This window comes from Acinonyx jubatus, chromosome X (assembly GCF_027475565.1).
Source record: "Acinonyx jubatus isolate Ajub_Pintada_27869175 chromosome X, VMU_Ajub_asm_v1.0, whole genome shotgun sequence".
Lineage (NCBI taxonomy): Eukaryota > Metazoa > Chordata > Mammalia > Carnivora > Felidae > Acinonyx > Acinonyx jubatus.
Genome location: NC_069389.1, coordinates 41808192 through 41877011, shown reverse-complemented (window position 1 = coordinate 41877011; position 68820 = coordinate 41808192). Strand labels below are relative to the sequence as shown.

At 49.8% G+C, this 68820-nt stretch overlaps 3 protein-coding genes across 17 annotated transcripts; all 3 read left to right on the top strand.

Annotated features, from left to right (window-relative positions):
- Positions 1-4394: 4394 nt before the first annotated feature.
- GRIPAP1 (GRIP1 associated protein 1) lies at positions 4395-26514 on the top strand. Of its 3 annotated transcripts, XM_027053919.2 has the most exons (26): positions 4395-4483; positions 6551-6617; positions 6759-6820; positions 8317-8343; positions 9130-9237; positions 12063-12213; positions 13190-13374; positions 13570-13617; positions 14302-14333; positions 14437-14484; positions 14616-14715; positions 16249-16326; positions 16529-16621; positions 17340-17474; positions 18282-18377; positions 18635-18847; positions 18983-19096; positions 20119-20196; positions 20301-20396; positions 20521-20577; positions 20663-20762; positions 22537-22667; positions 24037-24159; positions 24289-24382; positions 25129-25283; positions 25967-26514. In XM_027053919.2, exons 1-26 carry the CDS (start codon positions 4442-4444, stop codon positions 26057-26059), a joined length of 2526 nt encoding a protein of 841 aa, XP_026909720.1. In that variant the 5' UTR covers positions 4395-4441; the 3' UTR covers positions 26060-26514. The 3 variants fall into 3 exon arrangements, with proteins under 3 accessions (XP_026909720.1, XP_053058268.1, XP_053058269.1); XM_053202293.1 differs by lacking the exon at positions 13570-13617; XM_053202294.1 differs by lacking the exon at positions 25129-25283.
- A 1710-nt stretch (positions 26515-28224) lies between these two features.
- Positions 28225-36612, top strand: KCND1 (potassium voltage-gated channel subfamily D member 1). 4 transcript variants are annotated; one of them, XM_027054083.2, is made up of 8 exons: positions 28225-31115; positions 33043-33205; positions 33308-33391; positions 33483-33581; positions 33854-34104; positions 35191-35412; positions 35738-35777; positions 36526-36612. In XM_027054083.2, the coding sequence occupies exons 1-7, from the start codon at positions 29995-29997 to the stop codon at positions 35754-35756; spliced, it is 1959 nt and encodes a 652-aa protein (XP_026909884.1). In that variant the 5' UTR covers positions 28225-29994; the 3' UTR covers positions 35757-35777; positions 36526-36612. The 4 variants fall into 4 exon arrangements, 3 of the variants coding, with proteins under 3 accessions (XP_026909884.1, XP_026909881.1, XP_014942964.2); XM_027054080.2 differs by having other exon boundaries at positions 35738-36612; XR_003418342.2 differs by having other exon boundaries at positions 28227-31115; positions 35191-35777.
- Positions 36613-39716: 3104 nt separating this feature from the next.
- On the top strand, positions 39717-67719 carry OTUD5 (OTU deubiquitinase 5). 10 transcript variants are annotated; one of them, XM_053202292.1, is made up of 10 exons: positions 39717-41088; positions 41611-41661; positions 51762-51855; positions 59378-59442; positions 59528-59699; positions 59783-59931; positions 64210-64395; positions 65884-66085; positions 66175-66288; positions 66593-67719. In XM_053202292.1, exons 1-10 carry the CDS (start codon positions 40495-40497, stop codon positions 66715-66717), a joined length of 1752 nt encoding a protein of 583 aa, XP_053058267.1. In that variant the 5' UTR covers positions 39717-40494; the 3' UTR covers positions 66718-67719. The 10 variants fall into 10 exon arrangements, with proteins under 10 accessions (XP_053058267.1, XP_053058264.1, XP_053058262.1 ...); XM_053202289.1 differs by having other exon boundaries at positions 39720-41088; positions 51765-51855; positions 64210-64413; XM_053202287.1 differs by having other exon boundaries at positions 39720-41088; positions 64210-64413.
- Positions 67720-68820: the final 1101 nt, after the last annotated feature.

The window sequence follows — 68820 nt, the reverse complement described above, 5'->3', positions numbered from 1 at the left end:
AACAAAAATAATATAAAAACAGGGAGGGGGACAAAACAGAAGAGACTCATAAATATGGAGAACAAACTGAGGGTTACTGGAGGGGGTGTGGGAGGGGGGATGGGCTAAATGGGTAAGGGGCACTAAGGAATCTACTCCTGAAATCATTGTTGCACTATATGCTAACTAATTTGGATGTAAATTAAAAAAAAATAAAACAAGATTTAAAAAGATTTTATTTTGTTTTCTAATGGCAAAAAAAAAAAAAAATTAAGGGAAAAATTGGGTGCCTGGGTGGCTCAGTTGGTTGAGCATCCAAATTCGGCTCTGGTCATGATCTCATGGTTTATGGGTTTGAGCCCCCTGTTGGGCTCTGTGCTGATAGCTCAGGGCCTGGAGCCTGCTTTGGATTCTGTGTGTGTGTGTGTCTCTCTGTGTCCCTCCCCTGCTCACTCTCTCTCTCTCTCAAAATTAAATAAACATTTAAAAAAATTTAAGGGAAAAAGGTCAAAAGAGCCAACAGAAAGATGGGCAAGATATGTGAACAGATAATTCACACATTAAAGGGGGATATTAAAATGGCCCTTAAGCATATGAAAAGTGTAATCTCTCTCATAATTAGAGAAACAGAAATGAAAACTACACTGAGAGAGGGGCACCTGGGTGGTTCGGTCGGTTAAGCGTCTGACTCTCGATCTCAGCTCAGGTCTTGATCTCAGGGTCGTGAGTTCAAGCCCTGTGTTGGGCTCCACTCTGGGCATGGAGCCTCCTTAAAAAAAGAAAAAACAACAACAACGAGAATGGATAAATGGATGGTGAAATATCTATACCACAGAATTCTATTCATCAATAAGAAGGGGGGAAATTCTGATATACACAACAAGTTGGATGAATCTCAAAAGCACGATGCTGACGGAAAGAAGCAAGACACAGAAGAGTGCAAACTGATTCTATTTGTGTGAAACTCTAAAAAAGACAAATACAATCTACAGTGACAGAAAGCACATCAGTGGTTGTCTGATGTGGGGGGGGGGTCAGGATGGGGCACAAAGGAAATTTTTGTGGGGCAATGAAAATGTTTTATATATTGATTGTGGTAGTGGTTACAAGGTTGTATACATTGTCAAAGCTCACTGAACTGTAGCCTTAAGATAAGTATATGTATTGTTAAAATAAACAAACAAGACAACCGGCCCAAAATGGAGTTGCTTATGCTAAGCCCCACTTCACCAAACCAAGACTTAATTACAGTTTTGGCTCTCCCAGAAATGGAATCGTACACAGTCAATCAGGAATCACCTGATCAGCACTAGTTTGGTAGTCTGCCTGACAGACTCCTGCCATCCCTAAAGGAAAGTAACCTTGCAATAACCAATCTGGGTTTTTTGCTTAGAAAATTTCCTTATTCCCGCTCCCTTCCGGCCATAAAAATCTTTTATTTTTGTACAGCTTCTCAGGGCTCCTTTCCATCTACTAGATTAGATGCTGCTGTAGCAGGATTCTCGCATAGAGTCACGCCGCCGATGTGGTTTTTTTGTTTTTGTTTTTGTTTTTTGTTTTGTTTTTAGGAACAACTTTATTTGTGCCAGCATGGCTCAGTTGGGTTTTTACCCCAAGAACTGAGCACTGAATGCCACATGGCGTAGTTTTTTAAAATATATTTTTACTTTTTTGTTTCCCATATATGGTAACACATAAACATGTAGTCTGATTAAGTGGTCTCATGTTACAAGGTCTTGAGGGCTGTTGTCGCGTATGTGTATAGCCAGGTTGCCTTGAGGTTTTTTTTTTTTTTTCTTAGGGAGGGGACCCTACCACATTGCCTAATTCAAATAGATTTTTGCTTAAATAAACTCTTAAAATTTTTAATAAGCCTCGGTTTATCTTTTGGGGGGGTGGGAGAGAGAGGGAGAGCATCTCAATAAGGTTCATGAAATTACAAAAGGGAAAGAGGAGCCTTGGCTGAAAACATTTTCCCACAGCAGGAAAATTATTTATCCCTATGAAATGAGGGCAGAAAAACCCACAAACGCTTCAATGAGCTACCATCTCTTGTCTCTCAGATCAGGGAAAAGTTTTAAATACAACATAGTCTGTTGGAAAGGCTGTGGGGAAACAGGCTGTCAAATACAGTGCTAGTGGAAATAAAATTGGAACAGCCCTTTTGGTAGGAAATTTGTACATACCTAACAAAACTATATATGCACTTTTTGATGCAGCAGTCCTGGTCCTATGTATTTACCCTAAAGATATACCTCAGATAATACAAAAATACATATATGTACAAGGGTATTCTTTTTGGCATTGTTTATAATTAATATTGGAAACAACCTACATGGGAAAACATAGGAGAGTGGTTAAATTGTGTCTACATAATGGGGTACTGTGTGGCTGTGAGAAAGGAGATATTATCAAATGAAAAATGAAAAGCATGCTATACTTCATGTAGGATAAATAAGATAATATACATATACCTGTTTATCTGAGTGAAAAGAAACACAGAAGGGCTAAACCAGAAAGTAGAGTGGTTACCTTAGCAAGGGTGGGAGGGGCAAAATGTAATTCAAACAGAAACAAAGGAATCTGACTGCATTTCAAATGAATAACACAGCCTAATTGAAGGGGTTTGAGGAGGAGGAGAACTAATTCAAGTAGTTTTTGAACACAGTATTTTGACTACTATCATATTAAAGACAAAAGGAACTGTGTCAAATATTGAAGATTGTAAAACCCAGTATTTTGACTATAGACTGTCATGACCCTAAAGACAAAAGACTGTAATACAACTATTGACCTCTAGTTGGTAGGTTTGTTTTTTGAAGTAGTCTTATGGTTTAGCAATTTTGGTTATTTAATGTGTATGATTACACAAATAAGTAAATTTATTGTGGATAATGAGAGCCAGGTTTCTTTCTGTTGGAGAAGGGATTTACAAATATGGAAAGTGAGAAAACTAAAATGAACCTTGTGTTGTTGGGCTGAAATGTAAGGTATTAGTAATGAACTTATGTTTTCAAAATATAGATACCTATAGCAAAATATATAAATAGATATGTATGACTAGCTGGATTAGAATACATACATATATTTCCTAACTGTGTATACTAAGAGGGCCTAGAAACAATTAGACCCTAGTAGCAATGAACACTTTGTCAACTGGGGCTGAAAAAGAATAAGGTGAGTCTGTAGCATCTTGTAGTGCCAACAAGAAAATGCTACAAAAAAAAAAAAAAAGAAAGAAAGAAAAAAAAACTGTGATGGCAGCATGCCAAAGGGACACAGAAGTCAACTTGAAGGAACTCCCACTGGCCAAATCCGGAACAGTTTGAGCGGCAAAGAAAATAATGATAGTGATTATAATTCATTGAATAAAATAAGTCTGTACAGCTATACATACATAAATGGAAGAGAAAGCTCTTCCTTACAGTAGAACAGCAACTAATAAATACCAAAGGAGTTGGTGTTAGAAAATCATCAATAAATACAGAAGCCAATGGTTCAGAAATTTTATATAGAAAGAATGATAAAGAAAAGGTGGTAAAACGTAAACAATTTATGAATTTGGGTAAAGGCTTCATAGAATTTCCTTGTACCTTTCTTGTTTCTGTGTACATTTAAAATATCAAAGTTAAGTTACCACCCCCCCCCCAAAGAAATATTTTAAAAAATAGCATGCTAGTATTTGTATGTTTCTAAACAGGCTTTCTAATGTTTTTCTTTCCCAGATAAAAACTACTGCTTGGGTGGCGGGCGTTGCAGAGGGGGCCAGAAAGCACAAGAGAGGATTATAGAGCATTTTACTACTTATTTGGATGTTCCTGGTGTTTCGCCATCCTGTTTTTGTTTTGTTTTGTTTTTTAAACGAAGTTTTTCGTTTGATTCACTGCCATTCTTTCCTCTCAGGTATTTTAAATTTATTTGTGCCTAGGTCCTTTACCTAAGATGATTTACAGCATCATATCAAGAAAATTAGCGTCAAATCTTACCAAAAAAAAAAAAAAAAAAAAAGCCAAGGGCTTCACAGGAGGCGGGATTCCCCTCCGGGGTCACACGGAGGAGGGCGGGAACAAGACCAGCGCAAAGCTTCCGCTTTCATTTCTAACATCGTAAGTCAACCATTCTCATTAAAGGAGTACGACGGAAGGGTGATTTTCTGTCGGCAAACATTTCCCTAGCGACGAGTCCAACCATGACACAGGGATACCACAGGGTCGCATCACAATGGGTACTTTGTGAGAGCTCAAAAGCCAGATCAGATGACCTAGTTTGTGGTAAAACATTAAATTGCACTTCACTTGACCTGTCAGTTTCATTCTCTTCTATCTGTCTCTAAAATACTGAACTTCCGGGGTAGACTCCTCCCCCTCCATTCCTGGCCGGTGGTTTGATCCGGCCAGAATACTGACAGGAGGGACGAACTGCGTCTGCGCAGAAGGCTGTCGGGGGGGGTGGGGGGAGGAACATGGCGCAAGCTCTGTCTGAGGAGGAGTTTCAGCGGATGCAGGTGCTGCTCACCGGGGAAAAGACCACCGCGTTAACCGACGGGGGGCGGGGTAGAGAGAGGTCGGGCCACCGGCTCTGAGAAGGGGTTGGTTGGGATGGACCTTGAGTCTAAGGGGTTGGTCTGGAGAAGGGAAACTGAGGCTCTGAGTGGTGAGACTGTTGGATTCCGAGATACTATTGGGCTCTGAGGGGTTGGATTCTATTAGCTTTGTGGGCGGAGGAGAGAGTCCTAGAGTGGGTGATACCTTACTCAGACCTGGAGGGGACGAGACTTTTGGGCCCGTGCGGGGGACACCATGGGTCGGTGATGATAACATTGGGTTTTGAGGGAAGGAAATCCTGAGAGGGCGAAACCATTTTGTCTGGAGAGGAAGGAAGCAGACGTTGGGCCATTTGCGTCATGGTGGGGGGAGCCCTTGAATGGGCAATACCATTACCCGGTGGAAGGTGGAAATGTTTGTGGGAGATACCACTATGCCGAGGAATTGGGGAAAGAACCCACATGCTGTCATTGTTCCTGAGAGGTGGAGATCCTGCGTGAGTGCTGGTACTGGATCCTAAGAGGTGGTGGTACCATTGGGTGATTACAGGTGATCCCATTAGGTCTGGGGTGAAGAGGACCCTGACTGGGTAATACCGTTAACTCCTGTTGGAGAGAAGACCAAAAGAGGTTAAAGAGTGTTACCTCGGACCACATGGAGGGGAAATCACTGGGCTTTAGGGAGGTACCCTAATTGGGTATCCTGACCACTTGATTCTTTCTGGGATGACTCTGAGATCGGATGAAAGGCCAGAGTAGGCCCTTGTTGAGAGAGTTCCTTACCGGGGAAGACCATTGGATTTTGTGTGGGAGGAGACTCTGAAAGGGGGAAGCCCTGAGTGGGATTCTGTGGGAGGAGAGGAAGAACTCCAAGTGAGTATAGGTAGTCCTTTGATCCTTGAATGAGAGAAACCAGTTGTCCCTGTGTGATGGAGGCTTAGAGTGAGAGGGTAAGATCACTGGACCATGAAAGGGGAAGTTAAAACTTGTAACTTGTGTGGGGAGATTCCAAGTAAGAGTACTCACTCAACTGGCCCACCCAAGGCTTTGTGGAGGAGAGACCCTGAAGGATGTAGGACCATCACATTGGATCATGACTGGGGAGTTCTTGAGGGATGTGGGGGACCCTTGGGTGAGGAAGATTGATTTCACTGGGCCATGAGTGAAGGAAAAACCATTTGGTTCTGATAAATAGGGCTTCTCCGTGTGTTACAAGGGTGTACAAATTGGGTCAAGACAGGTAAATCACTGGGTCTGGTAGAAGAACAGGGCCAAGCCCTCTGACCTTAAGCCGACCACCAGGGGATGGAGGCTGGTGCCATGGGAGGAGGGAAAGAACTTGGTGGGGTAAGGGACAGTAGGTCTGGGAAGAACTGGCCTCAGTGCCTTACAGGGCTGTTAGGAAGGATATGCTATTTGGAGTGGCCCATACCTCACTCTCCCTTAATTCTTGAAAGTGATTTGGATGTGTTTTGAGAGTCTTGGGGGTAAGGAGGATCCAGGCAGCCCCCAACTTAGTGTAAGTTGGACAGGAGTATACTGGGCCCTCTTCCCTTGAAAAAGGAGGAATGCAGGCCCTTGTCCCCTATACTCAGGGGCCTCCAAGTCTGGCCAAGAGTATAGACAATACTCTTCTATGACAGAAAGAACAATGTTTAGTGTCTGATGAGGCCAGTGAGGATGAGGAGGAAGAACTTTATCCTGTGGGCGTGGAGAACCATGGAACATGCATATGAGCAAGAACCTGCTGGAGCAGTGCTCTGTCATGGCCTGAGTGCTGAGTGAATTGGAAGAGGATAGAAAGAAGAGTGAGGCTGGCTGTGGTTATTAAGTAGAGCTAGAGAAGGTAGGACATAGGCTGAGGGGCTTGAGGCTCATTTAGGATGCAGGGTACATAGGTCTTAAGGAGTGGCTAAAGAGGCATGTGGAAGGCAGCAGGATCCGTGGGGCTCAGGGGATTGGTGCCCTCACTGTGAGAGTAGGGACACATTCCTGACCAAGTCATTTCCCTTCCCTGCCTCCCCCAAGGCTCAGCTCTTGGAACTCCGGACAAATAACTACCAGCTTTCAGATGAACTACGCAAGAATGGTGTTGGTGAGCCAAGAGGGTCTCATTAGATGGGGGTGGCTTTTGGAGATAAGAGGCCAAGGGAAAAAACCTCAGAGGCCTGGCAGGAAGACCTTTCAGCTTCCTACCACTGACTGAGGCTGAGATTCCCTGCTTTCCCCACACTAGAACTCACCAGTCTTCGACAGAAGGTCGCCTACCTGGATAAGGAATTCAACAAAGCTCAGAAGGTACCTCCCTCCACCCAATCACCCACCCATTCTTCCCTATAGCCCTCTGACTCATTTACCTAGCCAGTGAGCACCTACAGGGAACCAGACCTAATGTTACATGCTGTCATCAGTCATTCAAAAAAACTCTCACAGAAGTCTCTTTAGTTTGCTAATTTTATCTAATCCTGCTTAATTATTGATTTTTAGTTTACTCTTAATTCATTTTCAATTTCAATTACTTATTCTCATTCACTACCTTCTAACTAAATAGTCACATCCAGGGGCATCTGGCTGGCTCAGTCAGTGGAGGATGCAACTCTTAATCTCAGGGTTGTGAGTTCAAGCCCCACGTTGGGTGTAAAGATTACTTAAAAACAAAAAAATTCTTGGGCCGCCTAGGTGGCTCAGTCGATTAAGCGTTGGACTCTTGATTTTGGCTCAGGTCATGATCTCATGGTTTGTGAGGCTCTGCCCTTGGTATTCTCTCTCTGCCCCTCCCCTGCTCACACTCCCTCTCTCTTTCTCTCTTTCAAAATAAATACATTTTTAAAAATCTTTTAAAAAATAGTCACATCCATGGGTGAATCTGTTTTGAATCTGCCTTTTTAAATTGTATTTTTAAAATTTTTTTTGAGAGAGAGAGAGAGAGAGAGAGAGGGAGAAAGAGTGTACAAAGCAGGGTAGAGGGGCAGAGGGAGAGAGAGAGAATATTAAGCAGGTTCCATGCTCAGCACAGAGCCCGATATGGGACTTGATCCCATGAACCTGGGATCATGACCAGAGCTGAAATCAAGAGTCAGACACTTAACTGACTGAGCCATCCAGGTTCCCCCCTTGAATCTGCCTTCTATCCTCCACTCACGTGCTCCCACTTCCCATCCCTGTCCTGGCCCTGTTGGTAAATTGAGACTAAGCCTACCTCTCAGATCATCTGAAGATGAATTGCATGTAACCTATTATGGCCCCTCAAGGCATTCAAGGCCCTCCTTTATCTCTTTCTTCCTGTCCCCATGCATAATTCAATGTTATGTGCTCTATAAATATTTGTTAGATGAAGGAATACAGAATGCGGAAAGTCTGGTAGTCTTGAAGGTGAGCTTCTCTTTGGTAGGGTGCTGATTGCCCAACCTGGCAGTGCCCTCAGCTACCCAACAAGGGAGCAGCAGTTTTCATGGTGCATGGGAGGGATCCACATAGATGTGTTTGGACTGATGTAGAAATGAAGCCATAATTTCTGAGCCCAGAAACCCAGCCCATGAAGGGTTAAATACTAAAACTCACGAACAGTCTCCAGAGCTTAGAATAAAACATGTAAACAGGATGTCGTTCACTCACTCACTTCATCATTCCTGTGGACTACAGATTTCATTCAAGTTCTGTGGTTAAAGACACTCCCATCCCTTGAACCTGTCATCATTACCCACCCCCTTGACACTTGCCACAATGTTTCCATACCCTAGTGAGGGAGTTCATCTCTGTTCACCTTATCTCTCTTCCCACCCCCTCACCCTTAGGCACTGAGCAAGAGCAAGAAAGCTCAGGTAAGGGGACCCATGGTGGGTGAATGTGTCTGGGAGACTGAGGGGCGATATTTCTCTATGCTGGGATCTCCTAGTACTGGCCTTTCTTTCTCTGTGTGTGCACTCACATCTGTGACTACCTCACTGTCACCTGTTTCTATGTCTGTCTTTATTTTCCTGTGTTTGTCTCACTCTGTGCTGCTTTCTGTGTCTTTCCTTCTCCCTTTCTCCCCATCCTTCTCTCTGAGTCTCTCTATGCCTCTTTTCCTGTCCCTCTCTGACTCTTGCTTCTCTCCCCATCCAACCTTCCCTTTTTCTCTCCCCCGCCTGTTCCTGTCTGCCGTCATTTCTCTTCTCTCCCTTTCTTTATCTCTCCCTCTGACTTCTTGTTTCTCTCTCCCCCTGTTCCTCTATCTCTTCTTGACTCATTTCTTTCCCTGACCCCCTCTCTCTTGCCTCTGTTCTGTTCTCCCTCCTTTGATCTCTCTGTTCCTTTCTTTCTGCCTTTTCTTTTTTTCTCTCCCTCTCCATCCCTATATATCCCCCTTCCCTCATCTCTCTCTACCTCCTCTCACCTATTTCTGTCTACCCCTCTCTTTCTTCCCACTCTCTCCCCTGCCATGTCCATCTTCCCTTCTCTCTACCCTTCCATGTCTGTCTCTTTCCTTCCTTTTATCTCCTGATTTCACCCATCCCATTCTCTGTACCCTATGTTCCCCCCCCCCATCATTTTCTCCCTGTTTCGTTGTCCTACCTCTCCATCCTTTCTGCCCTTGTTGGAGACCATGCCCTTGTCTGCCATTGCAGGAAGTCGAAGGGTTGCTAAGCGAAAATGAGATGCTGCAGGCAAAGCTGCATAGCCAAGAAGAGGATTTCCGCTTGCAGAACAGCACACTTATGGCGGAGTTCAGCAAGGTGCTGGTGCCTGGGATTGCTGAGGGGGATCCAAGGGGGGATCCGAGGGGAGGGGCCACCTGGGCTAAAGTCTGAGGGCAGCTGAAAGTGGTTGGACAGAGGCTGGCCCTGGATCACTGTCCATGGTGCTGAAACATCCTTGCTATGTGCTGGGGGGCAGTGGTTTGACAAATGGGGCTGCCGACTGTGCTGCGATTAGAAGGCTGCGAGCCCTGAGGACAGCTGGTTCCAGACCAAGGCACTCCTTTTCTTTGAGCTTCAAGTTCCCTTGTGTATATTTGACAGCTGATGCTATGAAGCTCCAGGGCATTGGAGGGTCTGGAGGGTCTTAGGTAAAGTTCTTATGCTTAGCATGAGATGGAAAGATGTTCTAGCTGCTTCCCTTTACTCTTCCTTCCCTTCATCTGACATGAGCCTGGAGTTCTAGTTCTTCTAGATAATTCGTGCTGGATTGGATCATTCTATCTCCTCACCGGTTTTAGTGTCCTGGCTGTTTCTGAATCTACTAGGGAGTTAGAGATATTATCTTTTGTTTCTTTATCTATCTTCTGTATCCATGATCAATAAGTCTCTAAAGTTTTAGTGTGTTTTGAGGAAAAAATTATCACGACAGCAAAAATGGTATTTCCAGGACTGCATGTGAGAATGTAGTACTTAAGACCTTAAATAAGAAAATACGAAAACAACCTTTAAACAGTTACAATATCGGGAGAGGTGATTTAACAAGTCTAAGTTAAGAACCATAAGGCCTAGATTAAACTCTTGGCTCTGCCTTTTACTAACTGTAATCTTGAGCAAGTCACTTGACCTGCCTGTTCCTTGGTTCCCAGATGTTTAAATTGGAAATGATAATGACAGTACCTGCTTTGCAGGGATTTTGTGAAGATTGAATGGATTAATGTCTGTACACCACTTATAATGGAGCTTTGCACATAGTATCAGCTATGTAGGTGTTAGCTACTATCTTTTTATTATTACTGATTCATTTTTCCTCTAAAATATTTTTTGACTATTTAAAAGTTTTGAATCCATCCTGTGGCCCTGCTCTGCCTCAGCCCTTACTGCCTCTTACCTGCTTTATTCCCACAGCCTTCTTGCTGGTCTCCTTACTTCTAGTTTGTCCTACCAGTCTGTGCCCTAGAGGTTGTCCTGACCTGCAGGCCTTACCACATCACTCCTTTAAGCAACAGCTCCGAGTGGGTCCCTGACCCTGACTGTTCAGACCCCCTGGTGCTCATGTAATAGCTGACCTCATCACCTCACTTCTCACTGTGTCCTGCCTCCAGCCTCAATGGTATCATGGTTCTTTTAGGATGGGGCAGGGACAGGGATTCCTCCATAAATACAGCTTGTGTTTTCCAGCACCTGTCCTGGGCTAGGCACTGGACCAGGTATAGAACCTCCTTCACACTCCCCCTCCTCCTCCTCCTGGGAACTGGAAGTGCTAACAGAGAGACCTGGATTCAAGGCCTACCTCTACCACTTATTTGCCAAGATATTTCAGCTCAATTTTTCCTTCAACAAATAGTTATTGAGCACCTCCTTCATGCTCTGTGTTCTGGACATAGTTGTGAGCAGCACAGAACAGCCCCCACTCTTAGGTAGCTTATATTCTGCTTATGGGGTGGGGAGAAAGATAAGATATTAAAAAATAATAATAGTACAGATAGCTGACAGTTACATAGTGTTTACTGTGTGCCAGGTCCTGTTTGATGTGTTTTACATTATTCACTCATTTATTCTTACAACAGGCCAATGAGATATTAGTAGTATCCCTACTAAGCACATGAGGAAAACTGAGCCCCAGAGAAGTAAAGTAATTTGTCTCAAAGTCACATAGCTAATAAATAGCAGAGTAGAAGTTCACATCCAAGCAGTCTGGTTTCAGAATCTGTGCTTGTGACCCTATGTTACAAAATAAAGTTTAATTGTCGATCACAATTTATAATCCAAAAATGTGCAGAGCTTTAGGAAATTAGCGTACTAGGTAAATTTAATTGTGATTAGTACTAGGTAAAAAAAGAAATTAACAGAGTGCTGTGACAGAGAGTATTGGGATTTCTGTGTTGGGGGATTACTACTTCAAGGAATACATCTGAACAGAGCACTGTAGGATGCAAAGGAGCCAGTCATGTGAAGAACTGGATGAAAGGAATAGTGTTCTGGGTAGAAAGTAATTCCAGGCAAAAAAATAAAAATTCTCTGTAGGTCTCAGTATTCTCATCTGGAAATGGGGTTTTAGCGTCACTTATCAGGAATGCTGTGCAAACTGTGTTTTGGCCAGGAGTCGAGCAAGGGGCTGGCCTAGTTTTATTTGCATTGTACCTCGCTCCAAGGCCGAGCGCTGATGATGGTGGAAGGCGGGGAGAGGGGAGGTGGCTGTGGGTAGCACTGGCTTTGGAAATGCCCTGAAAGCTGTGGTGCCTAGGCTCCCAGACACAGACCCTTCACAGAAGAGGTGTGGCAGCAGGGCTATTTGTGATGTTGACATCTGGGACCAGCAACTTCCAGAGGAGCCTGAGGTCTTGCATTATGACTATGAGGTTGGGATTGGGCAAGCAGAAAAGTGTTCTTGGTATCCTCAATCCTCTGTGACTCTGCCACTTACCAGATGTGGAATTTGAGGTCATTTAACATTTGTGGCTCAGCATCCTTATCTGTGAAGTGGGGGGGGGGTGGATAATGAGGAATGACAGCACCTACATGACAGAGACATTATGAGAATTCAGTGAACTATAAAGTACATCAGCCAAGCACCATGTATATTTCAGCAAATGTTGTTTTGATTCTCTGCTTTTCTGCTCCCTCCCTCCTCCCCCGTTCAGCTCTGCAGCCAGATGGAGCAGCTGGAGCGGGAGAACCAGCAACTGAAGGATGGAGCTGCCAGGGCAGGCACTGCCCAAGCTGGGAGTCTTGTGGATGGTGAGCTGCTGAGGCTGCAAGCCGAGAACACAGCCTTGCAGAAAAATGTGGCAGGTACAACGAGGCCCTCCTTGGAGATGCAGAGACCTTGGGGACTGAGTAGGGTGTCTTCCCCCTGGGGGCAGGGGAAAGGCTTCAGAATTAGGCTTGGCCCTGCTATGAACCAGTGTATAACTTTGGACGAGCCATTTCACCTCTCTGAGTCAAAGCTTCCTCATCTACAGAGAGCTTGTAGGGATGTACACTCCCCGGAAGATTGCAGTAGAGCTGAGCTAAGAGGTGGTAGCTTTCTTAGTTTAATTCAGTGCCTGGTACCTAGCAAACGTTAGGTTATCAGATTGAACATCAGAAAGGAGCTGTCTGCTAAACGAAGAAAGTGAACGAAGGAGCTTAGGGGAGATTCTGAGCCCAGATTGTCAGTGGGGTCTGGGATAAAGGCTGGTAGAGTGTGGGTCCCAACGTGGGGATGTTTGGGGCTTGTGGCGTGGTGGGTGGTAGTTTGGTGATCCGGAGGGAGACTTTGTAGAATTTGGTTGAAGATGAGGTTATAGGAGGATTCAGCTGTAAGTAGTGGGTAGAGGATGGTGGAGCTTGGGGGGTGGAGGGGTGGGGCTCAGGGAAAACGGCTTGGGCTGGTCTGATTGTAGACAGGATTTCAGTGGATGGTAGGGCTTAAAAGATTTGTGAAGGGAGGTGCCCAGGTGGCTCAGTTGGCTAAGTGTCTGACTCTTGGTTCCGGCTCAGGTCATGATCTCATGGTTTGTGAGTTCGAGCCCCGAGTGGGGCTCTGCGCTGACAGCATGGAGCCTGCTTGGGATTCTCTCTCTCTCAAGATAAATAAATAAACTTGAAAAAAATATTTGTGAGAGGTGTGGATGGGGCTGAGCCTTTGTTTTGTAAGCTTTTGGTCATTTTGGGCAGGGTCTCTTCTACCTGAGGGATCCAAGGCCAATTCTCCCATCTATTTGAGGCATGGCAAGGGTCTTTGGAGACCACCTCATCCATCATATATTTCTGTTCTACCCACCAGCCCTGCAAGAGCGCTATGGGAAAGAGGCCGGGAGATCCCAAGCTGCCAGTGAGGGCCAAGGGGACCCCCCAGGGGGCCCAGCCCCTACTGTCCCAGCCCCCATGCCATTGGCAGAAGTGGAGCTGAAATGGGAAATGGAGAAGGAAGAAAAGAGATTGCTCTGGGAGCAACTGCAAGGCTTGGAGGTGAATCTGGGTCTGTTGGGGCTGGAGTGTCAGGAGGCAGGCAGGTGCCCTAGCTCAGTCTATGGTCCCACGGAAATGTCTGTGACATCTCCATCTTGTGGGCTAATGGATTAGGAAGGCAGGAGGGTAAGGGAAGGCACAGGCCTCACCTCCCCTTTTGCTGAAGATAGCTCCCTCCCTCATCCTTCCCTGCAGAGCTCGAAGCAGGCTGAAACATCCAGACTGCAGGAGGAACTTGCTAAGGTGGGGCTGCTGAGTTTTCCCTGGACTTTGTTCCACCCCACTCCCCACCTGCCATGCTTCCCCTGGCAGGGCAGGAGGAGCGGAGTGCCCCCCTCAAAGCCTCAATGTCACCATCTGTGAAATGAGAGACTCACATTTATGTCTCAGAGTTGCGTTCAATATGGAATAGGCTAATGTGCTTCCTCTGTCTTGTGGCTGGCAGGCCACATCTTTCTCTTATGTGTCCTCTCAGTTCTGCTTGTTCATCCATCCATCCATCCATCCATTGTGTAGACTGCTGGCTTTTATCTTAGGAGCTGGAGACCCAGCGATGAGGCAGGCAATCATGATCTTGCCTTCCAGTCCTCCTCCCCTAGCCATTCTATGATGTGACTGTCAAGCAATATGTTGGGGGCATAAATGCTGGCCTTTGGAGCCTGAGGGAGCTGGGTTGAGGTCATGTTGTTGCTCCTGACCACCTGGGCAACCAAATTACTTAACTCTTCTGAGACTCAGTTTCCCCATTTGTAAAACCATTAGTACTCACTTCTCAGGACTGCTCTGAGGATCCCATGAGATAACATAAGTAAATTCCAGCTCCCAAAAAGGACTTAGTAAGAAGTGTCTATAAATATTAAATTTATTTTTTTGTCTTTATTAATATGCAATCATTTGTCTGCACCCCCCTCCCTCACCCCACCCCAGCTCTCTGAGAAACTGAAAAAGAAGCAAGAAAGGTAAATTTCTTTTTTTCCCAAGGTGGGGAAATGAATTTTGAGGGACTGGAGAGGGGACTGACTTGTGGAACTGACCCATCTATGTCTGTCTTTCTGTGCCCAGTTTTTGCCGTCTGCAGACAGAAAAGGAGACACTATTCAATGATAGCCGGTAACTACCAGGGGTGGGTGTATTGGTGGACAATAGGGACAGTACCCAGCAGAATTGCCTGAAGACCACAAGGGCAGAGGTGGGAGACGGGTCCTCGGGCCATGGTCAACATGCCCCCCCATCGCCCCCAGGAATAAGATTGAGGAGTTACAGCAGCGGAAAGAAGCGGATCTCAAAGCTCAGTTGGCTCGCACTCAGAAGCTGCAGCAGGAACTTGAGGCTGCCAATCAGGTGAGGGGCTGGATCCTGGGATTGCTGGGATAGAGACCAGGGCTGGGAGTCCAGGGAACCCTGAGGTCTATAGAGACTGGCTGGGGAGGCTAATAGTTCTTGTGTTGGAAATATAGGGACTGGATGGGTACTGGACCCCCTTGGAGCTAAGAAAGTGGGAATTAGGGAGCCCCGAGAGTCCTAGGAATTGGCCTGAGTATGCATGAATCAAAGATCTCAGGGGGCTGAGGACTTGGGAGCTGTGTGCTACAAGGCTGGATGAATCTCAAACTCTGGGAGTTTAGAGATAGGAGTCTAGAGTCACTGGGGGCTGGGAGCGAGAGCCGGAGTGAGCCTGAACTCCCTGGAGGTTTGGTGATTTTGAGACCTTTGGGGACTGCAAAGATATAAGACTTTCTTTTTTTTTTTAATTAGTTAATTTATTTTGGGGGGGGAGGGGCAGAGGGGGGAGAGGGCATCCCAAGCAGGCTCCACATTGTCAGTACACAGAGCCCGATGTGGGGCTCAAACTCATGAACTGTGAGATCATGATCTAAACCAAAATCAAGAGTTAGTCACTTAACCAACTGAGCCACCCAGGGGCACCCTCTAGATACAAGACTTTCGAGGGTTTAAGACAGGTGAGCCTGGAGGCTGAGTGTGTTTGAGGCCCTCAGGGTATGGGGGCTGGTTTGGGGAGCTGAGACAATTAGTAAGTTGGATTACTTAGGCTAAGTGGTCCTGAGACCTCTGGAGGCTGTGAATAAAAACAAAGCAAAGCAAAGCAAAACAAAACAAAACAAAAAACTGGTTAGTTGAAGACATCCAGAGACTGGAGCAAAAGTCTGAGAGTTAGAGGCTAGGGGACTTTAAAGCCTCCAGGCTTCCCCCTAGAGCAGGTGAGTCTGAGATCCCTTGGATTAGGGATATGGTGGTTTGGGGGTCTAAGGTTGGCGACAGAAGTCTGGGTAAAGCTGGGTCTTCAGTTACTTAGGTCTGAAGATCCCCAGAGACTGGGGACAGGAGTGGCAGGTGGAGGGGGGGGTAGTCAGTCAGATATCACCAGGAGCTGGAATCTAGGAGACTGTAGGGGTTTGAGACCTCTAAGGTTTGGAGCTATGAGTTTGGGTGGACCCTAAGACTCTCGGGAGCTAGCGACATAGACTGAGTGTGCCTGAAACCCATGGGAATTGGGGTCAGGAGTCTGAGTGACACTGTAGTCCCTGAGGGCTAAGTGTGTCTGAGAATCCTGGGGCCTCCAAGCTAGCTTCTGGGTGAGTGTGAGACCTCTTTTGGATGGGAGTGGAGTGAGTTTGAAATCCCTAAAAACCTAGATGTTTTCTGAGATTCTTGGAGTTAGCATATGGGGTCCGAGGCCCCTGGGGGTAATGACCTAGAATTTGGGTGAGTCTGAGTCTGATGGCTGGGTAGTCCAAGGCCCTCAAGTGCTGGGAACATTCTGCTGGGGGGTCAGAGAGGGATCCTGTATGGTTATATGTACCCCAAAAGGGAGACTGAGGTCTAGAATGGGCTCCCCTGATCTGGTCCCTACAGAGCTTGGCGGAACTAAGAGATCAACGGCAAGGGGAGCGCCTGGAGCATGCAGCAGCTCTGCGAGCCCTACAAGATCAGGTACATGGTAATGGGAAGCTTCTGGGAGGTAAGGGGATGAGTAGAGGGCAGCCTCAGCAGGTATCGTACAGGCAGGCAAGGCCCCAGGGGTCCTGTCTCCCCTAGCCGTGAGTGCGCACCCGTGTGTTTTCTTTCTTGGCTGTGGGTTGGTCCTGTCCCCCTGTTCTGGACCCACTCTCACCTATTGTGGGGGTGGGGCCAGGTGTCCATCCAGAGTGCAGACGCACAGGAACAAGTGGAAGGACTTTTGGCTGAGAACAATGCCTTGAGGACTAGCCTGGCAGCCCTGGAGCAGGTACAGGATACCCGGGAGCCCTCGCTCATCCCTCCCCAGTTTCCCGTCTCCTTCTGCTTCTGATCCACATCAGGGCAGAGCAGTCTGGACCTCCTGCTGTTGTCCTGCCTCTGTTTCTGTTTGATTCTCAGCCTCTCCTCTCTGATGGCTTCCACGCTTCTCTCTGGCCATCCATCCCTGCTTCTCTTGCATTTTCTAGTTTCTCTCCAGTGAAGTACAAGAAGTGTACCAATCGTGGTGTACACTCAGTGAATCATGTCTGTCTGTCTGTCTCCATGGGGCCACCACCCAGATCAAGATGTAGAGCATTTTCAGCACCTTGGAAAGTCCCTTTTACCCCTTCCCAGTCAGTACTTCCCCAGAAATAACCACTCCTCCGACCTCTAGTGACATAGATTAGTTTTACTTGTTCATTAGCTTCATGTAGTGGAATCAGACACCCATTTTTGTGCCTGGCTTCTTTCCTGTGAGGCTCATCCATACGTAGCATTGGTCTGTTCTTTTATCTCTCTTTACTATTCCACTGTATGACCATACTACATTCATCCATTCCCCTGTTGATCTCTTTATCTCATTCGTTTTTCCTTTGAAATTCTCTTACTCTCCTGGCTCTCTTTCCACCTCTCTCCTTGTCTGCTCAGAACTGGGAAGCTCACACCCTATGGCTGGCCCCTGGGGCCCTTTTCCCTCCAATTCCCATCACCTCCGTTTATTTCAGATCCAAACAGCAAAGACCCAAGAACTCAATATGCTCCGAGAAGAGAATACTGGGCTGGCAGCTGAATTGCGGCAGCGGCAGACTGAGTATGAAGACCTCATGGGGCAGAAAGATGACCTCAACTCACAGCTGCAGGTGACATCTCTGGCTATGACCTGTCTTCTCCCGGTTCCCTAGTGCTGGCTCCGTGGAGTCCTACATGAGGTGCAGGGAGAAGACTATGGAGTCAGGGGGACCCAGGTTCCAGTCTGGTTTCCTGACTTATTAGCACCTTGTGTCCTAGACCAGGTTGTCTTCCTTCGCTGAGACTAAACCTAACTGAAGGTTAGACAGGATAGCCATTTTGAGTCTATAGTAGAAACCAGAGCCATAGTGGATTAAATAAGATAGAAGCTTTGTTCTCTCTCACGTAAGAATCCAGGTGGGCTGTCTAGGGATGGAACAATGGCTTTGCAATTACCAGTGACCCAGATTCCTTCCACATTGCAGTTCTGCCACCTCCAACATAAGACTTCTATCTTGGCAGCCAAGATGCTTGCTCAGGCTCCCCTACCATCATGTTTGTATTCTGTCTGGAAGGAAGGAGGAAAAAGGGAAGGGCCCAGCATGCCCCTTTCCTTTATGAGTATAACCTGAGTTACACTCACTACTTCTTCATACAGAAATTAATCATAGGGCCACACCTAACTGCGAGGGAGGCAGGGAAAAATCAGTTCGACAACCATGTGTCCAACTACGAAATCTATTGCTAGGGACAGAGGGGAGGACACATAGAACACTGGGGAGCTGCTGCCAGTCTCTGCCATGGTTCTCATCTAGAAATGTAGAGAATAGCACCAACTTTACCAGGGTTAGGGGAGACCGGTCTACCAGAAGCGTCCTGGGTGACCATCACCTCCCGGAGGCTCTTTATGAAACTCATCTCCTTTGTCCCCTCATTAGGAGTCATTACGTGCCAATAGTCGGCTCCTGGAACAACTTCAAGAAATCGGGCAGGAGAAGGAGCAATTGACCCAGGAACTACAGGAGGCTCGGAAGGTGGGCAGCTCTGGAAGCCCAGAGGCTGCAAGGGGAGGGATTGGCCCTGGTCTGTAGGGAGGGAGCAGGTGATGTGGGCAAACGCATGGCAACAGGAAAGGATGGAAAGTGACCAGTTCCGTGAGGATAGATGAGTGACTTCGCTGGTTCTGTGGGAACGGGGAGGAGGCAGAATTGGGCTTGTTCCTTGGGGAGAAGGTGGTAGGCCGTGTCTGACGTTGAGAGAGGAGATTGACTGGCATGCTCCTGCCCCCCAGAGTGCCGAAAAGCGGAAGGCCATGCTGGATGAGCTGGCAATGGAGACCCTGCAGGAGAAGTCCCAGCACAAGGAAGAGCTGGGAGCGGTCCGACTGCGGCATGAGAAGGAAGTGCTGGGGGTGCGTGCCCGCTACGAGCGGGAGCTCCGAGAGCTGCACGAAGACAAGAAGCGGCAGGAGGAGGATCTCCGTGGGCAGATCCGTGAGGAGAAGGTGGGTGGGTGGATGGCGATATCCTTCTGTCTCTAAAAGTGGGAGAGCACAGCATCGCCCGTGGGCCAGGGGATGGTGTGGGTGAGGTGTCCGCTCCTCTGCCTGCCCCATCCATGACGGTCTCCCCTCTCCCAGGCCCGAACACGGGAGCTGGAGAATCTCCAGCAAACAGTGGAAGAACTGCAAGCTCAGGTACACTCCATGGATGGAGCCAAAGGCTGGTTTGAACGGCGCTTGAAGGAGGCCGAGGTGAGTTGGTGCCTGATGAGGCACAGAGGCTACTGGGGCACATCCATGCCAAACCAGGGGACTGGGAGCAGTCAGGCCCTGGAATTTCCTGAGATACTCTGGACTTGGACATCCCTGCAGCCCCACCAGCTCCACGGCAGCCATCCAGAGGGGAGTCAGGGGATGGCCATCAGTAAGGCAGAATGTCAGATACGCAAATTTGAAAAGGCATCTCTTCCTTCTGAACCTGTTTCTGTCAGGAAATTATTGTAATATACTGTTTGTGTTTATAACATCTGTTTATTCTTTTATTTTTATTTTATTTTTTAAATTATTTTTTTTTATTTTTGAGAGGGAGAGAACATGAGTGAGCGAGGGGCAGAGAGAGAGGAAAAGAGAGAATCTTGAAGCGGGGGCTTGAGCTCACCCAATGCGGGGCTTGAACTCAAGAGCCGTGAGACCGTGACCTGAGCCAAAGCCAGATGCTTAACCGACAGCCACCCAGGCGCCCCTGTAATAATATACTGATTTTGTTCAAACAAGGATTTTTACTGCCATTTTTTTTGAAGACTCATAATAATACCTCAGAGGAAGTGTCACGTAGTAGTGAAGAGCACAGACACTGGAAGTAGTCATTTGCATGAGTTTCCATCCTGACTGGGCCCCTTGCTAATTGTGGGCAAGTTACCTGACCTGTGGCCTGTTCTCTTCACCCGTAAAAAAGGGATAATAATAATACCTGTCATCTAGGTATTATGGGAGGATTGTATAAAATGAGTCAATATATGTCAAATCCCTACAACATTCCTGGCGTTCAGTAAGTGCTGTGTTATATTTTGTTAAATAGAATAAAATGCAGATGTCAGTCTGTGATGCAAACAGCACAGCCCTGGATGTGACACTTCTGTGTACTGCCTAAGGGCACACAGTGTTCCCTGCAGGAGTGTCTCCTACATGCCCGCAGGCCCCTGCCGCCATCACATCCCTCACTGGGCGTGACGTCCTCTGAGAGGCCATGGCCAGACCCACCACTTGTCTCATAGGAATCTCTGCAGCAGCAGCAGCAAGAGCAGGAGGAAGCCCTCAAGCGATGTCGGGAGCAGCACGCTGATGAGCTGAAGGTGCCCCCCTGCATGATGGCATCCTTCTCTCCCGGGAGGGCCAGGCCCTAGAGGGAGGACAGAAGTTGCCCAAGTAGAGGCCTGAGCTGCCCTCTGGTTTGCAGAGCAAGGAAGAGGAGCTACAGGGTGTGCGGGATCAGCTCCAGCAGGCCCAGGAGGAGCGGGACTGCCACCTGAAGACCATCAGCAACCTGAAACAGGTCACTTGTCCCTCCGCCAGTCCAGATACAGCCTGGGCCTCAGCACATAGTAACGGGGCGGGGAAGGAACGCACTGCACATGGCCGTTGTGGCAGCCACCAGCCACACCTTCTCTATCCCACAGGAAGTGAAGGACACAGTGGATGGGCAGCGAATCCTGGAGAAGAAGGGCAGTGCTGCGGTATGATGGGGAGGTGTCCAAGCACGGCCCCCCACCTCTAGGTCCACTGGGCCTCAGCCCTCCCCTTTCCCCCTGTTCCCCACAGCTCAAGGACCTCAAGCGCCAGCTGCACCTGGAGCGGAAACGGGCTGATAAGCTGCAGGAGCGACTGCAGGACATCCTTACCAACAGCAAGAGCCGCTCTGGTGAGGGACCAAATGGCAGGAGGGGCTGGGGTGCAGGGGAGGAGGCCAGGCTGGGGCCCAAAGGCCAGAGGTATTTCCTGTACCTCGTTCCACTGGGCTGTCCTGCGCTTTCTGTCCCTCTTGAACTTGGTGCGTCTGTCTGGCTCTCCTCTGTTTCTCCTGCTCTCTGCATTACCTCTTTCTTTTTCATTTTTTAAAAAAAATTTTATGTGTGTTTATTTATTTTGAGAGAGACAGAGACAGCGTGAGCTGGGGAGGGGCAGAGGGAGAGGGAGAGGGAGAGAATCCCAAGCAGGCTCCACACCATCAGCACAGAGCCTGATGTGGGGCTGGAACTCACAAAACCATGACATCACGACCTGAGCCAAAACCGAGAGTCGAATGCTTAACTTGACTGAGCCCCCCCCGGGCGCCCCTCTGCATTACCTCTTTCTGTGTCTCTCCTCTGTTTTGGTCTCTCTGTGCCGCCTTGTGCCATCTCTCTGTCTCTCCTTTTCTCTCTCTCCCTGCTTTCTTTCTCTCTGCTCTCTTTTCCCCTTGCTGCTTTTTCCTTCTCTGTCTCTATCTTCCCTCTCTCTCTCTCTCTCTTCTCTGTCTTTGTCTCTGTCTCTGGATCCCCCCAACTCATACATATTCCCACACCTCACCTGGTGTCTCTAAATTTCTTGTAGCCATTCTCTCATTCTATGAATAGGGACTGAGCCCCCGTGCTCACATCCAGGGTCTTTGATAGGAAACCCCCCGAAACTCTGTCCTCAGGAAGCTCCCGGTTGAGCTAGAGAGACACACAGCAGTGCAGCATTATCACCATGCAGCTAAAATCCATGTTATTTCTGCCGCTTAGGGCAGAAGATACAACAAAAACCCTTGAGTTGCTTTGGACTTTATTTTTTAAGAAGGAAATGGCCTATAAATACATTTAAATAAATAGATAAGACACAGTGATGATAGCTCTGGTGCATCTCCCACATCACAGGCTCAGAGAAAATTGCTCCCCTGTCCCCCTGCAGCCATCGGCTCCTGCTGGAGACCCTCGGGGTGGGATGACAGCCCCCTTCCCTGATACCCAGAAGCAGCTGCAAGAGTAGAGGCCCGAGCTCGGTGGCCCTGTTTTAAGTGACATGGCAAAAATGGATGTATCGCTCACCCTATCTGTGTCTCTCAGAGACACTGGGTCTCCTGAAGTGACCTCTCTTTATAAAGGAGTTTTGTTTCTGTTTTGCTAACCGATCAGTGTATGAATCAACAAGCAGATTCTAGTGGCTTGCCATACATTGTCCTTGTCCATTAGATGAAATCCGGATTTAGGTTCATGGCTACATGTCCGTCTCTTTTTTTTTTTCCCCTCTGGTCTCTGCTCTGACCCATGTCTCTATTTGCCTCTCATCTGCTGTGGCTTACTGTCTCTCTTGGATTTCCCCTCTGCGTGTGGGTGTGCCCCTGTGCTCTCTCCAACTGTCGGTTTTCCTTTCTGCATAACCCATGTCTGAGTGAGTGCATATGGCCCTTTATGCCCGTACGGGTCCACATTGCCAACTTTCTCCCAGCTGCTTCACCTTTGTTTCTCTCCTGGCGTGTGTGTTTGCCTGGAGAGGCAGCCACTTTCTCTGTTTCTGCCTCTCCCTGTCGTACTGTCTGCTTCCACCTTGCCTGTGCCCGAGTGTCACATCGCCTCCTTCCATCTCCATCAAATCTATTTCTGCCTCTTCCTGCCAGTCGCTGCCCTGGGACCCTGGGGGATTGGGGCTCAGGTTTCTCTTCTCTCTCTGCCCAGGCCTCGAGGAGCTGGTTCTGTCAGAGATGAACTCACCAAGCCGGACCCAGACTGGAGACAGCAGTAGTGTCTCCTCCTTCAGCTACCGGGAGATCTTGAGGGAGAAGGAAAGCTCGACTGTTCCTGCCAGGGTAAGGGGCTAGGAAGAGCCGACAGCCCAGCCTCTCCTACCCAGATTCTTGGGGGTCCACCTTTTCTCCTCCCCTGCAGCCATCTACTGCTCTGGGCCCAGCACACACATTTTCCTGTCAACTGTTGTCCATGCTTGCCAACTTGGATTCAGATTGCCAGATCAGGGATGGGCAAGTTATTCTCTCTGACCCTCTGTTCCCTCATCTGTGAACTAATTCCACCTTTCCTGGTGTCATAAAATATGTAGCTCATAGAAGGTGCATCATCTCTATGGGAGGTCCTTTTTTCCAACTCATAATTATCACTTGTGACTGTCGTCTATAATGTCAGCTTCCTGGGTTGGCCACTTTTCTTTGGAAATGATTTGTTATCAATCTGTAAGTAGTATGTGTGCTGTATAGAAAGATTTGAAAAGCACCCACAAGCAAAGACTTTTAAATCCAAAGAAACCACATCTTCACCATGCAGAGATCCAGAGACAACCACTATAAAGCCTTGGTTCACACCCTTCTAGATCTTGCTCTTTTTTTTTTTTTTAATGTTTGGTTTTTTTTGAGAGAGAGACAGAAAGTGAGCCCGGGAGGGGCGGAGAGAGAGGGAGACACAGAATCTGAAGTAAGTTCCAGGCTCTGAGCTGTCAGCACAGAGCCTGATGTGGGGCTTGAACCCACAAACTGCGAGATCATGACCTGAGCTGAAGTCAGATGCTTAACTGACTGAGCCACCTAGGTCCCTTGAATCTTGGTCTTTCTTGAACCTAAATGAGATCATAAGTAACCCATTTTTGTTCAGCTGATCTTTACCCTCCCAGTTTTGTAAATTTTCATCTCATCTGGTACTTGGCCTTAATCACATCTCTCTGGTTGGCCCCAAAATGTCCTTGATTGCTGGTTTTGCGAAAACTGGCATTCAGTTTCAGGGCTCATGTCACATCTGGCTGCTTTATGTCCGTTAAGTGTCTTGAGTCTAGTGTGGTCCCCCTTTTTTTTTTTCATGGCACCAACCCACAGAGGAAACCACCCAGTTAACCTGCAGAAAGCATCCCACCTTTTTGGTTTTCCTGCTGGCTTCCTAGTGGTGTCATATTTCTTGTTCCTCTGTCCCCTAGTTTTCCTGTCAACTGGAAATGAGATATCATTTGTTATAGGCCCTTTGTTCATCTTCTCAGGAAGGAAATGACTTGGTGGCTCCTATGTCCCTCTTTAGGCAAAGGGAGACCCAGAGCCTTTGCAGGTGCTGAGACTTGTCTATAGCCCCCGTCACAGAGCCCATCCTCATCCTCCCTGGCTCCCTCCCAGCCCCTGATCCTATCTGGGGCAGGTGGCAGCACTGAGACAGGGCTGGCCTCTCCCCTCCTCTTCCCTGCAGTCTTTATCCAGCAGCCCTCAGGCCCAGCCTCCGCGGCCAGCAGAGCTGTCAGACGAGGAAGTGGCCGAGCTCTTTCAGCGCCTGGCAGAGACACAGCAGGAGAAATGGATGCTGGAGGAGAAGGTGCTGCCTGCCTGCCTGTCCCCACTTGGCACTCCCTTGGAGAGGAGGCTGGGGCGTTGTGTGTGTATGGGGGAGGGGCTGCCTGGCTGGGCCCCTTATTGTGCATGAACATGCTGGGCCACCCTGCAGGTGAAGCACCTGGAGGTGAGCAGCGCCTCCATGGCAGAGGACCTTTGCCGGAAGAGTGCCATCATTGAGACCTACGTCATGGACAGCCGGATCGGTCAGTGCTCCATCCCTAGCCTCACCCACCATCCAGCCTCTGACCTGCCCCCTCCTGCCCCACTGTTTCCTCTCGTCTTGCAACTCAGCAGAGTTACTGACAAGGACCACAGCTGCCAGAGGGGAGAGCAGGCCAGGCCCGTCACTGTGTCTGTCTTTCACCTCGGCTCTTCCCTTCTGCCAGGGTCTCTCCTTTCCCCAGTGTGTCTCTCTGTCCTTCTCTCTTCCCCCCACCCCTTCTATCTGCCCTGCCTCCTCATCTTGTCTCACTGCTCCTGCTACCTGTCTGTCCTGTGCCTCCTCTGGACGTTTTCATCCTCTGCATGTATACCCCTTTGGGGCTCCTTATCTGTTCTTCTCCCCTCTCCCACTTTCTCTCCTCTTTTGCCCCCCTCTCCCATCTTCGTTTCTTTTGCTCCTTTCTTTCACACCTTCTCCAATCCCTGTTTTCCCCGTATTGATCAGAATAACATGGACTGATACGTGCTGAGAGCTGACTGTGTGCTCTGCGCTTTGCGTGCAGCCACTTTTCCAGCTCCACGAATTGTTTATTAGCCCCATTTCTCAGGGCTGCACAGGTAGTAAGTGACAGCCAGGTTTCACATGGCAAGGCCTCTGCCCCCTGCATCACGTGGCTTCTCCCCGCACTTTTCACCCCCACTCTCTGTTTCCCTCTCTTCTGCCCCATCTCTGTCATCTCTCCTCCGGCTCTGCCGAAGGGGTGGTTCTCAGCCTGGCCCCTTGCAGATGTGTCTGTGGCAGCAGGCCACACAGACCGCAGCGGGCTGGGCAGCGTTTTGAGAGACCTAGTGAAGCCAGGCGACGAGAATCTTCGGGAGATGAACAAGAAGCTACAGAACATGCTGGAAGAGCAGCTCACCAAGAATATGCACTTGCACAAGGCGAGTGTGGCCTACCAGCCTACCCATCTGTCCATCTAGCCACCTCCTCCCTCCACACCCACCTGATCCCCCCACCACACAGCCCCCAGGTCATCTGCCCCCTACCCATCTAATCATCTGCCCCATGTCTTTCCACCCATTTCCTGATATACCCCTCTCTCCCTCTTACCTACTCATCAGTAGCCCCTTGTCTTACCTTTTACCCACCTGCCCAGCAACCTGCCTGCCTACCTGTTGTTGCCCACCTGTTTGCCTACCATGGATCCCCCATGCATCCACCCACACGTCTACTTGCTCATCCTGCCCCCCAGATATTCCCCCTTTTCTGGGGGAGTCAGAAATTATGCAGACCCAGCCCCTGCCTCTGAGAAGTGAGCTCACCATTTAGTGGAAAAGATGGTCGTGAGGTGAGGGTTGTATCCTCCAGCCCTCACCATGCACAGCTGGTGATCCATGCCTATATCCATATCCCTGGGAGGCTCCCCCTCCTCTCCCCCCCACACTTATCTTTTCCAAGCCCAGCCCACTGCTGGGGTTCTGTGAGCCTCTCAAAATACCTTCCTGTGCCAGGCTAGACATAGCTGGGCATTGATTAATGAGGTGAGATGGATGACACCCCAAGCTTGGTGAGGGAGCTTCCCCTGCTGCTTCCTCTGGCCCCTGATGGCTCGTTTGTTTCTTAGGACATCGAAGTTCTCTCCCAGGAAATTGTGCGGCTCAGCAAGGAGTGCGTGGGGTCCCCTGACCCAGACGTAGAACCTCGAGAAGCCAGCTAAAGACCTGCGAGCTGCACCTACTCCTTCCCCTCCCCACCCACCAGGAAACCATTCCCTTGGGCTGCGGTGGGAAAATGGGACCGCCAAAATCAAATAGGTTGGGAGACTGGACATTAAAGGGGTTGGAGGCCTGATGGCTGGTGTTAATGACCCTGTTTTAGGGCAGAAGCCCCAGGGGAGTGGGGATCCTGAGGGGAGGGTCAGGGATTTCTCCTCCTTCTTGGCCCTGGCTTCCAGGGGCCTTTGCCTTCATCTCTGCATGAGCTCTCCCTCCCCAGAGACCAACTCTTTTTTATTTTATTTTATTTTTTAATTTATGTCTGGAAGCCTGGCTACTCTGCATTTGGGATTGGGGATGTTGGGTGGGGCACGGTCCATGTTCGGCGTTCTAGCAACGTGTGTGTGTGTGTAAAGGCTGCAGCCAAAATACCATCTGGCCAGATGGGCCCACCCACTGACTGTCTACTCTCATTCTTTCCAACCAGGAGGGATGTGCTGGTGATGGGGAGGTCACACCATTGGAATGGGAAGGGAGGTCTCTGGTGGCATGAGGAGGGTGGTCTCTGGCTACAATTTTATCCCCCTTCCCCTACCTTCACCCAGCTGTCTCCAGTCACCGTGGGCCCGCCCCTCAAACTGAATGGAACAGAAACATGGGCAGATATGTATGTGGGTGGATATGTATGGGGTGTGGGTGTGGATGAGTGGGCAGATGAGAGGATAGATAAGTGGTTAGATGGACTGATGGATAAATAAGTGGAAGGTTGCATGGATCAGTGATAGGTTGAGAAATAAATGGACGGATGGATGGGTGATTGCATGAATAAATGGATAGATGGATAGGTCAGGGATGTAAGTGGACAGATGGATGGCTAGGGGAATGGATTGATGGATGGATGAGGAAGAGTAAAGAGTAGGTAAATAAATGACGGGCAGGGCTATGGATAGACAAGTAGATGGGTCCGGGGGGTACATAAGGATAGGTTGGCAAATGGGTGGACAGGGTGAATATACAAATGGGTGAGCAAGTGGGTGGGTGGAGGGATAGGTAGAGCATTTGGTTGTGTGGGTGGGAGAATGAATGGATAGGTGTGTGGTGAGTGGGTGCAGGCATGGAGAAATGGACAGATCGGGAGTGTGATGAGTGGGCAAACTGAGGATTATGTGCATGGGTTAGATTGATTGAAAAGTGGAAAATTGGCCTGGATTTATTGCCCCCCTGCACCACACCTTTATTTTTTTTAATGTTTATTTATATTTAGAGAGAGCACACACAAGTGCCTGAGCGGGGGAGGGGCAGAGAGGGAGCGAGAGAATCCCAAGCAGGCTCTGCACCACCAGTGTGGAGCCCTGTCAGGGCTCGATCCCACAAACCCTGAGATTATGACCTGAGCCAAAACCAAGAGTCAGATGCTCTACTGACTGAGCCAGCCAGGTGCTCCCACCACACCTTTAATTACTAAAACGGAGGCCTCCCCTGTGTGCCCTGCCCTGTGCCATCCCCTTTCACGTCACTCCTAATGTGCCCAACGACACTATATAGGTAACGTGACATCTGACAACTGAAGATACATTGCAAGTCACTTGCTCAAGGGCATAAGTCAGTAGCAAAGCTGGAGTTTGAACCCATCCATGCCTGGTACGCTTGGTACCCAGTGCTCTATGCCATCCAGGAGCAGAGTCCTCTGGGGAGAAGGCATGAATTCAGAAGGCTTCTGGACATGGACGGATGAGGGAGACTGCCCCTCAGCATGGGGCCCGCCTGAGAGAGAAGCTGGTATGGGGGTGGGACCTGGCTTGTCCCATCTGCACTCCCCTTACCCCCCACTTCACATCTGAAAACAGGATGGTGCTCCAATCCCACAGCAACAGCTTTGGTCAGAGCTGGGCTCTAACCCACGCAACCCCCCCCCCCAGGGAGCAGCTTTGGGGGCCTTGCCATCTAGAGAAATGCCCCCCACCGGTCCCTCCATCCACCCCCTTCTCCAGCCCTTCTACAGCATGGGGGCAGGGAGGGGACACAGCGCTGCATCATTCCCCATGGCACTCCGCTCTGGGGCCATTAACAGACGCCTCCCCATCGATCGGATCTGCTAAGTGCTGCTGATTCAGACGGGTGGGGGTGGGGGCCCCTGGGGGCAGAGGGGGTAGGAGCTGGGCAGGAAGAGGGGGGAGTCCAGGAAGGAGGTGGGGAGAACTGGCAAAGCTCCCTGCCACCCCCATTTTCCAGATGACGCGACTGAGGCCCAACCAGCTTTGTAGGAGGCGGAGTCTCCCCAGGGTCCCTCTCAGGCTGTCCTAGGGGAGGGGGCTCTGGGAGCCACGAGGCCCCTCCCTGTCTCCCTCTCCATCTCCCGGCAAGCTCAGAGGGGCGGGGAGAGAGAGCCAGAGGAGGAGGAGAACTCGGGCAGCTCTGCAGAGGGGGGTAGGAGCTCCGGTGTTTGGTACCCCCAGCCCCACCGCTGTTGCCGCTGCTGCAGCGGGGACACAGGTGAGGACGGCCCTTTGGGGAGGGGGAGGGGGCCACCAACAGCGCTGTCCTTGTCCTTCCCTGGTCCAGCCCCCACACCCTAACCCATCCTGGGATAGTCCCCAGGGGTTCTGCTGGACCTTGTCCTTCCAGGGACCCAGCCCCCTCCCCCTGCCTGTGCTGCCTTCTCCTCTCCTAGGCCTGGCTGTGGCTGCTTCTCCTCTTCCTCCTCCTGCTGCCGCTGCTGCTACTGCCGCTGTCCGGCACACACCGACAGCCCATCGGGGTGTGGTTTCCCCAGACCAGCCCCCAACGGTGGGACACAGCTTTATCCCGGCCTCCCCCATCCACCTCCTGCAAGGCCCACCAGCCCCCCTCCCTAGAGACACACCCAACACCCTTTCAACACCTCATCCCACTCTCCAACCCATTTTGGGGGGACCCCTCTCCTCTTAGTCTTTTAACATCTGGGTGCGCTGGGGCTGTTCCCAACTTCCAACTGAGCACCAGGGGGCTTCCTCGGGCCCCTTTCCTCCCTCTGGAACTCTGGAGAGGGTAGACCAGACTTTCTCAGCACCCCCCATACCCCTCTCTCCCAGACACCTCTCAGTCTCTGAAAGATAACCTAGCCCCATATCTACCCCTTTAGATACCCCATTGCCTTCCCTAGCCCCTCTAGGGGGCCCCACCTCGCCTTCCTTCCCCAGAACTCCTGTAGAGTATAGACACCCCCCCCCCAGGCTATTCTTGGCAGCTCTAGGCACTCCCAAGACACCTCTCAGCCTCTTTACAACCTCCTGGTTCTATAGCCACCTCTTACATTCACCAACCCCTTTCCTAGATCCACGAGGGAGCTCCAATCCCCTAATCTTTTCCCCAGAAGTCTTGAGGGTGTGGACAACCCACCTCACTTTTCTCAGTCCCTCCAGAACCCCGCTCCAGCCACTCTTGGCCTCTTTCAAACACCTCTGGTCCCATTTCTAGCCTTCTGGATGCACCAATCCCCTCTCCAAGCCCACTAAGGGGTCCCAGCCCCATTTTCCCTCAGAACTCTTGAGAGTGTGGACAGGTCCCCAGCGTTTCTTGCCCCTCCTAGACACCCCAGACATCTCACAGGCACCTGCTGACCCCTCTAGAACCATCTCAGCGTTTCTAAACACTCCCTGAGATCCTCGTTGGTCCCTCTAGGCTCCCCTTTTCTGCTACTCTCCATGTCCCCCTAGCCCCTTCTCCGTAGTTCCCTCAAGACATCCCCCAGGTCCTTCCCAGACCCTCTAAATGCTCCCCAAGCCCCTGCCCATCTCTCTAGTTCCTCCTCCTGGTTCCTCTTGGCCTCTGTAGACACCCCCAGTTTGCTTGTGCGAGTGGCCCAGGGCCTCCCCAAGTTCCCACCATCCTGGAGACAGCCACACTCTCCTAAAGGCCACCCCCCCCCCCAGTCTCCGTGGGCCTGGGGCGCGGCAGGATGGCGGCAGGCGTGGCCACGTGGCTGCCGTTTGCGAGGGCGGCCGCGGTGGGCTGGCTGCCCCTGGCCCAGCAGCCCCTGCCCCCTGCGCCCGGGGTGAAGGCATCTCGAGGGGATGAGGTTCTGGTGGTGAACGTGAGCGGACGGCGCTTTGAGACCTGGAAGAACACTCTGGACCGTTACCCTGACACCCTCCTGGGCAGTTCAGAAAAGGAATTCTTCTATGATGCTGATTCTGGCGAGTACTTCTTCGATCGCGACCCCGACATGTTCCGGCATGTTCTGAACTTCTACCGCACGGGTCGGCTGCACTGCCCGCGGCAGGAGTGCATCCAGGCCTTTGACGAAGAGCTGGCTTTCTATGGTCTGGTGCCTGAGCTCGTGGGCGACTGCTGCCTCGAAGAGTACCGGGACCGCAAGAAGGAGAACGCCGAGCGCCTGGCGGAGGACGAGGAAGCTGAGCAGGCCGGGGATGGCCCAGCCCTGCCTGCCGGCAGCTCCTTGCGGCAGCGGCTCTGGCGGGCCTTCGAGAACCCCCACACGAGCACGGCGGCCCTCGTTTTCTACTATGTGACCGGCTTTTTCATTGCCGTGTCGGTCATCGCCAATGTGGTCGAGACCATCCCGTGCCGCGGCCCCGCGCGGCGGCCCCCGAGGGAGCAGCCCTGTGGCGACCGCTTCCCACTGGCCTTTTTCTGTATGGACACGGCCTGTGTGCTCATATTCACGGGTGAATACCTCCTGCGGCTATTTGCCGCCCCCAGCCGTTGCCGCTTCCTGCGGAGCGTAATGAGCCTTATCGACGTTGTGGCCATCTTGCCCTACTACATTGGGCTTTTCGTGCCCAAGAACGAGGATGTCTCAGGCGCCTTTGTCACCCTGCGTGTGTTCCGGGTATTCCGCATCTTCAAGTTCTCCAGGCACTCACAGGGCTTGAGGATTCTGGGCTACACACTCAAGAGCTGTGCCTCTGAGCTGGGCTTTCTCCTCTTTTCCCTTACCATGGCCATCATCATCTTCGCCACTGTCATGTTTTATGCCGAGAAGGGCACAAACAAGACCAACTTTACTAGCATCCCTGCGGCCTTCTGGTATACCATTGTCACCATGACTACGCTTGGGTGAGTGCAGACCCTGTGTTGGGAGCTGCCCGATCAATTACACTCACCCTTTCTGAAGGTTAGGGTTAGAGGGCTGCCTGGGTGGCTCAGTCGGTTAAGCGTCCGACTTCAGCTCAGGTCATGATCCCATGGTTCATGGGTTTGAGCCCCACATGGAGCTCCTCACAGGGATTCTCTCTCTCCCTTTCTGCCCCTCCCCCACTTGTGTGCTCATGCACATAAACTCTCTCTCTCTCTCAAAAAAAAAAAAAAGATTGGGAAGATTAGATAAATGATTTCTTTTTCTTAATGTGCACTTCAGTTTGCTCATCTGTCAAAACGAAGGGAGCTGGACTAATCTCCAAATCCCTCACAGCTCTGACAATGCCTTCACTTTCCAGGTCAGGAGACTTGGGTTCAAGGATTGTTTTAGCAGCACTTTTTCTGTTGACCTTGTTTTCTCTGGGCCTGTTATCTCCTGTGTCAAATGAGACATGATTATCCCTTCATCTAGAGGGGATTCAGTGACATCACAGTTGTGAAAGTTCTCTGAAAGTTTCTGGTGTAGGATACATAGGTACTGGCTTTCTATCACCCCCTTTTCCCATCTTGAGGACCCATGTCTCCCAAACTTCTAGAATCATCTGCTGTATGGGGGTACTACCCCTGTGGCTTTGTGATTCTTTGATGCTCTCCAGGACAATGTATTTTCGACATTATTTTTTAAGTGCCAATCCCTGAGAGGAAACAGTTGGGATAAAAGTATCACACGGAATCACCAAACTCGTGTTCTTCTTAAAGACATTGTCTAGGGCAGGTACCATGTTCCTCTAAATTTCCATCACTGGGATTAGGTATACAGTTGCTGCTCAATATCTATTGAATGGATGGATTGGGCTTGATCAGTGCTTTAACAGAGGCACAGAAAAATTGATTTGAGGTTTGTATGGAGTAGAAAGTAATTCTGGTTGGAGGTTCACAATTGGATCGACAAACAAATGCTGAGTCCTGAGAGCGGGTTGGAACTGGGTATTTGGGTGCCTTTTACCCTACTGAGTCCTCACAACAACCCCGGGAGGGTGGACAGCTGCCTGCATCTCATAGTTGAGGACACAGTCTGAGATGACACATCACAGACCAGAAATGGCCAAGTTGGAGAGACTTTTAAATGAGTCAAAACAAAGAAATAAGCAACAGCCATCCTTGGGGGGAAGAGGGACATGGACTGAGCTAAGGCCTAGAGGCTGGGACTGCAGAGGGGAGGGGATCTAATTGGTCCCGTGATCAGAACAAAAGTGTGCTGTGTGATCTTGAGCCAGTCAGTTACAGAACCTCCCTGGGCTTTGGTCCCCCCACCCCCACCCTGTGAAACAAGTTGGTTAGACTGGCACTGCTCCAGCTCCACGGGAGAGGAGGTGGCATGGAGACAAGGAGGACGGAGTTTCAAGGCTCCCCCCGCCCCTATTTTTTCATATGAGGACAGTTTCAAGACTTTTTTTCTGGAAGATAAGAAGGGGTCCTACCTACAGAAGGTAAGACAGATGTAAGCAAATACAACAGAGCACTTCTCCCGGGACTCAGAGCCCCTCAGCTGGCTAGTGGTGCTGGGACTCTCTCCCCAGGAAACTATATTTACTGCCTGTCACTTCCTCCTTCTCCCCTCTGCTTGGTATTAATAGATTTCCAGCTGACTCAGATGTTCGGTGTGCAGCTCAGATGGGGGCAGCAGATGGTAGGGGCCTGAGGGCCAGTTTCTCATTTGACCCCCACCCCCCACTGGTGGCCACAGAGGTCTTTCCCCACATTTTGCAGAGTGAGAAACTGAGGCTCAGAGAGTTTCAGTGCCTGGCCAGGGTTGCAAAGTGCGTCAGGCTGGATGGAACGGAGGGGGAGACTGAGGGGTGCTTGAACACTTTTCTTGACCTTGGCTTACCTCCCCCGGCCCCAGCTATGGAGACATGGTGCCCAGCACCATTGCTGGCAAGATTTTCGGATCCATCTGCTCCCTCAGTGGTGTCCTGGTCATTGCACTGCCTGTGCCAGTCATCGTGTCCAACTTTAGCCGCATCTACCACCAGAACCAGCGTGCTGACAAGCGCCGAGCACAGCAGGTAACTGCCCCTTCCATCTGAGTACCTCCTGTTCCCCATACCCAAAGCCAGTCTACTCTTGTGTTTACCCACCTGACCCTCTATCTCCTCCTCTCTCTGTAGAAGGTGCGCTTGGCAAGGATCCGGTTGGCAAAGAGTGGTACCACCAATGCCTTCCTGCAGTACAAGCAGAACGGGGGCCTTGAGGTGGGGAGGGGCCTGAATTGGGGTTGGGGGGTGAGCAGTGATGGGAGGAGGAGAGGGTCCTGACCTCATCCCCCTGCTCCGTCCACTCCAGGACAGTAGCAGTGTGGACGAACAGGCGCTGTGTATCAGGAACCGTTCTGCTTTTGAGCAACAACATCACCACCTCCTGCACTGTCTGGAGAAGACAACGGTGAGACCTAATGAGAGGTGGCATGGTGGAATGAGGGGATTTCCTCTGTGGGCAAGCCAGTTCCCACCCTGGGATGGGAGGCTCACTACTAATTGTGGAAATCACACAGGGCTTCCTGGAAGAGGGCCCGGTACAGCTGAGCCTTGAAGGATGGGCAAGGGAAGGGAATCAAGAGTGACTTCTGGAAAGAAAGGAATGGCCTAAGCAGAGGCCTAGGGGTGGGGTCAGTTCCTGTGTGGTGCCTTGTGACTGTGCCTTCCTTCTGCCCACAGTGCCACGAGTTCACAGATGAGCTGACCTTCAGCGAGGCCGTGGGTGCCGACTCACTGGGGGGCCGCACCAGCCGCAGCACCTCTGTGTCCTCCCAGCCTGCGGGACCTGGCAGCCTGCTGTCCTCCTGCTGCCCCCGCAGGGCCAAGCGCCGTGCCATTCGCCTTGCCAACTCCACTGCCTCGGTCAGTCGTGGCAGCATGCAGGAGCTGGACACACTGGCAGGGCTGCGGAGGAGTCCTGCCCCTCAGAGGTAAACGCCCCCACCTGTTGGCTACCCCTGGGGAAGCTCAGACCTTGCACCAGGGCCTCTGAGGTTTCATGACTTGGGGCCTAGCAAGCCAAGTTCGAACCCAAACTCCTGTATGCTGGGAGCTTGGGATTATCTTGTCTGGAACTTGTTCTTCATTGGTTCTTTCAACAAACATTTATTGAGCACCTATTACATGCCAGGCATAATTTTAGGAACTTTGGAGTTCACTTCAGGAGTTTAGGAGTTGAGTCCACTTTAGGCAGTGAAGAGAACAGATGGAAATCCTTGACCTTCTGGAATTTATATTTTAGCGGGATGAGACAATTAATAAACAAAGAAACACAGAGATGATATAGTATGTTAAGTGCCAAGAAGAAAAATAAATCGGGGATTGGGGACAGAGAACACAGAAGAGGGTGTGATGCAGTTTAAATAGTGTGGTCAAGGAAGGCTTTGCTGAGGTAACACCTGAAGGAGGTGAGGGAGGGAGCCATGTGGATGTCTAGAGGAAGAGCTGTCTAGACAGAGCAAATAGCCTGTGCAAAGGCCCTGAGGCTGAAAAGGGTCTGCATGTTAGAGATGTAGCCAGGAAGCTACTGTGAGTGGAGTGGAGTGAGTGAGGGGGAGAGTGGTAGGAAGTAAAACCGGAAAGGAACAGGGACAGGGTTGTGTAGATCTGACTATGGATTGTTGTGAGAATTTTGGCATCATAAGGAGTAACTGAAACGGAGAACATTTTTGAATGTGTGCTCATTCTGTTCCGGGCACTGCTCTGAGCACTTTGTATCACTTACCATCTCATGTAATCTCCACAATGACCTTATGAGGTAGAAAATGCTGTTATTCCCGTACTACACATGAAAGAAAGAGAAGAGAGGTTTAGAGATGCTAAAATGAGACCAGGATTTGAACCCAGGACCATCTGACCCCAGAGCCCTCACTGGGCACCACCATAATTGAGGATGCAGACGAAGCATTTAGCACAGTGCTAGCTTTTCAGTCAGTGCTCATTAAATGTCATGATCACTGTGGCAAGTATTAAGATGACCTTTTAAGAGCCTTCTGTCTCCCCACCCTTATCCACAGCCGCTCAAGCCTCAATGCCAAGCCCCATGACTGCCTTGACCTGAACTGCGACAGCCGGGACTTCGTGGCTGCCATTATCAGTATCCCTACCCCTCCTGCCAACACCCCAGATGAGAGCCAGCCTTCCTCCCCTGGTGATGGCGGTGGGGCCAGCAGCACCCTCAGGAACTCCAGCCTGGGTACCCCTTGCCTCCTCCCGGAGACTGTCAAGATCTCTTCCCTGTGAGCAGTGGGCCCGCCCATCCAGAGGGCCCTCTCGATTCTTGGGGACTCCTTTCCAAAGCCATATTTTGGGGAGGTGGGGAGGGGCATGCCTGGGGACCCCTTCTGCCCCCCACTGAGAACTATGCAATGGAGTTTCATGGAATGGCTCATCTGGTGGGGAAGTGGCCAGGGAAGGGGGCAACTTTCCCCACCCCAGACAGCTGTTCCAGTGGGCACTGAGGTGCTGGGCTTCCTCAGGCCCCCGGCCTCCTTGCCCCAGCACACTGGGACTGGCCTCTGTCTCCTAGCTGGCCTCCTGCATGCTCCTCTTCTTGTGTCCCAGGCTCCCACCTGACTTCTGAGCTCTGGCCTGACGAGAAGAGGTGAGACCCCCTCTTCTCTCTGGCTGGGCTGTGGAGGTTTGGGGGTTCAGAGAAGAGAACCTTCACCTCTGTTCTGGCCTCTAGGGGAGGTCCCCACCCTCCACCAAGCCCAACAACTCCCTGATTCTGAAGCTCGGAATGCAACCACAGGCTTCATGGGCTGTGGCCTCAGCAGTGACCTGCCACCCCCTGCCCTCGCCTTGGCTCAGGGGTCAGGCTGCCTCTCCCAATACACACAGATAGCACAAATGCCATTCCCCTTTCCTGGCTGCTGGAAATGGGTCCCTGCAACCCCGTCCTCCGCTGGGCCCCCAGCAATCTCTAGCAATAGCAGTTGCTGCCGTGACATTATGCAAAGCCTCTGCCCAGTTTGCTGCAGCGTTTACATCTGCCCTAATCAGAGGGGCCACCTCTAAGTACTCCTCCTCTCTTCTCTGGTTTGTTTCCTTCCTGGGTTGGGCTGGAGCCTGGACTGGCTGAGATAAGAGCCTAGCAGCCAGTGAGAGCTGGGCTGTGTTTGGAGATCATAGGCTGATTCCATGTTCTTGGGCAGAAGTCCAGAAGCGTCAGGGGCTGAGGCCTGGGTTGTTCCTGAACTCTGGGAGTTGTAGGAGGCAGGAGGAACTTCTTGATTTCCTCCTCCTCCTCCCCCACAACGCCTTTTCACATATTCCTCTCTCTTTTCCCTCTTGGGTCACCTTCCGGAACTCTGTGTCTGCTCTTGGGCTGAAATCTGGCATCATCTCAGGTTCCCTGTCCCCAGCACTGTCCCTGTGGAGCTGGTGGCTGACAAAGATGTAGTTTCCATCAGTCAATAAAACCTGAGAGGAGAGACGAGGATGAGCACCTCCTGGCTCTGTGGGTTCGGAGGCTGGGTTGGGCAGGGGGTTGAAAGTACTCTGGTTTCAATTCCTTTCAACTAGAAGGACTGGTGTGGGCACAGGTATGGGAGGTCAGTGGTTGGTGACACGTTGTGGAAAATGGGGATCTAGGAGAAATTAAAGACAGTGGCTTGAAGAGTTGAATCTACATCCAGCAAGGCAGGCCAGGATGTCTTGAGACATGCCCCTAGGACATCATCTGCTCCAGCTTTCTTACTCACAGATGGGGAAACTGAGACCCAGAGCAGCACATGCTAGGTTAGAGGAGACTTAAACCCAGACTTCCCAACAGCAAACGGCTCTGAATTGAACCCTAATTGAAAGCATCTCTTGGGAGCACCTGGCTGGCTCAGCCAGTAGAACATGAGTCTCTTTATCTTGGGGTCGTGGGTTCGAGCCCCACATTGGGCCTAGAGCCTACTTAATAAAAGGAAAAAGAACTCAAGAGTGAAAAAGAAAAAGAAGTAAAAAGTATTTCTCAGTTTGGTAAGTTTCCCTTCCTTGTGGACATCCCCTACATTCTGGGCTACTGGGTACACTAGACTAGTGTGTGACTGAGCTCTGTGGAGCACTAAGACAGACCTCGCATTTGGTTTAACCTGGGTTCCAATCCTTAAAACTTAAAACTTCTCTTGCCTCAGGTTGCTAATCTATGAAATAATAATTACCAAATATAATACATGTATAATAACATAATACAGTAATTCACCAAATATTTAAAATTTTCTTCATGTTTTATTTATTTTTGAGAGGGAGACAGACAGAGTACCAGTGGGGGAAGGGCAGAGAGAGAGGGAGACATAGAATCCAAACCAGGCTCCAGGCTCTGAGCTGTCAGCACAGAGCCCAACGTGAGGCTCGAACTCGGGAACCGCGAGATCATGATCTGAGCCAAAGTCGGATGCTTAACGGACTGAGCCACCCAGGTGCCCCCACTAAATATTTATTAACTGCATATCACATGCTAGCCCTAGTGACACAAAGATGGGTAAAGAAGACATCGTCTCTGATCTCCCGAGGTGAGCATGGAAGGCAGATAGTTAAGCAATTACAATGTAGTGTTGTAGGACTAAAATCGATGGGATTGCAGAAGCATGCAGATGGCAGGAGGACCTAAGCCGGCCAACACCCAAAGAATGAGGTGGAGTTGGCCAGGCAAAAGGATAAAAACGTTTCAGGCATTGTACAGCATGTACAATTACCTAGAGGTTAGAGAGCAAGCCCAAGGCCCTTGGGGAACTTAAATGAGTTCAGTACAGCTGGGGAGGAGAGTGTGAGGTTGTGATGAGAGCAAGAGATCACTCCAGCTCACAAAAAGCCTTTGAAGTTATGATACAGATTGTGGACTTCATCCTAAGGATAATGGAGACCTCTGCAGGTTTTTAAATAGGAAAGTTGTCATGAGGTTTGCATTTCAGAAGGATGGTTCTGGCTGTGGAGAGTGGATTCTAAAGAAACAGTCCTGGTGGGAGGAAGAGCGGTGAGGAGGCTTTTGCAGTATTGGTAGGTGATGGTGGCTTGGACCACGTAGTGGTGGTAACAGTTGGAGAGTCAAGAGATTTGAGAGGTAGAGTTGGCAAGACTTGGGATTGACAGGCATGTGGGAGTTGAGGAAAAGGGAGCAGGCAGGGTTGACTCAAAAGTTCTGGCTTGGGCAAAGGCTGAATGGGGGCACCATTCCCTGTCAAAAGGAACATCAAAGTTGTTCACACACAGTGCCAGGCACATAGTAAGTACTTGGTGAAGATTAGCTACAATGATTATCCTAAGTTCATGTTTAGGTGTGTAGTGCTAGACAAATATCCAGTAGGAAATGGGATATATAGGTCACGTGAGAGGTTCAGGAGAAGATTCAATGTGATAACATGCACAGGCATTTGGCACAGTGCCCTGAACACAATAAGCCTAGTAAACGTGAGTCCTCTCCCATTAAGTCTCCAGAGCAGAAAACACAACACTCTTTTTGTAGTCATTTCTTCAGGAGTATTCCTGAATATTATTCCTGAAGGAAGAACTGAACCAAGGTTGGCATCTGAAGGAAGAAGGTTAGGTGGCACTCAGAAGAGATTTCTGATCATCTCTCTTTCAGTCAACATGTTGTACAGCTTGACTCCTGAGACTGGCAGCAAGCCATCACCTCTCGCAACAACTTCTCAGCTCATAAGCTTATCTGAACCCCATAACTGCTCCCTGAGGTAGTCTGGGCAGGCATTATCATTCCCGTTTTGCATGGGTAATCTCAAATTTGAGACAATGACTTGTTCAAAGTCATACAGTTGGTAACAGTCCATGGAGGGCTGGAACTGATGTCTTCCTGACTCCAAAGCCTGGGATCATTTTCGTTGCACTGCCATTCAGACTAATTTATTGAGCACTTAACTCTGTGCCAAGCACAGCACTAGGCCCTTTACAAGCATTAATCTTTGATCCTTAAATTGGAATTATCATTGCCATGTTACAGAGAAGTAGAAATTGCAGATGGGGGCCCTGGCTGGCTCAGTGGGAAGAGCATGCGACTCGATCTCGAGGGTTGTGAGTTTGAGCTCCACCTTGGGTACAGAGACTACTAAAAAAATAAATAATTTTTTGAATTGCGGATGGGGTGGATGTTAAATGACTTGTCAGGGATCACTCAGACAGGAGGAGCAGAGCTACGATTAGCCTGTAGATCTCCAGCCGCTCTTTACCAGGAATTTTACCAACCCCATTGCGGGACGCTGGCTGGTGGACAGTGCTGGTTCCTAAACTTTTGCTCAATCCAGGTAAACTCAGTTTGGGGGGGAGCGGTGTACGGTGGGAAGGTTATGCCGCGTTTGCGCACTAGCCACCGAGGCGGGGAGGTCAACTCGAGGGCGGGAGCGCAGTGGTGCCAAAGAGGGCGTGTTTGCCTCCCAAATACCCAAGGTCCCCACGATGCAGGTCTGTCCCGGGGTTGGCCAATCCGACGTTAGTGACGGCTTCTCTTAACCAATTACCGCAGAACTCGGCCTGTTGCCAGGGTGAAGCGGAGCCCGCCTCTCGGCAGGACAGGGATTTGCAGGTGGGTGGGACCGGAACTGACGCTTCAGGGGACTGCTATGCTCTGGGAGTGTTGATATTTTCCAGTCAGTCCGGCTGACTGCGGCCAGGTTGGAAGCCTGGCAGGGAGTCGTTTTCAAATTGTCGCGCCTGGGGCCGGCCGCACTGTGCTGTCATAGTACCCCCGCCTGTGAGTCAGAGCCTCAGGGAGAGAAGAGCGCGACTGGACGGTCGAGAGAAGAAAGGCAAGGAACGAGAGTGCAGACTTTGACTGAAATCTGAGACGGAGGGCACGGGAGGGCGATCGCTAGCTTCTGATTGGCCCGTGGGCATCATCGTAGACCCACGCAACTGCCTCGATTGGTTGGTGTCTGCAATTGTTTTGGCGGCGGCGAAGATTTTGCCCACGTACTTCCGAACGAGAGGCGGGACTGTGCCCTGGCGCGCGTGCGCAGCGCCCCGGGGCCCCACCCGGTAGTTCAAGAACCTGCGAGGGGGCGGGGCGAAGAGGTGCTTGTTTTGGTTCTGTTTCCTTTGAAGCGGCAGGCCGGAACGAGCGAGCATAGCAGTAAACTTGTTGAACTTGGAGAAAAGGCTACGACAAACTCGCCGCGGTGCCATCATCTAGGACTTCACATCCGGGTTCTCCTGCCCCGTGACCTGCGCACCACCGACGGTTCTCGAACCGGTGCCTCAATCTCTTTATCCGGGTCCCGCCGATCCCGTCGTGCTTCGCGCACCACAGTAGCCCCCTCATCCGGGTTCTATCCCAGCGTGCCTCGCGCCGGGTTTGCTGGGGGGTACTTGGCGGTGCCGCCATGACTATTCTCCCCAAAAAGAAGCCGCCGCCTCCCGACGCCGACCCCGCCAACGAACCGCCGCCGCCCGGGCCGCTGCCCCCGGCGCCGCGTCGCGGCGGGGGTGTGGGCGTGGGCGGCGGCGGCACGGGTGTGGGCGGTGGCGACCGCGACCGTGACTCGGGAGTCGTGGGGCCCCGTTCCCGGGCCTCACCACCGCCTCAGGGCCCGCTACCGGGGCCGCCGGGAGCGCTTCACCGCTGGGCGCTGGCCGTGCCGCCTGGCGCCGTGGCGGGTCCGCGACCACAGCAGGCCTCTCCTCCTCCTTGCGGGGGCCCTGTCGGTCCCGGCGGCGGTCCCGGCGACGCGCTGGGCTCAGCGGCGGCGGGTGTGGGCGCGGCGGGCGTGGTGGTGGGCGTGGGCGGAACCGTAGGCGTGGGAGGTTGCTGCTCCGGACCGGGCCACAGCAAGCGGCGACGTCAAGCCCCCGGGGTCGGAGCGGTTGGCGGGGGCAGTCCGGAGCGTGAGGAGGTCGGCGCGGGTTACAACAGTGAGGACGAATACGAAGCGGCTGCAGCTCGCATCGAGGCTATGGACCCCGCAACCGTTGAGCAGGTATGGCTGGGGGTGATAGGTGAGTGGATGTGGTGGGTGGGATCCCCAGACTGGATAGGGACCCAAGGAAGGCTGTTTGAGGTCCCCCCAAGGGACCTACGTCTTCTCCCGGGGCCTGGCATTCATTCTTCTCTGGTGGTAGGGGCCTAGGACACCCTCTTCCCTGCCCCCCACCAAGGACTTGAGGGTTAGAAGCCCCAGATAAGATGGCGGACTTAACGATGGAGTCCGTGGTCTCTTCTCGGACCCATAGCCATTATTCTGGGCCCTGAGACGTCCTCGTGTAGGGCCAGTAGGTAGGAATGCCACCTGAGAGGGGAGTCTCATGACTCCAGGGGACCTTGGTTTGTGTTCTGTGTCTTGAGATTTTCTTTCCTCTTGGAATAGGGTCTGAGATTTCTCCTCAGGGGAACACAAATAGGATGGAAACCTTATACATTTTTGAGTGTCCCCAAGATATCTAAACCATTTTCGGGAGTTTGAGACAGTACATACAGGACAACCCCTCCCTTTACTTTTCAGGGGGAACAAAACACAGAACCATTCCAATGGATTCCAGCGACTTCCTTAAAGGTTCTAAGCCTTTTTTTCAAGGGCCTAAGATTCCGTCTCCTAGAATCAAGTATCTGACACACACAGATACATTCCCTTTAGAGAAGGGGATCTTCTAGCTTTTCTTCAGGGAAATAAAACGACTTTCATGGAGATAAGATTCCCTTCCCCTTGGGGACAAGCGCCAAAACTAACACTCATGGACCAGAAACTACTAAGGTACATGAGATTGATCCCTTTTCCAGGTGACAAGAGTCTGTGCTTCCTTTCAGTGGTCTGAGACCTCTTTGGGGATAAGAGTCTGAATTTCTCTCTAGGAGCTTAAGCTTTTTTTAAGTGATAGACCTTCAGCTCTTCTCTTCCCCCACCTCCCCAGCCTGAGCCTTTCTTCAAGAAAATAAGCCTCACTGTTTTGGGTACTTGAGCCTAAGATCCTCCTGCTTATGAACTGGGGCTTACAGAGACTGGGTCTGAAGCCTCTTCAGGAGATGGATTACCCCCCATCCACAGAAGACCTTTCTCCTCAGGGATTGGTGTCTGAGTATTCTTGGGGGTCTGAGACACCCCCCCACACACACACACAAATACAGGGATATGAGGTTCTTCTACCCTAATTATGAAAGACTGAAACATACTTTGGGTCCAAAAACGCCCCTTCTCCCCCTGAAACATGGATCTGAGCACCCCCTGCTCCAAGGGCCTGAGCTGTTTGTAAGGGATGTAAGATCCCTGCTTTGGGAACTGTAGCCTGATACCAGTCTTCAGGGGACATGAGCAGCATGGAGTCCTAGAGATGGACCTGAGGTCTTCCCATGGATGAAGGGCCTGAGACTCATTGAGCCAAGGACACTTGAGCTTGTCCTCAAGGACAAGAGACCCATGAATACCCCAGTGACTGGTGTGTCTCTAGAAATGTGGTCTGGGCTTCTCTCTTCAAGGAATTTAAGGATCTCTTCAGGAACAGGAGGACTCCTACCTTAGGACTCGGAATTGAGCCCCAAGACCCTTTTCTTAGGGGCGTGGATAGGGAGTCCCTGGAAAATAGGGTCCCGAGTCTCCCTCTAACAGTTTAAACTTTCTTTCAGGTGCGTAAGACACCTTACCCACCTTAGGACCTGAGACCTGAGTCTGTCCTGAAAGTACCAATTGTCACCTCACTTTAGATAGCATAGGTATACCCGTTAAAGGGGCCTTTGAGGGATTTTTTTGCTTTGGGGACTTGGGCTTCAGGCCATTGATGAACTAAATTCCAAGAACTTTCTACTCCCCTTGGGGACATGGATAGGACAGGATTCTGAGGAAGAGGCTGAGCCTCTTCCTAGGGGCCTAAGATTCTCCTAGGGACAAGAGATCATTTATCTTAAGGAGAGACCTGAGTCCCCCTTGGGTATGAGGCGCTCTCCCCCTCCCCACAACCAGGCAATCCTTTCTTACCAGGGAGAGGGACATGAGGTCCTCTCCAGTGTGGGCTGAGGCCTCTGCCATTGAACAGAAGGACCTGGGTGCTATATAGTCCTAAGAACCCCTTACCTGAACTCTCACAGGCCAAGAAGATCTTCCTACTTTCTATGAGAAGGTTGCCAGGTACTGGGGACTTGGGGCTGAGGCCTCCCCTCAAGAACTAGGAGATAACTCTGAGTCTCTCCCTGACCCAGCTCTGTTTGCTTCTCATTTCCAGGATTGGAAATATCCTGAGCTTTCTGAATTGCTTTCAACAAGCTTTTTTCTTCCTGGAGACATTCCAACTCCAGGGAAATTCTCTACCCATATTCCTATTCCCCTTGATTCAGATAAATCTTTCTGCACTTCACAGGGGCCAGGGCCTTGTCTTGAGCCCCCTGTCCTTGATACCTTTCTACCCTTTACTCCTACAGGTAGAATAAATTGTCTGAGTCTACAGGGTCAGGGCCAGGAATTGTTTCTCTCCCTGATTGTAGTAGGCTGCCTTTCCTCCACAGAACTAGAGAATGCTGCATCCCTGGTCCCAGGGACATAAAGGAAGAAAGTTGCGTGCTGACATGGTGACTAGAAAGACATCTCCTTACACCCCCTTTGCATCTTCTAGGCTGGGAGTCCCTCCCCCATACTTGTTCCCATAAGAATATGTGTGGAAGTAAAACTCTGTGGTTGCATGATGCCTTCCAAATGACAGGGGGAAGGCTTTTCCTGTCTTCACACTTCTTGGGACAAAAGGAGAATAAGATGCTTCTCCCTGCCTCACCTGGTCCAACTTGGGGCTTTCTGGGGATGAGAAGAGTGGAGATTCTTCCTGCGGTTCCAGTCTTTGTCCTGAACTATCACCTGGGGGCATTTATAGCTTTTGAGGCCCATTAGATCCCGTGGAAAAGAGAGAAGATGGCGAGAGGAAACCCAGATGGTGGATCCTTCTTCCGACTACTCAGACTTCCTGTCTGTTTGGATGCTGTGACTACCTCCGCTGATTTTAGGAGCCCTTTTGGCACCCTGGGGTCCTGGTGCTAGGGAGGGGGTGATGTTGGGGGTTTCTTTTCCAGGCATGGCTGCCTTACCGAGTCTACACTGTGAAAAGAGCTTGAGGACCCCTCAGAGCATTTTAAGAATGGGGTGTGCAATGCGGAGGTGGTCAGAGGTACTGGACCTGGCACTGTAGCCAGAGTACCTGGGTTCCTACTCTGACTCTGCTGGAGCTTTGCTGGATGAACCAGAATAGTTAGGTCTGTGTTCTCTGGGTCTCAGTTTCTTCATGGGTCAGGTAAGGAGCTGGTGAAGGGTCGTTTAGCTTTGGGATTTTAGGGAACTCATACCGAAGCCCTCGGGACCTAGAGGTGACAGAGAATGGTGAGTGTCTTTTGAGGAAAAACTGGGTTCCTCTTCCTCTTTCCCTTGCCCAAGCTTGGTGGGCAGGACAAGTGTCTGTTCAGTGTGAGGTTTGGGGTTGGCAGGCAGTGATGTTTTATGTCCAGCTGTGTTATGGTGAATAGGCTTGGGGGTTGCCCGTCAAGGGGCCTATTGGATGGTGTAGAGGTAAGTTTGTGTGTGGAAAAATTGGGGGCTTTGGAGTTGGGCAGGCCTGAGTTCAAACCCTAGGGTCTCCTACTTGGCTGTTTTATGGCTTCAGGCAAACTCTCAGCTTCCTTCCCCCCACCCCCAAGAGTCCACCCATGCCTGGGGTTATTGAGTGTAGGAGTGCCTGTCCACCTCGGAGCTTGGCTGATTTCTTCTCTTGCAGTTTCCCCAGGACAATCTAGGTTCTCCCTGGGAGGCTTTGTTAACAATCGAGCTTTGTTAGCAAAGACCCTTTGGCATCCAGGAACCGGTGGATTCCTTTGGCAGGGAGACAGAATCTTATAGCAGGAAGTGGTCCCTGCCTGGGCTTTCTGGGTTTGAGTTCTGTATCTTCAGGCGGTTCCCTTTTCTGGGCCTCAGTTTCTCCAGCCTTGAAATGGGTAATAATGAGGAGGGAGGTTGGACTCATTTCTGAGAAGCTGGTTGTAATCTCTTAATTCCCTGCTCCCCACTCCCCCTCCCCATTTTGAAAGTTTTGGGTAAGGCCCGTTGGCTTATGGGGGTGTGTTACGAAGTCTCATACAATGTTTGGCTTCCTTCTCCTCTGCCATTGTTGTCAGCCCTTGGGTTTGTTTAATTTTAACGGCTTTATGGAGATAATTCACACAACATAGAATTCACCAATTTAAAGTGTACAATTCAGTAGCTTTTAGTGTATTCAGAGTTGTGCACCCATCACCACGATCGATCAATTTTAGAACATTTTCATCACTTGCAAATGAAACTTTGCACCATCCCCATCTCCCAATCCCCCATCGCCTCCCAGCCCCAGCAACTACTAATCTACTTTTCATTTTGATTGATTCTTCTATTCTGAACAGTTCCTACAAATGGAATCCTACAATGTGAAATTCTTTGTATCTGGGTTTTTTCTCTTAGCATATTCTTTTCAAGGCTCATCCGTGTTGTAGTATGCAGCAATACTTCATTTCTTTTTGTTGAAGAATGATAGAATCTTCATTTTTTTAACCCAGCCCCTCTCCCCTTGCCCCCTCAGTGGCCCAGCAGTAGGTTTGGGGCCTTGCTCCTTTCCCATTCCTTCACCCTGGAGAGCTTGTGTTGCTCCTTAGAGAGCAGTGCGCCTCTGTTTTTCATTGGATGGGTTGCCTGTGTTTTGCCCATGGAGTTGAGCCAGTGTTCCTGGGTGATTTGGGGGGAGAGAAGGGTGGTCTTGGCATCAGACTTGCTGGGACAGAGCTGTGAAGGCCAGAATACTAAACACCTCTTGGCCACGGGCTCTGGGAAGACATCTACTCAAGAGCTGCCACTGCTGCTGCCATCTTCCCCTGCCCCCTCTGTCTTCAGTGGCAGCTCATTCATTGATAGGCAGGGTCAGTAGCTTCCCAGACTGGGAGGGGGAGTTCCAAGCCCCTGCTGCCTTCATTCTAATCCTCTCCCTGGGGGAATGCTAGAGAGGTAGATCCTGCAGGACGGGAACCATGCCATATAGCCTCATGGCTCACACTAGGGAGTGCTACAAATGGGTTGTATTAGTTTCCTGTGGCTGTTGTGACAAATTACCACAAACTGAGTGGTTTAGAACAACAGAAATGTATTCTCTCACAGTTCTGGAAGCCAGAAGTCCAAAACCAGTTTCACTGGGCCAAAATCTAAGTGTTGGCAGGACCACACTTGCTGCAGAGGCTCTAAGGAGAATCCAGTATTCTTCCAGCTTCTGGTGGCTGCCGGTGTTCTTTGGTTTGTGATCACATCACTCCAGCCTCTGCCTGATTTCATACTGTCCTCTCTGTTTATGTGTGGTCTCCTCTTCTGTGTCAGGTCTTTCTCACACTTGTGATTGCATTTAGGTCCTACCTGAATACTCCCAAGGTAATCTCCCCATCTCAAGATCCTTAACTTAATCACACCCCAAAGACCCTTTTTCCTTACAAAGTACCATTTACAGGTTTCAGGTTTAGGGCCTCTGATATCTGTGGGTGGTCATCATTCAGGTTACTATAGGGGTATTCCAGGGGAAGAAGGAAACCCATTAAATGTTATTCTGCTGGGTAAAGTCATGTAATATTGGAGTCTTCCCAGTAACCCTATTATTGGGAAGCTTGTTATCCTATTTCACAGATTGGAATACTGTGGAGTTTTTAGAGTGGTTCATCACATGGCTAGTAATTGGTGGAGCTGGATTGGAACCTAAATTACTTGGGTCCCACAGTCTGCTTCAACTTTTTTTTTTTAATTTTTTTTAATGTTTTTATTTATTTTTGAAGGAGAGAGAGAGCATGAGAGGGGGAGGAGCAGAGAGAGAGGGAGCCATAGAATTTGAAGCAGGCTCCAGGCTCTAAGCTGTCAGCACAGAGCCCGATGTGGGGCTCGAACTCAGAAACTGTGAGATCATGACCTGAGCCTAAGTCGGACGCTTAACTGACTGAGCCAGCCAGGCGCCCCTGCTTTAACTTCTTTTTGGGCCTTTGGACCAGTAGGTTGCAGAGTCTTGCTCCTGGGATCCCCTGATGTCAGAGAACTTTGTCCAGTCCCCTTATGGAGGCTCAGAGATGTGGGAGGGACTCACCGACAGGCTCAGCAGTGGCCTTGTAAGATTCATGGTCTGGACTTGACTTTCTCAGGCTAGAGCATTGTAACTTAAACTTACCAATGGCAGGACTAGCCCCCGCCCCTCTCCCCCACCAGCATTTTTTTTCCTGGGCCACTTTCCTAAACAGTTCCCAAGTTGGCATCTTTCTCAGAGGCTCCTGTCCAGCTGTGGGAAGGAGGAGACTATGCTAGAGGCTCCTGGGACTCTTCATCTCTTTCTGGAGCCCAGGACAATGATGTCCTATTTTCTCTCCCCAAAGGGAAAGGCACGGTTTCAGCCAGAGCCTAAGCCCTTAAGGCTGCTGATGCTAAAGCCAATGGGTAGGTAGTGGTCTGGCCTCCAGATTCAGGCCTCCTTCAATTTTAGGGACAAACCAGGATTTTCCTAGGATAGGCTGCCAGGTATGTCTCTACACTGTGGCTCATGAGGCCTCCCCTGTTACCTCTATACTAGCCTTTGCCGGTGCCCAAACCCCAGCTCTTTTGCCTCTGTCAAATAAGGTTAATGCTCACTGGCAGCTGGACTGTGATAAGAACAATTTAGTGAAGTTAACTTTTGCATCAGGCACCTGGTGAGGGGCAGGCATTTGGCTAATATGAGTTCATCTTTCTTCCTGGCCCTGCTCTGCTTACCTGCATAGTCCTACCCAGGACTTGAGCTGTGCTGGAGTCATTGCTGGGCCTTTGGCATCCCTAGTGTTCTGTGGCAGAAGTGATTTTTTTAAATTAGTTTAAGTAATCTCAACACACAACATATGGGGCTCAGACTCACAATCCCAAGACCCAAGAGTCACATTCTTCTCCAACAGAGCCAGCCAGGTGTCCCCAGAAGTGATTTCTTATCCAGTTAACAAGCATTTCTGGAGGTCTTTATGTTTTGATCCTTTGGTCAGCTGGCACCTTTATTCAAGTGCCAGCCTTAATGACTGGCCAGGTCCCTTCCTCTGTGTTTCATAGCACTGTGTGTTCAATTCTTTCACTGCCCTGCTCACAATGTGTGTGGTCATTCCCTGTTTCCCCACCCCCCTAGCAATTTGTGAATTTATCGAAGGTAGAGACCAAGTCTGATTCATTTCTCTGTCCTCATTGCCAGCCTTAATACAGACAGGGTCTGACTTAGCAGCTGCCTGGTAAACTTTTGTTGGATGAATAAGTAGGGGCCCCTCTTATCCTCTTTGATCACCTTGATCTCATCTCCCCCCACTCCCTCCCCACACACACTTGAGGGCAGGAGGTTGCTGTGTGCCCTTCTTTTTAAGAACTTTTCTTTCTGTCCAGTCTGCACCTTGAGTCATAGTTGTAGCTTCCCTGCTGGTGACCCCTGGCTAGAGCAGGCACCATGGTGTTGGGATATGACTGTCCCTGCAGGACAGGGATGGACTTGGGGGAACTGGCTGGAGTGTACTAGTCCACAGTCTCTTGGTTGTGGACAGGCACCTGGTTGTTGGAGTGTTGTGCTCAAATAAGAGTCTTTGTGCTGTCTATGGGAACCCATTAAGGGCTTCCAGGTACCTTTGTCATCTCTGGAAAGCCGGTAACACCTTCCCGGGGTGTGGGCCCTAATGGTGGGGCTGCTGGGCATTCCTTTGTCACCCCCATCTTCATCCCTTACTGTCCAGCCACTCACCTGGTACTCTCTGAGGGCCTCAGTTGTGCATCGTCTCTGGGCCAGTGTCCACTCTTCTGTGACTGGTGACTTGGGTTATTTACAAAGCCTTTTCAGGTCTTGAAGCTCCTCTGAGCTTCTTGATAGCTCCATCAGGTAGATCACATATCCCCTGTTTGATAGGAAACTGAGGCTTGGTGAGTTCAGGTAGCTTACCTGAAATCATGCAGCGAGTGAGTGGCAGAGCTGGGATTGGAATGCAGAGCTTTTGGCTTCCAGACTTTGTACTTCCTACTCTGCCGGGAATTTTGCTCACTTGAGCTGGGGAAAAGTGTCCTGTAGAGTAGTGATCCCCTCTGTCTAGTGATCATTAGCCATATACTATAAATCCCTGGTCAGGGTGGTGTCCCAAAGGAGCAGGCTTGGTACTTCTGGTCCCTAGCCTGGATGATAGGTAAGGCTGGTTTCTTCTGGTGGCCACCAGAGGGTGTAAGAGGCCTGGGAAAGGTCTGCTGCTTCTAGTTTTGTTTTGAAATGGAAAATATGTTCTAAGTGACCCGTGGACATTATTATTTTTTATTTTTTTTAATGTTTGTTTATTCTTGCAAGAGATACAAAGCATGAGTGGGGGAGGGGCAGAGAGAGAAAGGGAGGCACAGAATTTGAAGCAGGCTCCAGGCTCTGAGCTGTCAGCACAGAGCCTGACGTGGGGCTTGAATTCATGGACTGCGAGATCATGACCTGAGCCAAAGTCGGACGCTTAACCGACTAAGCCACCAGGCCCCCCTATTTTTTTAATAGACTTAATATTTTAGAGCACTTTCAGGTTCACAGAAAAACTGAACAAAAGGGGGTTAAATGTCTAACTTCGGCTCAGGTCATGATCTCACAGTTCGTGAGTTCGAGCCCCGTGTTGGGCTCTGTGCTGACAGCTCAGAGCCTGGAGTCTGCTTCAGATTCTGTGTCTCCCTTTCTGCCTCTCCCCTGCTCATTCTCTGTCTCTCTTTCTGTCTCTCAAAATAAATAAACATTGAAAAAAAAATTAAAACTGAACAAAAGAGTTCTCATATTGAACAGGCAGTTCCCATATATCCCCTGCCCTCACACATGCATAGCCTCCCCCATTATTAACATCCCCCACCAGAGTGGTGCATTTGTTACAATCAGTGTCCATGTAGGACACATCATAAACACCCAAAGTCCACAGTTTACGTTAGGTTTCACCCTTGGTGTACATTCTATGGATTTGGACAAATGAATAATGATACATAACCACTTTTTTTTAAGTTATATTTTATTTGAGAGGGAGAGAAAGCATGAGCCAGGGAGGGGCAGAGAGAGAGGGAGAGAGAAATAATCCCAAGCAGGCTCCACACTGTTGGCATGGAGCCTGTTGCAGGCCTTGAACTCACGAACCATGAGATTATGACCTGGGCCAAAGTCAGATGCTTAACCGACTGAGCCACCCAGGTGCCCTGACACATACCCACTTATAAAGTACCATACAGAGTAGTTTTCACTTCATCTACTTTTTTTTTTAGAGAGGGTGTGCTTAGGTGAGCAAGGGAGAGGGGCAGAAGGAGAGAGAGATTTGTTTTTTAAGTTTATTTTTTTTTAATTTTTATTTAATTTATTTTTTAAATTTACATCTAAGTTAGCATATAGTGCAACAACGATTTCAGGAGTAGATTCCTTAATGCCCCTTACCCATATGAGGACTTTAAGATGCAAAATAGATGAATATAAGGGAAGGGAAGCAAAAATAATATAAAAACAGGGAGAGGGACAAACAGAGGGTTAAGTTTATTTATTTGAGACACAGAGAGTGAACAGGGGAGGGGCAGAGAGAGAGGGAGATAGAATCCCAAGCAGGCTCCATGCTGTAAGCACAGGGCTCGATTCCACAAACTGAGATCATGACCTGAGCCAAAACCAAGAGTCAGATGTTTAACCAACTGAGCCACCCAGGTGCTCATCCATTATTATTTTTTAAGTCTGAAAATACACATTTGTCTAGGCACACTAAACCTGAACCTTTGGGGTCAGATGTGCTTTGGAATTTAGAGAAATTTCAGAATTTAGAAAAATCACCTGATGTATATACTGTGTGTTTGGTAACACCTCTGGTGGAGTCTGTGGCAGTACCTCATGAACACCTGAATGTTTCTGCATGGCAATGTTTGAATATTTACCTCCAAGTGGGGGATAAATACATTCTCGCCAGCTCAGGTCAGGTTATGATGGCAGATGAATTAGAGGAAGACTTCTGGTTTTCAAAGCTTTTTGAGTTTTGGAATTTTGGACAAGGGATCGCATACTTTTCTTGAAGACCGTCATAATCACCTGTAATGCCAACTTTTAGGGGTATTTTGTTGGATGGTCTTCCCAACTTTTACATGTTTGTATACTTATATGTATAGTCACATGTATGTATGTTAAACTTGTTCAATTGTAAGTGAAATCATACCTTGCATGTATTTTGCCTTATACAAAGGCAAAATGGGATCTAGGCTCTTGCCATTTACTCCCTCCTCCATATCATCCCTACCCTAAGTGACTAGAGGATCCCCAGGTGAAACTCCTTGAGGTAAAGCCAGGTTCTCTGCTGCCCCCTACCTCCAGGTACTTGCTGGGTCAGGGCCTCCGGCTGCCTATGGGAAGGCCAAGCATTGGATTCCCAACATGATCTCAGGGGTCCGTCAGAAAGCAGATGAGGCCCTTCTGGGAGCAAGTCTTCTGCTTACACAATGACCAGTTCCCTAAAAGAAAGGGTCTCCTCTTCCTTTGCATGCATAGAGTGTCAAACAGGGCTGGGAGTTTGACCCTGCCATTTAGCTAGGCCCTTCGGGAATTGGAGGGCAGGGCCATGGGGAGGGGGTACAGGTCTTTCCTGTTGCTGACCCCCACCTCTTCCCTCCAGCAGGAGCACTGGTTTGAAAAGGCCCTGAGGGACAAGAAGGGCTTCATCATCAAGCAGATGAAGGAGGACGGCGCCTGTCTCTTCCGGGCTGTAGGTGAGTCTCTGCCTCAGCCTTCAAGGGCCTAGAAATGCCCCTGAGCTACTTCTAATTTTTAGGAGTAATCCCTAAGATAGGGTTGAGGGTAGAGTTTACTGGTCTTTTCAGGACTCCAGGCCCCAGCTTCAAATTAGTATCTGGCCTCTAGCCTTTGGTCATGAGGCAGTGTGGTGGCACGGAAGTAATAACAACAGTAATAGTGATAAAGAAAATAACAATACTTGGTGACAGATTGCACTGTCAGCCACTAAAAGAAACCCTTTTTAATTCTCTCCCAGGCTAGGTAAGTGTAGGGACTGTCGTGGTTTCCATTTGTCAGATGAGAAAAGCAGCTTAGAGCAGGGGAGTGACCTGCCCAGGATCAGGTAGTACATAGTAGAGTCAGGGGTCTCTGGGTCAGGTTAGTCTGAGGCCCATGCTCTTAACCACAGCACACTGCTGTCACCCTGGGACCATGGAATTTTTTTAAACTTACACAGAAGTAGAATAGTGAATTCTCATGTACCCATCATTCATCTTCAAAATAGTCATCAACACATGGCCAGCCTTGTTTTATCACTATCTTGCCCACTTTTTTTTCACTGTCCTGAAGCAAGAGTATTTTTAAATCAAAACCCCAACATTGGATCATTTCATATGTTAAATACTTAAGTATGTTTCTCTGGCAGATAAGGGTTCTTTCTTTCTGTTTTTTCCTAACATAACCAAAGTGTTATTATCCTACCTAACAACATTCATAATTCCTTAATGCCATCAACTGTCCAGTCTGAGCAGTATCTTTGAGCTCCCTCTGGCTCTGAACCTGTGACTCAATAGGCAGTTGTAAGGCCCTGTGCAAGTGTCCGGGGAAATTGGGGAATGTGATCTGACCCTTCCATTGGGGCTCTGATAATCTACCAGGAAGAAGGGCTCTCTGATAGCAGCTTTCAGCTAGAAGTCAGAAGCGCTATCTTCTAGTTCTGGCCCTGATTCAAAAACTTATATTTCCCCATCTGTTAAATGGTACTGATTCTGAAGGACTCCTTGAATCCGTACAAGGTCTGCTATCCTCTCTGTGGCTAGCCCCCATGAGTACTGGTGGGCTGAACTGACTCAGGCTCCACTTTTGGCTGTGCCACTGATTCTTGGTGTGAACTTGGGCAACCAGTTCTTTTTGCTTGAGCCTACTTCCAAGGCTGTAACAGGAGGCTGAGAGACCCAGTGTTACAACGGATAAACGAGATTACTTCAGTAAATCCCTTTAGTGCCTGACAGTAGGCCCTCAGAACAGTAGCATTGGTAAAGCCTGAACGCTGTTTTTGGTGGTGTCTCAGAGCCACAAATGTTTGTTGAATGGGTGGAAGAAGTTTACATGGGGTGAGTGCTTGCCTGCCAGTTCTACCAAGGGGAAGAGGTCCAGGCAGTGGTCTGTGCTGGCCTGGGAAAATCCCAGTCCTCCTCCCCCTGTGGCTCAAGTCTGTGTTCTCCTGGAATGTTTCCTAGAGAAAGTGCTGGGTTTGGGGGCATCTTGGACCAAGGAAGGCAAAGAAAGAATAGGTGGGGGCCTTTTAGGTGCTAGGCCCTGTGCTGAAACCTCAGGCGAGATGTGGGATAAACAGGGCTACTAGTGGAGTGAATGTAAGAGAATGTAGCCGGGTATACTTGGTCTCAGGCAGTCTTTGAGGCAGATCTTGGGGCTAGTAACGACCTGGTTTATGTAGTAACCCATATCAACAGCAACATTTTCACGTATGTCCATCTAGCTGACCTCCCCAGACACCCTCTGACACCACACCACACTCCCCCTGCCCCCACCCCAGGCCTTCCAGTAAAGGGCCTGAGCTTATAGGAAGAGCTGACCGTGGCAGGTTGAAGGCCTTTCCCTATCAGCACTATGGCTACCCATTTCCCCCAACTGAGCTGCCCTTGGCTTTTCTCTGTAAAACCTCAGAAGCCCCATGGCCTCTTCTCTAGAAGTACATGGCCCCTGGGTCTCCAGGCCTCATCTGGAAGTTTCCCTGCAGCAGAGTGCACAGGACATGTGCCCGAGAAAGGGACTTTGTCCTCCAGCTTTCTGCTGCCCCTCTGCTTCCAGCCTGGCTTGTACAGGGACAGGTGGTAGTTGCCCTGAGCTCTGGTGAGAAGGCCTATAGCTTCTGACTTCCTGCTATGCATTGAACAGTGGAAGGAGCACATCACTGAAGGTTGGAGTTGGAGGGGGATTGCACACACAGAGACCACTCTGTTGTTTGTTGACCCTGACTGTTTTGTTCGCTGGCACTCAGCTTGGTGCTTCAGATTCACCTGCAAAATTGGGATCATTATCACATGAGACAGGTGAGAAGGTTGAGGCTCAGGAAAGGGTCATTAGTGGTAGAGCTGGCATGGGGACCCAGAGGTATCCCAAGGACACATTCTTTCTATGACCCTGGGAAAGCCCTGCCTTCTCAGCTTTGCTTCTCTACCCTCTGTTTTACCTCTGCAGTCCAGGTGTCCGTACTGTAAACCAGTATTCACTGCTCTCTCCCACTACCCCCTGTTGGGGACTTGTGAGCATCAGTGAAGGCTTGGGTGGAGTAGAAGTACAAGTCTGAGTTCCTGAGGTGTCTGGTGGCCCACCCTTCCCCTGCTATGTTCAGATAACCTCCTCCTGGAAACATGAGTCTGCCTCTCTCCTTCTTCCCTCTCCCCACATGGCTTTGACTCAGCAAAAACCTCTGGCCCTGGCCTCTGTGGGCAAAGTGGAGGCCACACGTACATCTGTCTGCATGGGCCATGAGGAAACAGCTGGAGTTGTACATGTTGCAATGGTGGGGCCCAGAAACATTAGCCTGGACCATCAGCATTGGAGGGATGTATCTTTGATTAATTTTGACTGTTTTGTTAATGGGAAAACTGAGGCCTTATGAGAAAGCCAGGACGTTATTATCTAGGTCACATAGCCAGTGTCAGAACATGGTGTTTGAGGTTGAACTAGGCCAGAGGAGAAAATTCCCATGGGCCACCATGATACCAGTTTCCACTGGGCTCTTTCTGCCCTGCCTCCTTCAGTTTTCCCATCTTTGCCATGGGAATCCTTAAGTAGAGGAGCAGGCATCTCAGAGACAGGCTGTTAAGAGGACTGAGTTTTCTCTCCCCCTAATTGAGGATGTCTCCCCCACTGAGGGTGTGCCATTTGGGGCCATGGGCCAGGTGCACACAACAGCTGCTTGATAGGCAGGTGAGGCCTTTTTTTCTGGCTCATCTTCTTGGTGGGGCTGGCATTCACAGTGGGCCAGGAGGCAAGTGGGGAACAGATCAGGTTCCTGTCTCCCCCTGCTGCTGTGTGTACACACATTTGTGTGGTTGGTTTTTAGATTCCCTGCAGACACCAAGCTTCCTTTTCTGTCCTCAGCAGAACTTGCTGTGGCTCTTCTAGCAGGCAGGCAGGCAGGCAGGCAGCAGCCTGGTGGGGAGGCAGGTCCCAGGTGCCTCTAAAACAAATGGTAGAGCCCTGTACTTTATTAAACTCCTTTAGATTATCCAGGCTCTCCTGTCTTGCTTCTGCACATAACTCTTTGGCAAATAGTGACTTTATTTTAGGGAGACTAAGGAGGAAGGATTACAGAGGTTTGGGGGACCTTCCCTCAGGCAATAGGGGAAGGAGGTTGAGGCAAGTCTGTTAGAGCTATTGGCTATTCCTCCCTCCCATTAAGCCCCTGGCAAAGGGTAGGAAGGAGGTGGGGGTCCTCAGTTTGTACAGCCTTGCCTCATGTGCAACCTTTAGTCTTTCTTGGTTAGCAGCAAGGGCAACTACTTGTGGAATACAATAGGTCTCTGTAGTTGTCAGGGTGGTATGGGTATTTGGCCTCATGGAATGTCTTTGGCAGGATCTGCTGGCTGTGTGTGTGTGTGCACATGCATTTTTGTGCTGGTGTCTCAGCATGCTCAGAGAAAGGACCGGTGTGGGATACTGACCTCTCTGTAATCTCTTCTCACTCCCAGGCCTTTCCTGGGTTCCAGCTGATTCCTGTTTGTGCTGGTGGAGAAACTGAGGGAGACAGAATCAGGCCTTGCCTAGGCAGTCAGGTGGCTAAGGTGATAGGTGGATTGGGAGTGGTGGTAACATCACCTGGAACATGAGTGTTTGAAGTCACTGGTTATTTCTTGAGGTGAGCTTGGCCTCACCTTCACCCTCCCAGATGTGTGGCCTTGGGCCAGCTGTGCTGTATTTTTGTACCTCAGTATCCCTCCTGTGTGAAGTAGGGCTTTTTTGGGGTGAAGATGGAAGAAGTTGGAATGTGAAAAGACCTTAGTGGAACCAATTGTAGTACTGTCCTGAGGATTTCTGAGCGTTCTTTGGGTTGGGGACAGAGGTGAGGTAGTGGGGACCCCCTTCAGCTGGACTCTGGGAAGGGAGAGCAGGTGCACGTTGCCCACAAGTGCAGCGTCAGCAAGAAGAGGAGTTTCAGTTTCTATCAAAACAAGTTCTCTGAATTCCCCTACCTCTGCAGGTCCATTGGCCCTTTCCCCCACCTTGGCCCCCACAGGGAAATCCAGCCCAGCCTAGCCCCTGGTCCCATATGGCTACCCTCTCGGAGGAGGAGGGCTTTCTGGAGGACAGAGGTGGAGCTAGCAAAGTCAGGCAAGCACCGCCTCAGTGAGGGCTGCCTGTGTTTCTGCCCTGCCCTGGATGCTTTTCCCTGCCTTAGATCACTGTAAAGACCCTTCTCCTCTCCCTCTTTGGGGAGGTATTATTGTTCCGTTTTGCTGGTTCAGATAACATATTTTCTTCCATGTGTATGATTCCCCAAACTGGGGTATATCTTATAATCAGGTAGGTGGGTCGTGCCGTGCCACTACCACCCCTAACAAAAGCTGCGATTTAAATGCATGTGTGGTACCACCTACCAGTGCATCTTAGAATTGAAGAGAGAAGGGGATATTTTACAGGGAGGTAGGTAGGAAGGTAAAGTTATACCTTGCCCACACTTAAGGTCCCTGGTTTGTGAAGCTTGTATTATTGATTTGATGTTAATTTGGTTGCTAAAGATTTGAACTATGGATACAGAAGGTAGACCTGTGGACCTTTGAATTCAGTAAAGGTTGAGACCCAGTCCTGCCTGTGTGAGGAGGGACAGCCTAGACTCCTAAGTTTGGGGCATTCCTCTGGCTGAGGAAGTGACAGAAATGAGGAAGGGCTTAAATAAGTGGTTCCGGTGACATTCTGACTGACTTGTGAGTGGTTGGCCATCTGAAAGAGTCAGCGTCTACTCGTAATAAATGGAACCCCATTTCTTGAACACCTAGTACATCTTAGGTGTTCAGCAAACCCTACCCCTAGTCTTGACAGCTCCCTGTGAAAGGAAGAGGAGTTACTCTCCCCACTTCGGAAGAAGACATTGTGGCCCAGAGAGCTTGATGGTCTTGTCCAGTGCCACACAGCTAGGAGGCAGCAGAGCCTTTCTGCTAAGGCAAAGGAGACAGTGGCAGGGGAATGGAGCAGGGGGACCTTCATGAGGTTCCCTCAGTTCCCTTCCCTGTCCCAGTCTCCCCTTTCCTCCATTTTCTTGCATCTGGCATCTAGCTCAGGTAGATCCATCTCCCAGGCCTGCAAATGCCTGTTGATCCTTCCCTAGGAACATCTCCGCCACCTCCTTGAGCTTCGCAGCCCGGCCCCTATTTAACCCCTTTGCCGCCATCTCAGTTCCTGTTTACTGCAGCTGCTGGCAGCACTGCCTCCTCAGCACCCCAAGCTCATTCTACATAAATAGCTCTCGGCAGCCACAGAGGGCTCTGTGGTCCTGGCTTCTAAGAAAGGCGGCAGCAGGGGGCCCCCAGCCTGTGCGCAGGGCACGTGACTTGCTGGAAGTGCTGCTGGGGGGTGGGGAAGAGTGTGGCCGCAGAACCCACATCCTTGTTTACATCGGTGAAGGGGCTACCCCTTCCCGCCTTCACAGCTCCCCTCAGTCCTCTGCACCTCCGAAGAGGACATGAGACAGGCATTGGCCCCGTTTTCTATCTCAGAAGTAGCATTTTTCTCCTTATCTCACAGAATCCTCCAGGGAGGGAAGGGGGAGGGCGGCAAAGGCGTTCTTCCGGTGATTTTTCCAAGGCAGACTGGCTCTCATGGAAGAACTCTGTGGTGTCCCCTGAGGGACTTGACCCTGCCCCAGTGCCCCGGGTGATCCCATCAGAGCAGTGGTCCTGGTCCTTTGGGGAGACAAAGGGAAATTCCCTCTTTGTCTTAGCCAGTGGACACCAGGTGGGCCTCGTCTTCAAGCCCACTTTAATTTCCCAGGGACAAGATTCCCGGCCTCCCCCCACCCCAGCCTATCCATCCAGTCAGCAAGCTCTTCCCGATTTCCTGTACTGTATTGGCCTCTGAGCTGGGGTGGACTTGGATGTGAACTGCTCTCAGCCCTCAGTGGAAGTCAGAGTGCTCAGGCAGAGGAAGTCTGCATACATCTTTGATAAATCTGGTGATAGAAGTGCTTTGGAGGGTGGGAGAGATGGGGAACTGTATAAAGAACACATGGGTATTTGACAGGTAGGCAGCCGAGGAGAATGGAAAGAATGCCCTGAAAAGAGGAAATGGCATGTGTGAAGATCCTCCGAGTGAGGCAGGAGGAGCCTGGTTCTTATTTTGACCAAAGCCCCATGATGCCTAGACCATTTGGGCCATAGGCTGCCTTTCCTGAATTAAGTTTAAGTTATGTTCATATGTGTCTTATTTCTCTTGCTTAGATTACGTGCTTCTTGCAGGCAGGGGCAGGATTTTACTCACCTCTCTCACCTTCACAGTACCCCACATTCAGGCCCCACTATGGGTAGGGAACTCTTGATTTGCTGAGTGGCTGGTCTGTCCCAAGCCCAGTGCTAGTCACCTTATACCCTTTATCTCATTGATCCCACAAGAGGCCTGCTAGGGAATCATCCTACTTGTTCCTGTTTTGTGTGTGAGGCACATGAGGCTCGGAACACTTGGGTTGCTTTCTTCTAGTCGCTTAGCTCACTAGGACCTGGCAGAACTAGGCTTGGAGCCCAGTTGTTTTTCTTGTCTCTTCTTTTTTCATTTTTTTAACCTACAGAGGCCATGCTGGCTCCCAGGAGTCAGGAAAACTGGATTCTAGAGTTGAATCCGTCAGACTCACTTGCTGTGTGACCTTGATGAAGCCACAAACTCTCCCTGAACCTTGGCTTCCTCGTGTGAAGAGTGAAGGGGGAGTGTGGAATTGCTGGTGCTCAAGACCACTTAGGGGACTTAAAATGTTTATTGACTTGTCTGAGTGGCTTGGCAAGCCCTGGACAAATTCATCTGCCTGAGAGGACTGTGGTTGTGTTCCTCTCGCCTATACTCTTGTTCCTAAAGACTGTCCCTGCCTGCCTCTTTTTCCATGACCCCATTCCAGCCCACAAAGCCTAGCACTCTCCAGGCCTTTAATGTAGGAAAAGGAGTTTTTCTGGCCCCCAGCCCTCCACCGCCAAGGATGTTCCATGACTCCAAACTCTTCTGGTGGCAGCTCTTAACCCCAGCCTCTCCTTTCTCCTCTCCCCACAGCTGACCAGGTATATGGAGACCAGGACATGCATGAGGTTGTACGAAAACATTGCATGGACTACCTGGTGAGACCCTGTGGAGGCCTTGGGGTGGGGGCAGTATGGGTGCATCTCCTCCCCCCTCAGACCTTGACTCCAATCTGTTCTGCAGATGAAGAATGCGGACTACTTCTCCAACTATGTCACAGAGGACTTCACCACCTACATCAACAGGAAGCGGAAAAACAACTGCCATGGCAACCACATTGAGATGCAGGCCATGGCAGAGATGTACAACCGGCCCGTGGAGGTGTACCAGTACAGCACAGGTACTTCTGTGGTGGGTAGGTGAGCGACCGACTGCACCTGGTCCAAGCCTGCCCTGCCTGGCCCATTGTGGATGCTCCTTCCTTCTCTTTCTCTGCAGAACCCATCAACACATTCCATGGGATCCATCAAAATGAGGATGAACCCATCCGCGTCAGCTACCATCGGAATATCCACTACAATTCAGTGGTGAATCCCAACAAGGCCACCATTGGTGTGGGGCTAGGCCTGCCGTCATTCAAACCGGGGGTAAGTGGGTCCCCCTGCTCAGGATGACTGCTAGATACAGAGGCCAAAAACCTCTGTTGGGGTCTCAGTTATGCCCTAGTCCACAAAAATGTCCTGTCCCCTCTGAGTTGCCCATGCGGTCTCACCTTTATAAAAATAGGGAGTTAACTCGAGGGGATCTCAGGGCTCAGTCTGTGGTCTCCATTTGCCTGTCCCAGCTGGCTTACCCATCTTTCATGCCTGTTGATGGTTGACATTTTGTGATATGGAGGCACATCTGAGAACTGTGAACCAAGGCTTGGTATGGGTATCTTGGCACCCACATGGATCCTCTTCTGAAACTCAGCAGTTATAGACAGCTGTGTTCAGAGACTTAAAGTGCGGGCCTGGCTGTACTACTTACTGGCTGTGGGATCTAGGGTAGATTACCCAAGTAATCTGGGCTGGTAGCTCAGCCTATACAGTAAGTGCCTAACACTGAGCCTGGTGCCTAGTAGGTGCTCAGAAGGTGGCAATATGTTTTCCAGCACACGCTGACATTCTCATTCTCTCTCATAAACAGTCATCTTCTGGGGATTTTGCTATCTTCTATTCAGGTTTCACTTCCTATAAGCAGAAAGTGCCCCTGCCTCATTTTAGGAAATGCACACCCTAACACCAACACACCCTCCAATGGAGGGTTTTTTTGTTTTGTTTTTTTAAGTAAACTTTTAATTTTAGAATAGTTTTAGATTGGCAGAATTACTGAAATTAGAGAATTTCCATGTTCCCCACTCTGATTAGCATGTCAGCATAGAACATTTGTCACAATCAAAAGGCAATATTGATAATTAACTAAAGACTGTACTTTATTTAAATGACCTCAGTCTTTCCCTTATGATCTTATCTGGTCCAGGACACCATACTACATTTAGTTGTCTTGGCTCCTCTTGGCTCTGACAGTTTCTCTGAGTTTCCTTGTTTTTGTCTTTGATCTGTTTACAGATCTAGTTTTGCCTTTTCTAGAATGTCATGGAATTGGAATCCTACAGTATTTCAGAGTGGCTTCTCACACATAACACTACGTATTTAAATTTAAGATTCATCCGTGACTTTCTATGGTCTGATCACTCATTTTTCTTTTTCCTTATTTATTATTTTTAAAAAATTACATAAAAATTGTTTTTTAATGTTTATTTACCTTTGAGGGAGAGAGGCAGAGAAAGGGAGACACAGAATCTGAAGCAGGTTCCAGGCCGTCAGCACAGAGCCCGACATGGGGCTTGAACTCACAAACCGTGAGATGATGACCTGAGCCGAAATTGGATGCTTAACTGACTGAGCTACCCAGGTGCCCCTTAAAAATTATTTTTTTAATGTTTATTTATGTTTTGAAAGAGAGAGCACGAGCGTGGGAGGGGCAGAGAGAGAGGGAGACACAGAATTCGAAGCATCCTCCAGTCTCTGAGCTGTGAGCACAGAGCCCAACGTGGGGCTTGAATTCATGAACCTTGAGATCATGACCTGAGCTGCAGACACTCAATTGGGGAGCCACCCAGGAACCCCTCTTTTTCCTTTTTTTAAAAAAATGTGAATGCCTTAAGTTTTTTTTTTTTTATTTGTAGGCTTGGGTTTTTTTTTAATGTTTATTTACTTATTTAGAGAGAGAGCACATATGCATGCATGCCAGAAGGGGAGGGGGCAGTGGGAGGGAGAGAATCCCAAGCAGGCTCTGCACAGAGCCCAAAGCTGGGCTCAATCCCACGAACCAGGAGATCATGACCTGAGCCAAAATCAAGAGTCAGACGCCCAACCAACTGAGGCACCCAGGTGCACCTAGACTTAATGGTTTGGAAGTTTTAGATCTACCAAAAAATTAAGAAGATAGTATAGAGTTCCCATGTATTCTTCTCTCCGCTTCTCCTGCCCAAGCCCAATAGTTTCGCTATCATTAACATTAGATGACTATGATACATTTGTTATAATATTTGAAGCAGTATTGGTACATTATTATTAACTGAAATCATGATGTCTTTTTAGGTTCCCTTATTTGTGACAATTTCTCACATTTTCATGTTTTTGATGACCTTGACAGCTTTGAGGAGTACAGGTCACTTATTGTAGGATGTTTCTCTTTTGGAATTGACATTTGTTATAATATTTGTACTAATACTGATACATTGTTATTAACTAAAATTATGATGTCTCTTTAGGTTCCCTTATTTGTGACAGTTTCTCACGTTTTCATGTTTTTGATGACCTTCACAGTTATGAAGAGTACTGGTCATGTATATCGTAGGATGTTTCTCTTTTGGAATTGGTCTAATGTTTTTCTCATGATTAGACTGGGGCTATGGGTTTTAGGGAGAAAGATCACAGTGGTAAAAGTGCCATTCTCATCACATCATGTCAGTAGTATGTACTGTGAACATGATTTATGACTGTTGATGTTGACCTTGATTGATAGTGGAAGTAGTGTTTGTCAGATTTTCTCCACTGTAAAATTACTCTCTTTCCCCATTCCCTTTTTCATACTGTCCTGTTTGGAAGGAAACCATTATGTACAGCCCACACTTGAGAAGTGGAGGTTATGCTCTATCTTCTTGAGGGCGTAGTATCTATATAAACTGTAGAATTCTGCAAGGGAGATTGGTCTCTTGTCCTCCATTTATTTATATCACTGTGGACTCAAGGGTATTTCTTTTATACTGGATTGTAACCCAGTACTATTTTTATTGATTTTGATGCTCACATTGTTCCAGTTTTGGCTATTAAGAGCTCTCTTAGTTGGTTCCTACATCTCGTTGACATCCCCCTATCATTGTGGTGGTGGGCTGTTTTAAATTTTGGGTTTTGTTTGTTTATTTTGTTTCATTTTGTAGCACTTTCGTAGCTTCTGGCACTCTGAGGTGCTCCAGGTTCATCTTGTGTATTTCTTGCCCCAATTCTAGAACCAGCCATTTCTCCAAAGATCCCTGGTTCCCTTTATTGGAGTGTGTTATTAGAAACCAAGATCCGCAGGTGCCTGGGTAGCTCAGTCGGTTAAGCATCCAACTTCAGCTCAGGTCATGATCTTATGGTTCATGAGTTCAAGCCCCATGACAGGCTCTGTGCTAACAGTTCAGAGCCTGGAGCCTGCTTCAGATTGTGTGACTCCCTCCCTCTCCCCCTCCCTCTTCCCCCTCCCTCCCCCCTCCCCTGCTTGCTCACTCTCTGAAAAATAAACATTAAAAAATTTTTAAAAAGAAAAATCAAAATCTGGATGCTGAGTATGCTCCTTGTTACTGGGGTGTCCTTGCTTCTAGGCTCCTTCAGCTGACAGAGCAAGGAAATATATCTGTGTATACTAACCCATATGTATACACTTACCTAGAAATATTTCTATGTATACTCTTATCTAGAAATATTTTTTTATGTAACCATCTGTATCTATATGAAGCTGCAGTTCTTACTGATACCTCCAACAGATAAGGTACCTCATTGTTTTAATTTGCAATTCCCTGATGACAAATGGTGTTGAGCATCTTTTCATGTGCTTATTTGCCATCTGTATATCTTCTTTGAGGAGGTTGTGTATTTAGACTTTTTTTGCCCACTTTTTAATTGACTTGTTCTAACAATTTTACATACTTTTTGGACTATTACACATGGGTAAAAAACTACGCTTTACATCATAACTTAGTGCACACACACATCGGTGTGTAGTGTGTATATCTGCATTAAAATAATGTTAGAATTTTGTTGAGCAATAATTACACTTAATGCCTGGAATATGCTCTGATATTTTTTTCATTATTTCATATCTCATAGCCTGACGAAAAGCACTTTCCTACGGTGTCCCACAACTCATAATACCCTATACCATGACAGTACTGTCCTCTTGTCCCCTTAAATGTCCAAATACTCCCTTCGCCCTGTGTACACACAGCTAACTTTTCAGGTCAGGTGATCTTTTCTCCTTGTCCCATGTGGGCATAGGTGAGGAAGGCCTCAGCATTATGAAACTGAGTCATCTCTGGGTAAGGCGTCTTTAAATTCCAGTACCTGGCTGCCCCAGACATAGTACTTCAGTCAAAGTGTCTTGGGGTTGGGAGCAGGGCTTCTGAGTGTAGGAGTTTGGAGTGACAAATCCCACTACCCCAGCCTGCCTTCCCCCGATACCTGATGAATAGACAGCCTGCTCAGGGGGGTGCTTAGTAGGAGTACCTGCCTTCCTATCCCCTGTCTTCTGAGCCTACAGACTCATAATCCTGAGCCACTTCTGTCTCTTGGCTGGAGTTCAGAGTGTCACCCTACATCCCTGTCCTCCGTGCCTTGCAGTTTGCAGAGCAGTCCCTGATGAAGAATGCCATAAAAACATCAGAGGAGTCATGGATCGAACAGCAGATGCTGGAAGACAAGAAGCGGGCCACAGACTGGGAGGCCACAAACGAGGCCATTGAGGAGCAGGTGGCTCGGGAATCCTACCTGCAGTGGCTACGGGATCAAGAGAAACAGGCCCGCCAGGTCCGCGGCCCCAGCCAGGTGTGTCCTGGGCTCTGTCACTGGCCTGGCCAAGAACCCCTTACTTCCCATGCTCTGCCCCCATACTGGCAGAAAAAAACTAAGCAGTTTTGACATCTGGGAGAAAAGGAAGCTCCCAGCCCATTCTGTACCTCATCTTGGCCTGAGTCTTGGCATTGTGCCTTAGAACTCTCAACACCTTTGCAGAACAAGCTCTCTAAAAGAGTGAGGGAGGCCAGCCACTAGTGGTGACACGTGGGATTGATGGGTAGTTCCAGAGGGACAGGCTTTTGTTGAAGGTCCTTGTGCATCAGGCTCTGTGCTGAGGATGTAAAATCAGGTCTGGCCTGCTCCACTCTCAGAGATCCCCTGTCTACTGAGGGAGACATACATCAGTGAAGCCCTTGACCCTGTCTAGGAGACCAGTAGTTGTGGGGGCTCTGATCAGTCTTCACACAGGAAGGTTGAATGTTTAGGGCAGAGAGGAGGCAGAGCAGGCAGGCATTTGAGGAATCACAAGGAGTTTAGAGTGACTGTAGATGCTGGAAAGAGTTGAGTCATTTACTTAACAAATATTGATCGCAGGTCTGTGCCAGGCATTGTTCTCAGTGTACGGGGGTACATTGGTGAGCCAGGCAGGCCCAGATCCCTGTGCTTGTGATGCTTACATTTTTGCAGAGTGGAACAAAATAAACAGTAAACATAATGAGTACACTAGTTGAGAGGTGGGACAGATGAAACATGTAGAGCAGGGTAAAGGGAATGAGTAGGGCTAAGGGCACTGAGAGGTCACAGTATTAAATAACGTGGTCAGGGTAGGCCTGAGAGCAGGTGAGATGTGAGCAAAAGCTTGCAGAAGGTGAAGCAGTTAGCTAAGTGCATGTGCCAGGCAAGGCAGAAGGCCAGCAAAGGCCCTGAGGTAGGGCACACCTGGTGTGATTTGGGTGTGGTCAGGAGGCCAGTGTGGCTGAGCAGAATGTAGTAGTAAATGAAGTCAGGGGTGGTGGGGCCAGATTGAGAAGGGGCTTGTGGGCTGTGGTGAGGACTTTGGCTTTTACTGTGAGTGAGGCAGAAGCCATTTGGAGGGTTGTGAGCAGAGGAGGGACAGGATCCCCCTGATTGCTGAGTGCAACATGGAATCTAGGGGGCAGGGGTAGAAGCAGGGGCCTGTGAGGCAGAGGCTACTAGAATAGTCCCAGTGGTAACTGATGGCGGAGCTGGCTAGGAAGGAAGGAGAAAAGGGGATGGAGTCTGAATGGATTTTGAAGGTGGAAGTATAGGTTCCATGTCAAATTGGCTGTAAGGGTGTGAGGGAGGATTAAGGAGCTTACCTTTGTCCTGTGGTCTGCTGTGTGCCCAGGAATGATGGTGGCCTATGTAGAAACTGTATCATAGCCAGGATTCCGGGAGGGAGCCAGCCCTTAGGGATGGGGCATAGGAGGGTCATGACTGCCGTTGGTCCTTCCCTCCTCCTCCTCCTTCCCACTGCAGCCCCGGAAAGCCAGCGCCACATGCAGTTCTGCCACAGCAGCAGCCTCCAGTGGCCTAGAGGAGTGGACCAATAGGTCCCCGCGGCAGCGGAGTTCAGCCTCTTCACCCGAGCACCCTGAGCTGCACACCGAGTTGGGCATCAAGCCCCCTTCCCCAGGCACTGTCTTAGCTCTTGCCAAACCTCCTTCACCCTGTGCACCAGGTCAGTGAGTTGGTGACAGGGAAGCATGCCGGGGTTAGGAGGTGCTGCCTAGGTCCTGGGCCCTGCCTCTGACTATCCCTCTGCCCCAGGTACAAGCAGCCAGTTCTCGGCAGGGGCTGACCGGGCTACTCCCCCCCTCGTGTCCCTCTACCCTGCTCTGGAGTGCCGGGCCCTCATTCAGCAGATGTCCCCCTCTGCGTTTGGTAAGCCTCCTCTGTCTAGGGGCCCAGAGGCTAGCTGGGAATTGGGGAGAGAGAAGAACCAACAGACCCCATGAGGGGGGCCTTCCAGACCTCTGGCCATCTACCCAAGAAAAGGGAATTTTTCAAACCCAAGGGATGTGTCCAGGGGGGATCTGAATGGGATTCCATAGGCCCGGAGGAGCCTTCTCCATAGAAATGTAGAGGGGCCTGGATAGGATCTCTCTAGAGCCAGGGATCAGCAAAGGGTGAAGAGAAGGAGGGCTGGAAGTATTCCATCATCCTTTTCCCCTTCCTCTTGGCCCAGCAGGTCTGAATGACTGGGATGATGATGAGATCCTAGCATCGGTGCTGGCAGTGTCCCAACAGGAATACCTAGACAGTATGAAGAAAAACAAAGTGCACAGAGATCCACCCCCAGACAAGAGTTGATGGAGACCCAGAGACTGGAGACCATCTCCCAACCCCCACCACTCCTGCCCTCCGGTGCCGACCCACCTTCTTTGGCTTTCTTCCCTTTTGCCTTCTTCCCTCTCTCCTTTCGTTTCCCTCTTCCCCACTTCCCTCTGGCTGACCCACCACTGCACCCCCTTTCATCGCTGCCACCACCACCATCACCCGTCTCTTCGCCAGCTGACGTGCCCTGTTGCCCCCTGCACAGCACCATCCCTGCACTCCACAGGGGACTTGGGCAAGGGTGCCGAACATAGGCGAGAGGCACACAGAGACAAACCAACTGGCAGCCAGGCAGTCCCCGAGGAGAAACATTCAGACAGAGGAAAGTCTCCCTGCCCCCCTCACTCCCTGCCCTGTTTCTTCCAACTTCAGAAAAACTTGTTACCCCCACCTCCACAATGATGCTGGGAAGGTGCGAGGAAGAAGTGGGAATTCCCCTTCCCAGTACCCCAAGAATGTCTGAGCCTTCAATGTTGAATTTTTTCTTTATTAAAATGTACTTTTATCTTATAAAATCAATCAATCCAAAATGATGTAGACAACAGCATTGGCTCTGTGAAGGCGGCATCTCTGGTTTGGGAGCAGGCAGGCCATGGGCCACAGAGGGAGCACAAAGATGTGGTTGCTGTCTCTAGCCTCCAGCTCTGTGGAGGTGGGCAGTGTCTAGAGTGCAAGCCGGAGCAGGGTGGGGGGCAAGGGGGCAGGTGTCATATGGGCTTTGGACACTGAGACTCTGACCTTGCTGCATTCCTATTGCTTCCACACCACCACCACCACTACCACCACCACCACTGGTCTCTTTGGAATCTTGGGGTGGGAGGCACCTTTGAGGATCATGGCAGCCACTGCCTGCCCAGGATTTGAGTGGGGAGTGGGAGCAGCCTCAACAGATGAGGCACCTGTGCCCTGCAGGTGTTGACAAGATCCACCATCTGTAATGTCCTTGGCACAATAAAACCAAATGTCAGTTTCCCCTGAGCGCTTCTGTTCTGTGTGGGGCATGGGATGGGTGGGGCTTTGGGCAGAGGCAGTGATGGCATAGACCTTGGCTTGACCTCTGAGGGCTGCATGCTCTCCAGTACGGTATTTCCCCCGGGCCCTGGGTTTGCTCATATTTGATTCACTGCTCACTAAACCAACTTCTGGACCTGTTCCTAACAAGAAAGTTCCATCTTTGCCTGCTGCCCCTGCCTCAATACTGGCACGTGTAGCCTGCCCACCTTGTGTCCTGGGGTATGATGGGAGCAGAGGACTATGAACTTGAGGGCTGGTACTGAACTTCCAATTTCTCTGCCTGCCTCCTTGCCTGCATACATTTGCTCTTTCCTTGTGATCTTTGATGAGGAATGCTTTGGAAAGGCACAACAGAGGCCTCATATCAACGTAAGTTTAGTGGAATTGACTGGTGGGCCTCCTGGGTTTAAGGAATGGTTAAGTCCTTTCTTATTGATGTCCCCAGTCTTCGAACACCCCTGTCTGCCTTTCCTTGGGGTAAAGTCAAGGCAGAGAAGGATGGCTGGTCCCCATGTTTTGTCAAGAATGGGGTTTGTTTGTTTGCTGTGCCTCACTAATGGGGCCCATGTGGAAGGGTGCATGTCCAGGTCTGCCGGTGAGGGCATGGCTGGCCAGGTGGCCACCTGTGGGGTGTCTGTGGAATTCACTGGTCATGCATGCAGATGTTGGAGAGTTGGTTTGAAACCTACCTGGCTTTTTCTAGATGTGTGGCCTTGGTCAAATCACAGGCTCTGTGAGTTTCAAGGGTCCTACCACGTGTCCAACAGGAGTGATTAATGTCTACTACCTCACACTCTCTGGTTGTGAGCACAGAGAGAGAATGCATGTGATCAATATAATGTATGATAGCATGGTGCCTGGCACATTCTGAGAGCTCAGATGTTAGCAGATAGTATTTATTATCCTAATACTGAAGTTTCTGCACCATTTGGCCCCTGCCTACCTCTTGCTGCTCTGTCCAGTTTCATTGGCCTCTGCCTGGAATTTGCCCTTCCCCTGTCCTGAGCCCCCAATCTTGTCCTTCAAGATGGGTAGAAGGTCACCTTCTGAGAAGCCCTGTGTGAC

Excerpts from the sequence above, each read along its gene's own strand:
- GRIPAP1 (XM_027053919.2), top strand. The coding sequence starts at position 4,442 with ATGGCGCAAGCTCTGTCTGAGGAGGAGTTTCAGCGGATGCAG. Across the intron at positions 6,618-6,758 it reads ACTACGCAAGAATGGTGTTG|AACTCACCAGTCTTCGACAG; the intron begins GTGAGCCAAGAG and ends TCCCCACACTAG. Across the intron at positions 20,397-20,520 it reads CCATCAGCAACCTGAAACAG|GAAGTGAAGGACACAGTGGA; the intron begins GTCACTTGTCCC and ends TCTATCCCACAG.
- KCND1 (XM_027054083.2), top strand. The coding sequence starts at position 29,995 with ATGGCGGCAGGCGTGGCCACGTGGCTGCCGTTTGCGAGGGCGGCCGCG. Across the intron at positions 33,206-33,307 it reads ACAAGCGCCGAGCACAGCAG|AAGGTGCGCTTGGCAAGGAT; the intron begins GTAACTGCCCCT and ends CTCTCTCTGTAG. Across the intron at positions 33,582-33,853 it reads ACTGTCTGGAGAAGACAACG|TGCCACGAGTTCACAGATGA; the intron begins GTGAGACCTAAT and ends TTCTGCCCACAG.
- OTUD5 (XM_053202287.1), top strand. The coding sequence starts at position 40,495 with ATGACTATTCTCCCCAAAAAGAAGCCGCCGCCTCCCGACGCCGACCCC. Across the intron at positions 41,089-41,610 it reads ACCCCGCAACCGTTGAGCAG|GGGGAACAAAACACAGAACC; the intron begins GTATGGCTGGGG and ends TTTACTTTTCAG. Across the intron at positions 59,700-59,782 it reads CACAGGTACTTCTGTGGTGG|AACCCATCAACACATTCCAT; the intron begins GTAGGTGAGCGA and ends CTTTCTCTGCAG.